This window comes from Oncorhynchus nerka, linkage group LG2 (genome assembly GCF_034236695.1).
Source record: "Oncorhynchus nerka isolate Pitt River linkage group LG2, Oner_Uvic_2.0, whole genome shotgun sequence".
Classification (NCBI taxonomy): domain Eukaryota; kingdom Metazoa; phylum Chordata; class Actinopteri; order Salmoniformes; family Salmonidae; genus Oncorhynchus; species Oncorhynchus nerka.
In genome coordinates, this window is record NC_088397.1 from 18,638,083 (window position 1) to 18,710,171 (window position 72,089).

Here is a 72,089-nt window from a genome sequence, read left to right on the forward strand (position 1 = left end):
TTTTTAAAGTAATTAATTTGCATTTTATTGCATGACATAAGTGTTTGATACATCAGAAAAGCAGAACTTAATATTTGGTACAGAAACCTTTGTTTGCAATTACAGAGATCATCCGTTTCCTGTAGTTCTTGACCAGGTCTGCATACACTGCTGCAGGGAGGCCCACTCCTCCATACAGACCTTCTCCAGATCCTTTAGGTTTCGGGGCTGTCGCTGGGCAATACGGACTTTCAGCTCCCTCCAAAGATTTTCTATTGGGTTCAGGTCTGGAGACTGGCTAGGCAACTCCAGGACCTTAAGATGCTTCTTACCCAGCCATGACCCATCTTCAATGCAATTACTGAGGGAAGGAGGTTGTTGGCCAGGATCTCGCGATACATGACCCCATCCATCCTCCCCTGAATACAGTGCAGTCGTCCTGTCCCCTTTGCAGAAAAGCATCCCCAAAGAATGATGTTTCCACCTCCATGCTTCATGGTTGGGATGGTGTTCTTGGGGTTGTACTCATCCTTCTTCTTCCTCCAAACACAGCGAGTGGAGTTTAGACCAAAAAGCTCTATTTTGGTCTCATCAGACCACATGACCTTCTCCCATTACTCCTCTGGATCATCCAGATGGTCATTGGCAAACTTCAGACGGGCCTGGACATGCGCTGGCTTGAGCAGGGGGACCTTGCGTGGGCTGCAGGATTTTAATCCATGATGGCGTAGTGTGTTACAAATGGTTTTCTTTGAGACTGTGGTCCCAGCTCTCTTCAGGTCATTGACCAGGTCCTGCCGTGTAGTTCTGGGCTGATCCCTCACCTTCCTCATGATCATTGATGCCCCACGAGGTGAGATCTTGCATGGAGCCCCAGACCGAGGTTGATTGACCGTCATCTTGAACCTCTTCCATTTTCTGATAATTGCGCCAACAGTTGTTGCCTTCTCACCAAGCTGCTTGCCTATTGTCCTGTAGCCCATCCCAGCCTTGTGCAGGTCTAACAATTTTACCCTGATGTCCTTACATAGCTCTCTGGTCTTGGCCATTGTGGAGAGGTTGGAGTCTGTTTGATTGAGTGTGTGGACAGGTGTATTTCATACAGGTAACGAGTTCAAACAGGTGCAGTTAATACAGGTAATGAGTGGAGAACAGGAGGGCTTCTCTGTGAGAGACAGAATTCATTCAATAATTTTGCACGCCCAATTTTTCAGTTTTTGATTTGTTAAAAAAGTTTGAAATATCCAATAAATGTCGTTCCACTTCATGATAGTGTCCCACTTGTTGTTGATTCTTCACAAAAAAAATACAGTTTTATATCTTTATTTTTGAAGCCTGAAATGTGGCAAAAGGTCGCAAAATTCGAGGGGGCCGAATACTTTCGCAAGGCACTGTAGATACATACAGTACATTCTATGAGAGATGAACGCTACTGTAGGAGGTGGCTATAGGTGATAGCTAGGGCCACTCCAAATATAGTAAATTGTAAGGTTATACAGTCTATGCATTCTCTGAGTGTGTGTCTTTATACTCTTCTATCTCCGTCTCTCTCTCTCTCTCTCTCTCACACACACACACACACACACACACACACACACACACACACACACACACACACACACACACACACACACACACACACACACACACACACACACACACGCAATGAAAGCTTAATTAATGACTTGGTATGAAAAATGTGCATATCAATGATTAATTTACTGATATCTGGATTACATTTCCACACCGTCTGGGATAATCATTTCACCACTCATCATAAAGCTCATAAATCTCCAATACATCAACAGCTCCAATACCATTCACCCAAACCATAGTCCCCCTATATCACGATGGCAGGTACAGCCCATCGCTCAGTGACCATGGTCCCCCTATATCACCATGGCAGGTACAGCCCATCGCTCAGTGACCATGGTCCCCCTATATCACCATGGCAGGTACAGCCCAATGCTCAGTGACCATGGTCCCCCTATATCACCATGGCAGATACAGCCCATCGCTCAGTGACCATGGTCCCCCTATATCACCATGGCAGGTACAACCCATCTCTCAGTGACCATGGTCCCCCTATATCACCATGGCAGGTACAGCCCATCGCTCAGTGACCATGGTCCCCCTATATCACCATGGCAGGTACAGCCCAACGCTCAGAGACCATGGTCCCCCTATATCACCATGGCAGGTACAGCCCATCGCTCAGTGACCATGGTCCCCCTATATCACCATGGCAGGTACAGCCCAACGCTCAGAGACCATGGTCCCCCTATATCACCATGGCAGGTACAGCCCATCGCTCAGTGACCATGGTCCCCCTATATCACCATGGCAGGTACAGCCCATCGCTCAGTGACCATGGTCCCCCTATATCACCATGGCAGGTACAGCCCATCGCTCAGTGACCATGGTCCCCCTATATCACCATGGCAGGTACAGCCCATCGCTCAGTGACCATGGTCCCCCTATATCACCATGGCAGGTACAGCCCATCGCTCAGTGACCATGGTCCCCTATATCACCATGGCAGGTACAGCCCATCGCTCAGTGACCATGGTCCCCCTATATCACCATGGCAGGTACAGCCCATCGCTCAGTGACCATGGTCCCCTATATCACCATGGCAGGTACAGCCCATCGCTCAGTGACCATGGTCCCCTATATCACCATGGCAGGTACAGCCCATCGCTCAGTGACCATGGTCCCCCTATATCACCATGGCAGGTACAGCCCATCGCTCAGTGACCATGGTCCCCCTATATCACCATGGCAGGTACAGCCCATCGCTCAGTGACCATGGTCCCCCTATATCACCATGGCAGGTACAGCCCATCGCCCCATCAGTGACCATGGTCCCCCTATATCACCATGGCAGGTACAGCTCAACGCTCAGTGACCATGGTCCCCCTATATCACCATGGCAGGTACAGCCCATCGCTCAGTGACCATGGTCCCCCTATATCACCATGGCAGGTACAGCCCATCGCTCAGTGACCATGGTCCCCCTATATCACCATGGCAGGTACAGCCCATCGCTCAGTGACCATGGTCCCCCTATATCACCATGGCAGGTACAGCCCATCGCTCAGTGACCATGGTCCCCTCAGTATATCACCATGGCAGGTACAGCCCATCGCTCAGTGACCATGGTCCCCCTATATCACCATGGCAGGTACAGCCCATCGCTCAGTGACCATGGTCCCCCTATATCACCATGGCAGGTACAGCCCATCGCTCAGTGACCATGGTCCCCCTATATCACCATGGCAGGTACAGCCCATCGCTCAGTGACCATGGTCCCCCTATATCACCATGGCAGGTACAGCCCATCGCTCAGTGACCATGGTCCCCCTATATCACCATGGCAGGTACAGCCCAACGCTCAGAGACCATGGTCCCCCTATATCACCATGGCAGGTACAGCCCATCGCTCAGTGACCATGGTCCCCCTATATCACCATGGCAGGTACAGCCCATCGCTCAGTGACCATGGTCCCCCTATATCACCATGGCAGGTACAGCCCAACGCTCAGAGACCATGGTCCCCCTATATCACCATGGCAGGTACAGCCCAACGCTCAGAGACCATGGTCCCCCTATATCACCATGGCAGGTACAGCCCATCTCTCAGTGACCATGGTCCCCCTATATCACCATGGCAGGTACAGCCCAACGCTCAGAGACCATGGTCCCCCTATATCACCATGGCAGGTACAGCCCATCGCTCAGTGACCATGGTCCCCCTATATCACCATGGCAGGTACAGCCCATCTCTCAGTGACCATGGTCCCCCTATATCACCATGGCAGGTACAGCCCATCGCTCAGTGACCATGGTCCCCCTATATCACCATGGCAGGTACAGCCCATCGCTCAGTGACCATGGTCCCCCTATATCACCATGGCAGGTACAGCCCATCGCTCAGTGACCATGGTCCCCTATATCACCATGGCAGGTACAGCCCATCGCTCAGTGACCATGGTCCCCTATATCACCATGGCAGGTACAGCCCATCGCTCAGTGACCATGGTCCCCCTATATCACCATGGCAGGTACAGCTCAACGCTCAGTGACCATGGTCCCCCTATATCACCATGGCAGGTACAGCCCATCTCTCAGTGACCATGGTCCCCCTATATCACCATGGCAGGTACAGCCCATCGCTCAGTGACCATGGTCCCCCTATATCACCATGGCAGGTACAGCCCATCTCTCAGTGACCATGGTCCCCCTATATCACCATGGCAGGTACAGCCCATCGCTCAGTGACCATGGTCCCCCTATATCACCATGGCAGGTACAGCCCATCGCTCAGTGACCATGGTCCCCCTATATCACCATGGCAGGTACAGCTCAACGCTCAGTGACCATGGTCCCCCTATATCACCATGGCAGGTACAGCTCAACGCTCAGTGACCATGGTCCCCCTATATCACCATGGCAGATACAGCCCATCGCTCAGTGACCATGGTCCCCCTATATCACCATGGCAGGTACAGCTCATCGCTCAGTGACCATGGTCCCCCTATATCACCATGGCAGATACAGCCCATCGCTCAGTGACCATGGTCCCCCTATATCACCATGGCAGGTACAGCCCATCGCTCAGTGACCATGGTCCCCCTATATCACCATGGCAGGTACAGCCCATCGCTCAGTGACCATGGTCCCCCTATATCACCATGGCAGGTACAGCTCAACGCTCAGTGACCATGGTCAGATGTGAACTCCACTGATACACAGAATAAAAACACCATCTTTTAACAGCATACATATCATGTTGAGGAGGTGGGGGGAACCTGACAGTTTTGGAAAGAGAATTCCTTGCATTCATTGATCTAGCTCCACTTAGAAGGGGCAGGTAGAATGCAGAATTCTGTGAGTGGGGTAGAATTCTGAGAATAACATTAAAAATCTCCCTCTACAACGGGTTGTAATAGGAGGTATGTCCCTCCCATGCTGGTTTTAGATTAGCTCACTAGTGGGCTGCGGAATAATCTAAAGATGCTCACGCTGTTACCATGGAGGCGCTATGGTAATAAGGAAATGAGAGATGTCATTAAGACAGTTTAATATCTATATATACATTAAATACATACAAAACAGTTTGAAGAAACTGTTGAGGAAGCAACATTTTGAGTGGATAAGCAAGTTAAAATGCAGTGTCCGGGTTAAACATTTTGAGACAGAGTGGACGTGGCAGTCATTCGTGTGGAACTGTGATGTCGACACCAGTGTCGATTTTGTGGTGTCAACAGCCGAAAATTATGAGTTGGTCAATGGCTCATGGCTGTCATACTGATTCCTATAATGAGAAAGGGAAGAGGGATTAGACATCAACTCCCACTGAGTGACACAAATGGATCAGTTGGCTCCCATGTGTACTTCCTGCTTTCTTACAGGACCTAATCTTTCCATAATCCTTGTTTATGTCTCTAAAGTCTCGACTGATTCCAGTAAATCCTATGACCATTACAAAACATTACAGTATGCAATATTAATGTGTAGATTTAATCTATTTGTGCTTTTTGTATGGGGTAAATAAACATGTTTATTTCTGTGATGTGTTTGACATGCTACTCCCAGTCACTGTGCTACTGATGGGTGCAGCCAGCAGTGCAAAAGCTTTGCTTAGTACTGCCTCCTCCTGGTAGAAACAAGAAATACACTTCTGTCTCTGTTTCTCATCCTTCTCACTCTCTCTCTCTCTCTCTCTGCTTCTTGGCATTACTAATGATACAACTGTGCAGTTTGGGCTCTCCCATTCCTGAATATCTCCCCTCTATCTCTCTTTATTATTGCTGCTCTAGAGAGCCACCAGATGCAATGGCTGTGTGAGTGGGCAGCACTTTGTGCTCTTTGGCAGGGCTTTACATGCATGCACGCAGGCACGTGCACAAACACACACACAGACAGCATGTACTCACACACTTGGCACGCATGGTTCTGTGAGTGGACAGAGCTGTCAGGGCTTCAAGCACACACACACACACACACACACACACACACACACACACACACACACACACACACACACACACGCTTGTTTAAGCTCTTTCAGTCTTATCATCAAGTTATCTTTATTGTAGTCTCATCCACCAGCCGGCTCTCTCTCTCTCCGTTTCTCTCTCTCTATCTCTGTCTCTCTCTCCGTTTCTCTCTCTCTCTCTCTCTCTCTCTCTCTCTCTCTCTCTGTCTCTCTCTCCATTTCTCTCTCTCTCTGTTTCTCTCTGTCTCTGTTTCTCTCTGTCTCTGTCTCTCTCTGTCTCTCTCTGTCTCTCTCTGTCTCTCCGTTTCTCTCTGTCTCTCTCTCCGTTTCTCTCTCTCTATCTCTCTGTCACCAGTAATTCCAGCCTGGGTATGAGGTTATCATTATTGTAACAGGGTCAGAGGAACTACGTACCATAAAAGTAGCCAACCTGACGATCCCTCTGCCATAGTTATACATTAATAAAGACCATTACTACCAGGTCATAAACAATGTCACAGAGATGAAGGATATTCACCCTGAAGACAGTTACCTTAGAACATTAGGTCAATGTGTGAGGCTGTGAAGCAGACAGCATGTCATTGGGCTTGATCTTACAGTGTAACATGTGGTACAATAGTAGGCTATACTGTCTGTTGGACCAGAACTCATCTGGTATCTATTCATCTATTAACAAGTCAATATTACGTATTATTAGGCCTTCAAATGAAAAATGTTCAGTTGAATAACTGAGTCTGAGCTGTCTACAGTCAAGTAAGAGAGAGGGATCTGTTCCATTTAACAATGAATTCTACTCTGAAATGAACATTCCGTTAGCAGGGTTCTGTTCCGTGATTCTGCCAGTTTGAAAAGATCACTATAAGGACTCGGACACTAGTCCTGCAATAGCACAACGATTGCACAAATTGTGGTTGGTTGTTCATCAACTTAGACAGGAAAGGTTCAGAAAAACCTTGTTCTTTAGTCTAGGATTAAGGATGTCATAAACGAGTGGACTCTGGGACACTGTGTCGTTTAGCTTTGAAGGGTAAATGAGCTGGGTCAGCACATGACAAGGGCAGAAGGAGTTACTTTTAAAAGTGAACAGGAGGTGTGGTGAAACCAAAGTTGTTGTTTATTCATCGATAGCCGACAGCAGGAAACGGATCCTCAAGGTGAGTGTCATTCAAGGGTAGAGACTTGAACTCACATGCAGGCATTGTGGGTACACACAAACACGCACACAACTAGACATAATCTAACAGCACAAACTGGCCACAACGGTGTCCATGGTGCTTTGGGCTGTACATCCAGAAGGGAGCATCTGTGAGTAACTGAGTGCATCGAAAAACAACTCTGTAGTTACTACTGTAGATGGCCATGCTAGAAAGAACTAAAGTTACAATTTTGTCCGAACTAATGTGTAACTACGTACATTTTTGGTACACAATTTAGAGTTAGGGTTAAGGTTTGGGTAATGGTTAAGGTTAGGGGGAGAGGTGAAAGGGACTATGTGGTTGTAATGTTCCGTCGTTTCTAGCGTGATCAGATAGTAACAACTAAGCCACACCCTTCCTCATTTTATGATGCAGTGATCGTGTGAGTCGACTAGGGGGTGCAATAGAGACTCCTTTGTTCAACTGTCACAAAGTGCACCACAGATAAAGGAGTCAGATGTCGAACCGGATGTATAAATCTGAAGCATCCATTTTAGAACCTCCACTCACTACGTTTTGTAGACTTGACCCTTTGCCATAGTTCCACATGTTTTTGTTGTTTAGGAATGCATAAATCACACTTTAAAAGCACAAAACAAGCAACCACTGCTTTATTACAACTAAGTTCTAAGTGTGACAGTTTTACAATTCTGTTAAAAAGACTTCACTCTCACAACATGTACAAAACTGAGGCCTTGGTCTCTGTAGAAATATATGCATACAACATACTGTTACATACATTCAACACAAAATCAACATTGATTTAAGTTGCAGAAAATAAACATGTAAAACTATAGATTATTTACATTCCAATTCGACAGCACTGGGTAAAAATTTACTTGACTATTATTGATTATGAGAGGTAAGGCAGTGATCTTGCAATCACATCACACAGTTTAAGATTGTCATTGTAAAGTTAGCTAGTACTGCAGTAAACTTGTTCTCACATAGGTTAAGAAAGAACAGAGATATACACAGAGATACACACTGGCAGAGTAGAAGTGTGAGCAGGCTTTAAAGGCACATGGCTTTAGTTTGAGCAATTGCACTTTACCAACTGCATATTTCTATATAAGCACAAACTTTAAATTAAGTATTTTTACAAACTACTGTATTTCATGTAACAACAGGTATGTTTATATGCATTCAATAATATGATTAGTGTTAATACTCTGATTAATATATTAGTTTGTTTATAACATTCACATGCTTTGCGAGAAGAACGATTTCCTCTACAATCCGGTGGACAGGTCATATTCGGGCAACCTGAAAATCACCAATCAACATAAACGTTCTATCACATCGATCATATCATTTTGGGAAGCTTATCTGATTCAGAGTTTGGACATACTATATAAAGTTTGCATGTGAAAACTATGCATACTTTCAGATTTTCCAAACTCACTTCACCTGTGCCAGAAAAGGAGGCTTGCGCTGCGCATGATAGCACATGTGCAGATCAAAAACGCCACTGGAACTCAGATTGTGCTTACATGCCATTAATACACCACTGGAAGTGAGATTAATGTGTGTACATGCCATTAATACACCACTGGAAGTGAGATTAATGTGTGTACATGCCATTAATACACCACTGGAAGTGAGATTAATGTGTTTACATGCCATTAATACACCACTTGAAGTGAGATGAATGTGTTTACATGCCATTAATAGACCACTGGAAGTGAGATTAATGTGTTTACATGCCATTAATACACCACTGGAACTCAGATTAGGGTGTGTACATGCCATTAATACACCACTGGAACTCAGATTAGGGTGTTTACATGCCATTAATACACCACTGGAAGTGAGATTAATGTGTTTACATGCCATTAATACACCACTGGAATCAAATTAATGTGTTTACATGCCATTAATCAACTGGAACTCAGATTGTGCTTACATGCCAAATACACCACTGGAAGTGAGATTAATGTGTTTACATGCCATTAATACACCCCTGGAAGTGAGATTAATGTGTTTACATGCCATTAATACACACTGGAACTCAGTTAGGTGTTTACATGCCATTAATACACCACTGGAACTCAGAAACCCCATTAATACACCCCTGGAACTCAGATTAGGTGTTTACATGCCATTAATACACCACTGGAAGTGAGATTAAGGTGTTTAAAAATACACCACTGGAACTCAGATTTACATGCCATTAATACACCACTGGAAGTGAGATTAATGTGTTTACATGCCATTAATACACCACTGGAACTCAGATGAATGTGTTTACATGCCATTAATACACCACTGGAACTCAGATTAATGTGTTTACATGCCATTAATACACCACTGGAACTCAGATTAGGTGTTTACATGCCATTAATACACCACTGGAACTCAGATTAGGTGTTTACATGCCATTAATACACCACTGGAAGTGAGATTAAGGTGTTTACATGCCATTAATACACCACTGGAACTCAGATTAAGGTGTTTACATGCCATTAATACACCCACTGGAACTCAGATTAGGTGTTTACATGCCATTAATACACCACTGGAAGTGAGATTAATGTGTTTACATGCCATTAATACACCACTGGAAGTTTTAATGTGTTTACATGCCATTAATACACCCCTGGAAGTCAGATTAATGTGTTTACATGCCATTAATGGAACACCACTGGAACTCAGATTAAGGTGTTTACATGCCATTAATACACCCTGAACTCAGATTAGGAACCATTAATACACCACTGGAAGTGAGATTAAGGTGTTTACATGCCATTAATACACCACTGGAACTCAGATTGTGTTTACATGCCATTAATACACCCCTGGAAGTGAGATTAATGTGTTTACATGCCATTAATACACCACTGGAACTCAGATGAATGTGTTTACATGCCATTAATACACCACTGGAACTCAGATTAAGGTGTTTACATGCCATTAATACACCACTGGAACTCAGATTAAGGTGTTTACATGCCATTAATACGCCACTGGAACTCAGATTAGGGTGTTTACGTGCCATTAATACACCACTGGAAGTGAGATTAATGTGTTTACATGCCATTAATACACCACTGGAAGTGAGATTAATGTGTTTACATGCCATTAATACACCCCTGGAAGTGAGATTAATGTGTTTACATGCCATTAATACACCACTGGAACTCAGATTAGGGTGTTTACATGCCATTAATACACCACTGGAACTCAGATTAAGGTGTTTACATGCCATTAATACACCCCTGGAACTCAGATTAGGGTGTTTACATGCCATTAATACACCACTGGAAGTGAGATTAAGGTGTTTACATGCCATTAATACACCACTGGAAGTGAGATTAATGTGTTTACATGCCATTAATACACCACTGGAACTCAGATTATGGTGTTTACATGCCATTAATACACCACTGGAAGTGAGATTAAGGTGTTTACATGCCATTAATACACCACTGGAACTCAGATTAATGTGTTTACATGCCATTAATACACCACTGGAACTCAGATTAAGGTGTTTACATGCCATTAATACACCCCTGGAACTCAGATTAGGGTGTTTACATGCCATTAATACACCACTGGAACTCAGATTAAGGTGTTTACTTGCCATTAATACACCACTGGAACTCAGATTGTGTTTACATGCCATTAATACACCCCTGGAAGTGAGATTAATGTGTTTACATGCCATTAATACACCACTGGAACTCAGATTAATGTGTTTACATGCCATTAATACACCACTGGAACTCAGATTAAGGTGTTTACATGCCATTAATACACCACTGGAACTCAGATTAGGGTGTTTACGTGCCATTAATACACCACTGGAACTCAGATTAGGGTGTTTACATGCCATTAATACACCACTGGAAGTGAGATTAAGGTGTTTACATGCCATTAATACACCACTGGAACTCAGATTAAGGTGTTTACATGCCATTAATACGCCACTGGAACTCAGATTAGGGTGTTTACGTGCCATTAATACACCACTGGAAGTGAGATTAATGTGTTTACATGCCATTAATACACCACTGGAAGTGAGATTAATGTGTTTACATGCCATTAATACACCCCTGGAAGTGAGATTAATGTGTTTACATGCCATTAATACACCACTGGAACTCAGATTAGGGTGTTTACATGCCATTAATACACCACTGGAACTCAGATTAAGGTGTTTACATGCCATTAATACACCCCTGGAACTCAGATTAGGGTGTTTTTACATGCCATTAATACACCACTGGAAGTGAGATTAAGGTGTTTACATGCCATTAATACACCACTGGAAGTGAGATTAATGTGTTTACATGCCATTAATACACCACTGGAACTCAGATTATGGTGTTTACATGCCATTAATACACCACTGGAAGTGAGATTAAGGTGTTTACATGCCATTAATACACCACTGGAACTCAGATTAATGTGTTTACATGCCATTAATACACCACTGGAACTCATATTAAGGTGTTTACATGCCATTAATACACCACTGGAACTCAGATTAATGTGTTTACATGCCATTAATACACCACTGGAACTCAGATTATGGTGTTTACATGCCATTAATACACCACTGGAACTCAGATTAAGGTGTTTACTTGCCATTAATACACCACTGGAACTCAGATTGTGTTTACATGCCATTAATACACCCCTGGAAGTGAGATTAATGTGTTTACATGCCATTAACACACCACTGGAACTCAATTGTGCGCCGCCCCATGGGTCTCCCGGGTGCAGCTAGCCTTAGACCAATGCGCCACTCGGGAGGCATGTAAAACGTGTAGTGTACTCAAGGCTGAAAAGGGCTTCTGAAGTTTGTAATTTCCACTTTGAAACTTCTGACTTGATTCTCCTGTACAAAAAATATATTAACCCCTACAAAATGTATTATAAATAAATGTTTGATTATAATCCATATTTTAAAAAATCCTTTCTGCAGGACTATTTTCCTGCAGTAACAAACTCAGTTTAGCTCAAATTAAGATCCTACATCTGTAACTCAAATGTACCTCTATTTCTCAGATCGGGATGTAACATTCTTTTAATGGGCACAATAAAGTGGTAGATTGTTCCTTTTGTCATCGAATGCTCATTGCCTAGATATTTGTTTCTCTTCATCCACAGTGATCCTCTGGCCCACAGATCCACAGCTAAAACACATCAGTAAGAACAAGAGTTCAACATACTGGTAAAGTTGGCCTAAATTGGTTCACAATTAAGAGAATGAGGTGGATGCAGTATATATTATTTTACAGTCAAACTTACCGTCCTACAGTACTGAAGTATTTACTGAATCATCTTTATGATCATTTTCCCTCGCCAAGGCTTCCTCTGCAAAATAACAAACAAAACAGGATAGTTGGAGTGCCCGAAGTCCCATTGCCATCGCTAGATAGAGCTACCACCATATTGCTAACATCTAAATATAATTCTGTTTATGCCAGTTAGCAAACTCATTTATCCAAAGCGATTTACTGTACAGTCATGCATGCATACAGTTTTTCATTTGGGTGGCCCAGGAGGTTAAAGTTATATTCCTAACTCCTAATTGGTCCCTTCAGATCAAACATAGAAGTGGAAGATGCTGGGCTTCATACCTTCCTTCCCCTGCCCCTCTTCAGCTGCGGTTGTGTTTTGGATATAGGGGGCGCTATTTTAATTTTTGGATGAAAAACGTTCCCGTTTTAAACAAGATATTTTGTCACGAAAAGATGCTCGACTATGCATATAATTGACAGCTTTGGAAAGAAAACACTCATATTGTCTGTGAGTGCCACAGAACTGATGTTACAGAAAAAAAACAGATAAAAATCCAATCAGGAAGTGCCGCATTTTTTAAAATCGCCTCATGGCAATGACTCCTTATATGGCTGTGAAGGAGCTAAGAGTCAGCTTACATTTTCCACGTTTTCCCCAAGGTGTCTGCAGCATTGTGACGTATTTGTAGGCATATCATTGGAAGATTGACCATAAGAGACTACATCTACCAGGTGGTCGCTTGGTGTCCTCCGTCGCAATTATTGCGTAATCTCCAGCTGCAGTATTTTTCAGTTTTCTTCTGATGAGAAGCCAACTGCCACCACTGATAGATTATCGAATAGATATGTGAAAAACACCTTGAGGATTGATTCTAAACAACGTTTGCCATGTTTCTGTCGATATTATGGAGCTAATTTGGAAAAAAGTTTGGCGTTGTAAGTGACTTCATTTTCCGGTGTCTTTCTTAGCCAAACGTGATGAACAAAACGGAGCTATTTCGTCTACACAAATAATCTTTGGGGAAAAAATGAACATTTGCTATCTAACTAAGAGTCTCATCATTGAAAACATCCGAAGTTCTTCAAAGGTAAATGATTTTATTTGAATGCTTTTCTTGTTTTTGTGAAAATGTTGCCTGCTGAATGCTAGGCTTAATGCTATGCTAGGCTATCAATACTCTTACACAAATACTTGTGTAGCTTTGGTTGAAAAACATATTTTGAAAATCTGAGATGACAGTGTTGTTAACAAAAGGCTAAGCTTGTGTTTGAATATATTTATTTCATTTCATTTGCGATTTTCATGAATAAGAAACGTTGCGTTATGGTAATGAGCTTGAGGCTATGATTACGCTCCCGGATACGGGATTGCTCGACGCTAGAGGTTAACAGCACAGTAGGAGACACCTAAGGAAACGCAGAGAAGAAACACATCGACTACAGCCCCTCTATAAAGCATCTAGAAACATCTATATAAGTCTATAAACGATCAATAAATTAGCTTAAAAGCACAATAATTGATATCAAATAAAAAATAATGTCTGCTTTGTAATTTTACACTCAGTACTTGGTGCAATACTTTAGACATCCCATCTATGATGGAATAGACTAATCAAGTTTTTCAGATATTTTGAGATATGCTGATATGCATCTAATGATACTTCTGGTACTATTTCTGCATCATGCAGTCTAGAAGTAGCTCTATGACGTGCCTGTTGATGCAGACACTCCATTTGATGTGTCAGTGGCTGAAGAGAGAGAGAGAAGAGAGAAGAGTTTAGCTTAGCTTTATCATACATAGATCCTGTTTGTTGTGGTCAAGTAAAGGAAACACTTACTAGGTCCCACTTCTCTCTGGTTTTTCCAAAATTCTAGTAATGGAAAACAGAGAAGAGATATTCAATTAGGTCAATAATCTCAACAGTGACTAATGCAAGTAATACACATGTAACATGTTCATCTCCCTTCCACCGGAGCAAAGGGACATGATCGTGAGGAATCGTGATGGCAGCGAAAACAATGAATGGAACTTAAATTAACATTACTACAAAACAATGAATGGAACTTAAATGAACATTGCTACAAAACAATGAATGGAACTTAAATGAACATTACTACAAAACAATGAATGGAACTTAAATTAACATTATAACAAAACAATTAACTTCTCTAGTGTAGGGGGCAGCATTGGGAATTTTGGATGAAAAGCATGCCCAAATTAAACTGCCTACTACTCAGCAATAAAAGCTAGAATATGCATATAATTAGTAGATTTGGATGGAAAACACCCTGAAGTTTCTAAAACTGTTTGAATGATGTCGGTGAGTATAACAGAACTTATATGGCAGGCAAAAACCTGAGAAAAAATCCAACCAGGAAGTGGGAAATCTGAGGTTTGTCGTTTTTCAACTCATTGCCTATCGAAAATACAGTGTCTATGGGGTCATATTGCACTTCCTAAGGCTTCCACTAGATGACAACAGTCTTTAGAAACTTGTTTGATGCTTCTACTGTGAAGGAGGGGGGAATGAGAGGGGATTGAGTCAGAGGTCTGCCAGAGAGGCATGAGCTGACCATCCGCGCTCATGTGAAAGTTAGCTTGCGTTCCATGGCAATTCTACAGACAAAGGAATTCTCCGGTTGGAACATTATTGAAGATTTATGTTAAAAACATCCTAAAGATTGATTCTATACATCGTTGACATCATTCAACAACGAACAAGTAACACAAACAATCTCACACAAAGACATGATGATGTCTTTGTGTGAGATTGTTTGTGTTACTTGTTCGTTGTTGATGCGCCAGACTGGTTTGTTTTTCTGGGAACAGAGGAATAAATACATGTAGATTGATTGGGGAATGAAAACCAGGTGTGAGGGGAACAAGACAAAACAAATGGATACATGAAAAATGGAGCAGGGTCAGGTACCTATAGTAGTGGAGTTGAGGAGCGTGTCCAGGAGCACATGGATTTGATTCAACATCTCGTCATCGCTATGGACCTCATAGTTCAGATGATGGATCACTGGGAGAGACAAGGAGGTTCTCCAGTACCTCCTCCAGTACAACAGGAGTCCTCACTAACCGTCCCTCCTGTACCCGGTTCCAGTGGGATGCGTCTCGCCCTTCCCGGAGAGTATGATGGAACGGCGGCATGGTGCCAGGGCTTCCTGCTACAGCTGGACCTCTACCTGGGCACCGTCTATCCAGCTCCTCCGGGAAGGGAGAGGGTGGCCACCCTCGTCTCGTACCTCTCAGGGAAAGCTCTGGAGTGGGCCAACGCCGTATGATGATCGATAAACTCACACAAACGCTTGGATTGCTTTCGCTGTAAAGCATATTTTCAAAATCTGACACGGCAGGTGGATTAACAACAAGCTAAACTGTGTTTTGCTATATTGCACTTGTGATTTCATGAAAATTAAATATGTTTAGTCATTTTATTTGAATATGGCGCGCTGCAATTCAGCGGGTGTTGATGAAAATGATCCCGCTAACGGGATGGGGTGCATCAGGAAGTTAACGCCTACAGCTGCTAAATATACACAATATAACTTAACACGTTCTTTAATATGCTAATTTTACCAGACAATTTCCCTAGCTCCTCCTTTCATTAAATCGACTTCTTGATGCACCCATCCCGTTAGCGGGATCATTTTCGTCAACATCCGCTGAAATGCAGAGCGCCAAATTCAAAAATACTAAAAATATTTAATTGTCATGAAATCACAAGTGCAATATAGCAAAACACAGCTTTAGCTTAGCTTGTCCACGCTTGGCTTTATGCCTCACGGATGATGCGCTGGCCTGTTTGATATTGATTAGCCCGAGGACAGACGTGATTATGGTGCTTTAGTAGGAGCACTGAGGAGGCGCTGTGGACAGTGTGTACAGCCTGGGCTGCTGCGCCCCGAACTGAGTAATAGACGGAGGCAACCTGGAGTGCCTCTACAGGTGCTAGCTAATAACATTGAGAGCCTCTCTCGGGGGGGAATATGCTAGCACGGGACCAGTTCATACAGGTTCTCTCTCCTATGGAGCTGTGCATACAGACCCAGCTGGCTCTTCCGGAGTTATTGATGATAGCCTTGGAGATGGCTTTGGAGAGGGAGCTGGTGTGGGCTTTCAGCTGGGGCGTTGGTAGGGGTGCAGGGAGACAGACCCTCTGTGCGGGCTGGGGGGCAGAGCAGCCCAGATCTGGAAAAGCCTGCATGGGTGGCTGAAATGACAGAACTCATTTGTGCTGTGTCGGTACAGGCGGCCCGAAACACACGCCCTGGTCCCAGGATCTGCTGGGGTTGTGGCCAGCCAGGCCATCTGCGCCGGGATTGCCCCATGTCCCCCAGAGCTCAGGGAAACGGCTCGGGGTCTGCATAGACGGGGTAGTGCGGACCCCTGGCTTTCTATCCCAACCACCATCTTCTTCAGGAGGAGACCACCGGCACAGACGGGGAAGCAAGGCTCCACTTCCCCCAGAAGCATACGAGGGCAAGCTGGTGGAGCTTGTTGTTGTGGTGGGTTGGACCTGTGTTGGGGACTTTTGTCATGTCCCTGTCACTGTGGAGGGGGTGCCCTGCTCTGTCCTGGTGGACACTGGGTGAGGATAGATAATGTGCCAGGTTGTACTCAGTGTGAGCACACAACTGTGCAGCTCCACACAGTCACAAGTGAGCTGGCACCCATGAAAGGGAAGGGAATAATGACTCTGACAGTAGGGGGCAGGACTGTGCGTCATCCTGTGTGGGTGGCGGCTGTGCAGGACCCTTGTATCCTGGGGTTGGACCTTCTTAGGAGCACAGGCTGCCAGTTAGACCTAAATGGGGGCACACTGAGCTTCCAGGGAGGGCCGGCAGTCACCATGGCCCCCCCTGATGTCACATTCACACAACCCAACAAACCCTTTACTCCAACAGTTAAAGCAGCAAAAACTCATGGCTGCCCCCCTTCCCCCACATCTGTGTGTGACTTTCCCCCAGCCCCCCTGTCACCTACGGCTGTGTGTTACATTCCCCCAGCTACCTCCACGACACATCCCTCTGTGAGCCCCGGCCGCGCTCCCCCAGCCCAGCTACCCCAGATGGGAGAGGAGTGGACACTGTCTGCAGTGAGGGAGATATGGGGGAGGAACTGTGTTGGTCTTGACCCTGAACAGCAGTAACGGTTGTGGCAGTTGCTGTTTGAATTCAGAGACAGCTTTGCACTGAGTGAGGAAGAGGTGGATCAGACTCATCTGGTGCAGCATGAGATCAACACTGGTGATGCTCGACCCATCACGATGCGTCCCCACCGTATCCCGCTGGCACGCCAGGAGGCGGCAGACAAGGCTGTGTTGGAGATGCAGCGGGCATACTTCATCGAGCCCTCAGACGGCCCCTGGGCGGCGCCAGTCGTCATGGTTTCTAAGAAGGGGGGGCAAGCTGAGGTTTTGTGTGGACTACAGGCGGCTGAACGAGGTAACCAGGAAGGACTCATACCCCATACCACGTATCGATGAGTCACTGGACCTGGTTAGGGAGTTCTCCTGGTTCTCCTCACTAGACCTCCGCAGTGGCTACTGGCAGGTGCAACTCTCCCCAGAGGCCAGAGCCAAAACTGCGTTCTCCACTAACAGAGTACACTGGCAGTTCAAGGTCCTGTGCTTCGGCCTGTGCAACGCTCCAGTTACTTTTGAGTGTTTGATGGACAGTGTGCTGGATGGCTGCCCACGACAGCAGTGTCTGGCATACCTCGGTGACATCCTGGCCCATGGCAGCTCCTTCCAGTCAGCCCTGGTGGCGCTACGGCGTGTGCTGGAGAGGGTGGCTGCCGCAGGTCTGAAGCTCCACCCCGAGAAGTGCCACTTCATGAGTAGAGAGATGCCCTTCTTGGGCCACCGAGTGGGAAAGGAGGGGATCTGCACCATGGAGAACAAGGTTGGGGCTGTCCGAGACTGGCCCACCCCCACCGGCCAGCGTCAGCTGAAGAGCTTCCTGGGCCTGGCCTCGTACTAAAGGAGGTTTGTACGGGGCTTCTCAAGCGTCGCTGCTCCCCTGAACCTCATGCTGCCGAAGGACAAGGCCTTCACTTGGACAGTGGAGTGTGAGGAGGCCTTCACCACCCTCAAAAGTGCACTGATCTAGGCCCTCGTTCTCACCCCCCCTGACCTCACCTTGCCCTTTATCCTGGACACAGACGCGAGCAATGTGGGCATGGGTGGGGTGCTGGCCCAGGTGGTGCCAGAGGGGGAGAGAGTGGTGGCGTACTTCAGCAAAACATTTGACAAACATGAGTGCCGCTACTATGTCACCGGCGGGAGCTCCTGGCTGTTGTGGCTTCCGTCAAACACTTCAAGTACTACCTACCATTTACTGTAAGGACTGACCACTCTGCTCTCCAGTGGCTCATGTCTTTCAGAGAGCCAGAGGGGCAGGTGGCTTGCTGGTTGGAGGATCTTCCGCTGTATGACTTCACAGTGGTGCACAGGTCAGGGGCACGCCACTCCAACCCCGAGCATTGCGGAAACTGTGCTCCAGAGTACTCATGGGAGGGTGGGGACTGGACACTTTGGGGGTCACAAAAACGCTCTGCCGCCTCCGTCAGGGCTTTTACTGGGGGCAGCACAAGAGGGACATGGAGGACTTTTGCTGCCGCTGTGACAACTGCACAGCAAGAAAGGGCCCCCCAGGCTGCTCTCATGCTCAGCTCCAACAGGTCCCAGTGGGGGCTCCCATGGAGAGGGTGGGAGTGGATGTAGTTGGGCCGTTCCCCACCACAGACAGTGGAAACCACTGGGTGCTCACGACCTTGGAATATTTCACAAAATGGCCCGAGGTCTATGCTTTGCCTGACCAGGAGTCAGAGACCATCGTCGACTCCCTGAGAGCGGAGATGTTCAGCAGGTTTGGAGCTGCAGAGTCCATCCACAACAACCAAGGCAGAAACTTTGAGTCCCTTGTGTTCGCCACCATGTGTGAGAGGCTGGGTATTCACAAGACCCGCACTACTCCTCTCCATCCTCAAAGTGATGGCCTTGTGGAGCGCTTCAACAAAACGCTTGGACAGCAGCTGGCCATCGTCTCTGCCAAACACCAGTGTGACATCTATGCCTATGATGTAGAAATGAACAACTTCAGACATAAACCAGGAACGTTAACGTTAGTACTCTGGCACTGTTTGAACAGGAATCACAGTCCCATCCATGGTCTCTATTTTCACAACTGTCGTCTTGCAGAATGGAACCCATGCAGAGGAGCCTTGAGTGTGCTAGTGGGAGGCTGATCGATGTTGGGTGCGGTTGGGTTTACTGTTTTTTTTCACACTTCGTTCTCCTGCTGCCCATTGAATTCGTTTTTGGTCAACATTTCTATTTATGTCTTGGTTTTAAAATCCAATATTATAAAAACATTACTTGGCCACTATTACTTAGTGACAATTTGTTACTATAATTTAAGTGTTTTTGGAATGAGGGGGGTGGGCTGTGTCACAATACATTAAGTAGCCTAAACACAGTGTATTATTGTTACAGCCAGTTCCGGTTACCGGGCTCCTCGGACTTGGAGAGGAACTAGAGTTGCACCTTGTTATGTCATCACTCAAGAGCAACTGAGGTTTCTGATGTCCTGTGTTTTCAGTGTGGTAGATATTCTACGTGTCCCGATCGACAGTCAAACGTTGACTAAGGTCAGTTGTGCTTCGGAGTAATGCTATAAACTACAGACTTTAGATGCATGGTTTCAAGTTTCTTACCAATTGAACAATTTAGAATGACTACTATCAAGACAGGACTTTAAAATGATTGTTACCTCATCCCTGCAAATGGTTCCTTTTTTCCCCAGACACTTCAATCTGTCACATGTACTGTATATTCTGACATGTCAGACTTGGCTCTGGATGAAAGGACGAAGGACTTGGTGGCTGGGAACGACAAACATGGACTGGGGGCTGTTCGAGCACATTTAAGGGCTCTGGGTGCAGAGACGCAGAGTGAGGGACAGCATGCTTCGTGTTAACCCGAGGGCGGCTGCCCTCAAAGCCATGTCGCAGAGGCTGCATAGAAGATCATACCGTGTTGCTGGATCAATCTCGTTATGGCACCTTGATGGAAACCACAAACTGATAAGGTAGATGTATCTTTGTGATAGACACAATTATCTATATCACTGGTGAGAAGTTGTACATTGTAACATCTCAAATTGTTCATCAAACAACTAACAGTTCAGTAAGCAATGGCCCTTGATACCATATGTCACTCATGTGGAAAATAATTGTTTTATTGTGTTTCTGCTATTTCTGTGATTGATAGAATATCTGCATCATGAAATTAACAAACATGCTTATATTGAGGACGTACGGAGGCTTAAACAGTTGGAGCAAAGTATTTGTGCCTAAGTGTGAACAGGAATGTGGTTATTTTTCCAATTGAAGTAGATATTGTAATCACACATCTTTCAGGAAAGGAAACAGTCTAGAACAAACCCTTGTTGTAGCCTTTAGAGGGCTAACGGAAGTACTTATAGTTGTGATCCGCGGTAGACTGTTTATTAACGTTGTTCCACATTTTGGGTGTTAATGTAATATTTGGGTCTGCTGCTTAGTTAAATGCCGCAGGAACCTGATGCAGCATTTAAGTGGTAAAGGAGGATGGTGATGTTTGTATATTTAATGTGTCTTCAGCTTTTGTATCAACCAGTACGTGGTGGCATTGTTGGGTACAGAGTTCTCATTATTTCTCCGTATTTCCAGCAACAATGGCAGCAGTACTGTAATGGATTGCTTCATGAATGCGGTCTCCAGATGTGGCGTTCCCTCCAGAGTTAGGATGGACCATGGAGGAGAAAACAACACTGTCTCCAGATGTGGCGTTCCCTCAAGAGTTAGGACGGACTATGGAGGAGAAAACAACACTGTCTGCAGATATGGCGTTCCCTCCAGAGTTAGGACGGACCATGGAGGAGAAAACAACACTGTCTCCAAATATGGCGTTCCCTCCAGAGTTAGGACGGACCATGGAGGAGAAAAGAACACTGTCTGCAGATATGGCGTTCCCTCCAGAGTTAGGACGGACCATGGAGGAGAAAACAACACTGTCTGCAGATATGGCGTTCCCTCCAGAGTTAGGACGGACCATGGAGGAGATAACAACACTGTCTCCAGATATGGCGTTCCCTCCAGAGTTAGGACGGACCATGGAGGAGAAAACAACACTGTCTCCAGATGTGACGTTCCCTCCAGAGTTAGGACTGACCATGGAGGAGAAAACAACACTGTCTCCAGATGTGGCGTTCCCTCCAGAGTTAGGACGGACCATGGAGGAGATAACAACACTGTCTCCAGATATGGCGTTCCCTCCAGAGTTAGGACGGACCATGGAGGAGAAAACAGCACTGTCTCCAGATATGGCGTTCCCTCCAGAGTTAGGACGGACCATGGAGGAGAAAACAACACTGTCTGCAGATATGGCGTTCCCTCCAGAGTTAGGACGGACCATGGAGGAGAAAACAACACTGTCTGCAGATATGGCGTTCCCTCCAGAGTTAGGACGGACCATGGAGGAGATAACAACACTGTCTCCAGATATGGCGTTCCCTCCAGAGTTAGGACGGACCATGGAGGAGAAAACAACACTGTCTCCAGATGTGACGTTCCCTCCAGAGTTAGGACGGACCATGGAGGAGAAAACAACACTGTCTCCAGATGTGGCGTTCCCTCCAGAGTTAGGACGGACCATGGAGGAGATAACAACACTGTCTCCAGATATGGCGTTCCCTCCAGAGTTAGGACGGACCATGGAGGAGAAAACAGCACTGTCTCCAGATATGGCGTTCCCTCCAGAGTTAGGACGGACCATGGAGGAGAAAACAACACTGTCTGCAGATATGGCGTTCCCTCCAGAGTTAGGACGGACCATGGAGGAGATAACAAAACTGTCTCCAGATATGGCGTTCCCTCCAGAGTTAGGACGGACCATGGACGAGAAAACAACACTGTCTCCAGATGTGACGTTCCCTCCAGAGTTAGGACGGACCATGGAGGAGAAAACAACACTGTCTCCAGATATGGCGTTCCTCCAGAGTTAGGACGGACCATGGAGGAGAAAACAACACTGTCTCCAGATATGGCGTTCCCTCCAGAGTTAGGACGGACCATGGAGGAGAAAACAACACTGTCTCCAGATATGGCGTTCCCTCCAGAGTTAGGACGGACCATGGAGGAGAAAACAACACTGTCTCCAGATGTGACGTTCCCTCCAGAGTTAGGACGGACCATGGAGGAGAAAACAACACTGTCTCCAGATATGGCGTTCCCTCCAGAGTTAGGACGGACCATGGAGGAGAAAACAACACTGTCTGCAGATATGGCGTTCCCTCCAGAGTTAGGACGGACCATGGAGGAGATAACAACACTGTCTCCAGATGTGGCGTTCCCTCCAGAGTTAGGACGGACCATGGAGGAGAAAACAACACTGTCTCCAGATGTGGCGTTCCCTCAAGAGTTAGGACGGACTATGGAGGAGAAAACAACACTGTCTGCAGATATGGCGTTCCCTCCAGAGTTAGGACGGACCATGGAGGAGAAAACAACACTGTCTCCAAATATGGCGTTCCCTCCAGAGTTAGGACGGACCATGGAGGAGAAAACAACACTGTCTCCAGATATGGCGTTCCCTCCAGAGTTAGGACGGACCATGGAGGAGAAAACAACACTGTCTCCAGATATGGCGTTCCCTCCAGAGTTAGGACGGACCATGGAGGAGAAAACAACACTGTCTCCAGATATGGCGTTCCCTCCAGAGTTAGGACGGACCATGGAGGAGAAAACAACACTGTCTCCAGATGTGACGTTCCCTCCAGAGTTAGGACGGACCATGGAGGAGAAAACAACACTGTCTCCAGATGTGGCGTTCCCTCCAGAGTTAGGACGGACCATGGAGGAGATAACAACACTGTCTCCAGATATGGCGTTCCCTCCAGAGTTAGGACGGACCATGGAGGAGATAACAACACTGTCTCCAGATATGGCGTTCCCTCCAGAGTTAGGACGGACCATGGAGGAGAAAACAGCACTGTCTCCAGATATGGCGTTCCCTCCAGAGTTAGGACGGACCATGGAGGAGATAACAACACTGTCTCCAGATATGGCGTTCCTCCAGAGTTAGATGGAGGAGATAACAAAACTGTCTCCAGATGACGTTCCCTCCAGAGTTAGGACGGACCAAGGAGAAAACAACACTGTCTCCAGATATGGCGTTCCCTCCAGAGTTAGGACGGACCATGGAGGAGAAAACAACACTGTCTGCAGATATGGAGAAACGGAACAACACTGTCTCCAGATATGGCGTTCCCTCCAGAGTTAGGACGGACCATGGAGGAGAAAACAACACTGTCTCCAGATGTGACGTTCCACTCCAGAGTTAGGAGAAACAACACTGTCTCCAACCCCTCCAGAGTGGAGGGAGAAAACAACACTGTCTCCAGATATGGCGTTCCCTCCAGAGTTAGGACGGACCATGGAGGAGAAAACAACACTGTCTGCAGATATGGCGTTCCCTCCAGAGTTAGGACGGACCATGGAGGAGATAACAACACTGTCTCCAGATGTGACGTTCCCTCCAGAGTTAGGACGGACCATGGAGGAGAAAACAACACTGTCTCCAGATGTGACGTTCCCTCCAGAGTTAGGACGGACCATGGAGGAGAAAACAACACTGTCTCCAGATATGGCGTTCCCTCCAGAGTTAGGACGGACCATGGAGGAGAAAACAACACTGTCTCCAGATATGGCGTTCCCTCCAGAGTTAGGGCGTTCGGACCATGGAGGAGAAAACAACACTGTCTCCAGATATGGCGTTCCCTCCAGAGTTAGGACGGACCATGGAGGAGAAAACAACACTGTCTATGGCGTTCAGATTAGGACGGACCATGGAGGAGAAAACAGCACTGTCTCCAGATATGGCGTTCCCTCCAGAGTTAGGAGGACCATGGAGGAGAAAACAACACTGTCTGCAGATATGGCGTTCCCTCCAGAGTTAGGACGGACCATGGAGGAGAAAACAACACTGTCTCCAGATGTGACGTTCCCTCCAGAGTTAGGACGGACCATGGAGGAGAAAACAACACTGTCTCCAGATATGGCGTTCCTCCAGAGTTAGGACGGACCATGGAGGAGAAAACAACACTGTCTCCAGATATGGCGTTCCTCCAGAGTTAGGACGGACCATGGAGGAGAAAACAACACTGTCTCCAGATATGGCGTTCCTCCAGAGTTAGGACGGACCATGGAGGAGAAAACAACACTGTCTCCAGATATGAGAAACGGACAACACACTGTCTCCAGATATGGCGTTCCTCCAGAGTTAGGACGGACCATGGAGGAGAAAACAACACTGTCTCCAGATATGGCGTTCCCTCCAGAGTTAGGACGGACCATGGAGGAGATAACAACACTGTCTCCAGATATGGCGTTCCCCAGAGTCCAGAGTTAGATATGGCGTTCCCTCCAGAGTTAGGACGGACCATGGAGGAGAAAACAACACTGTCTCCAGATATGGCGTTCCCTCCAGAGTTAGGGACGGACCATGGAGGAGAAAACAACACTGTCTCCAGATATGGCGTTCCCTCCAGAGTTAGGACGGACCATGGAGGAGAAAACAACACTGTCTCCAGATATGGCGTTCCCTCCAGAGTTAGGGACGGACCATGGAGGAGAAACAACACTGTCTCCAGATGTGGCGTTCCTCCAGAGTTAGGACGAGTTACCATGGAGGAGAAAACAACACTGTCTCCAGATATGGCGTTCCCTCCAGAGTTAGGACGGACCATGGAGGAGAAAACAACACTGTCTCCAGATATGGCGTTCCTCCAGAGTTAGGACGGACCATGGAGGAGAAAACAACACTGTCTCCAGATATGGCGTTCCCTCCAGAGTTAGGACGGACCATGGAGGAGAAAACAACACTGTCTGCAGATATGGCGTTCCTCCAGAGTTAGGACGGACCATGGAGGAGATAACAACACTGTCTCCAGATATGGCGTTCCCTCCAGAGTTAGGACGGACCATGGAGGAGAAAACAACACTGTCTCCAGATGTGACGTTCCTCCAGAGTTAGGACGGACCATGGAGGAGAAAACAACACTGTCTCCAGATGGAGAGTTAGAAAAGGAGATAACAACACTGTCTCCAGATATGGCGTTCCTCCAGAGTTAGGACGGACCATGGAGGAGAAACAACACTGTCTCCAGATATGGCGTTCCTCCAGAGTTAGGGACGGACCATGGAGGAGAAACGGAACAACACTGTCTCCAGATATGGCGTTCCTCCAGAGTTAGGACGGACCATGGAGGAGAAAACAACACTGTCTCCAGATATGGCGTTCCCTCCAGAGTTAGGACGGACCATGGAGGAGAAAACAGCACTGTCTCCAGATATGGCGTTCCCTCCAGAGTTAGGACGGACCATGGAGGAGAAAACAACACTGTCTGCAGATATGGCGTTCCCTCCAGAGTTAGGACGGACCATGGAGGAGAAAACAACACTGTCTCCAGATGTGACGTTCCTCCAGAGTTAGGACGGACCATGGAGGAGAAAACAACACTGTCTCCAGATGTTCCCTCCAGAGTTAGGACGGACCATGGAGGAGAAAACAACACTGTCTCCAGATATGGCGTTCCCTCCAGAGTTAGGACGGACCATGGAGGAGAAAACAACACTGTCTCCAGATATGGCGTTCCCTCCAGAGTTAGGACGGACCATGGAGGAGAAAACAACACTGTCTCCAGACATGGCGTTCCAGAGTTAGGATGGACCATGGAGGAGAAAACAACACTGTCTCCAGATATGGCGTTCCTCCAGAGTTAGGATGGACCATGGAGGAGAAAACAACACTGTCTCCAGATATGTCGTTCCCTCCAGAGTTAGGATGGACCATGGAGGAGAAAACAACACTGTCTCAGATATGGCGTTCCTCCAGAGTTAGGACGGACCATGGAGGAGAAAACAACACTGTCTCCAGATATGGCGTTCCTCCAGAGTTAGGACAGACCATGGAGGAGAAAACAACACTGTCTCCAGATATGGCCCCTCAAGAGTTAGGACGGACTATGGAGGAGAAAACAACACTGTCTCCAGATATGAGTTAGAGTTAGGACGGACCATGGAGGAGAAAACAACACTGTCTCCAGATATGGCGTTCCTCCAGAGTTAGGACGGACCATGGAGGAGAAAACAACACTGTCTGCAGATATGGCGTTCCTCCAGAGTTAGGGACGGACCATGGAGGAGAAAACAACACTGTCTGCAGATATGGCGTTCCCTCCAGAGTTAGGACGGACCATGGAGGAGATAACAACACTGTCTCCAGATATGGCGTTCCCTCCAGAGTTAGGACGGACCATGGAGGAGAAAACAACACTGTCTCCAGATGTGACGTTCCCTCCAGAGTTAGGACGGACCATGGAGGAGAAAACAACACTGTCTCCAGATGTGGCGTTCCCTCCAGAGTTAGGACGGACCATGGAGGAGATAACAACACTGTCTCCAGATATGGCGTTCCCTCCAGAGTTAGGACGGACCATGGAGGAGATAACAACACTGTCTCCAGATATGGCGTTCCCTCCAGAGTTAGGACGGACCATGGAGGAGAAAACAGCACTGTCTCCAGATATGGCCAGAGTTAGGACGGACCATGGAGGAGAAAACAACACTGTCTCCAGATATGGCGTTCCTCCAGAGTTAGGACGGACCATGGAGGAGAAACAACACTGTCTCCAGATATGAAGTTAGGACGGACCATGGAGGAGAAAACAGCACTGTCTCCAGATATGGCGTTCCTCCAGAGTTAGGACGGACCATGGAGGAGAAAACAACACTGTCTCCAGATATGGCGTTCCCTCCAGAGTTAGGACGGACCATGGAGGAGAAAACAACACTGTCTCCAGATGTGACGTTCCCTCCAGAGTTAGGACGGACCATGGAGGAGAAAACAACACTGTCTCCAGATATGGCGTTCCCTCCAGAGTTAGGACGGACCATGGAGGAGAAAACAACACTGTCTCCAGATATGGCGTTCCCTCCAGAGTTAGGACGGACCATGGAGGAGAAAACAACACTGTCTCCAGATATGGCGTTCCTCCAGAGTTAGGACGGACCATGGAGGAGAAAACAACACTGTCTCCAGATATGGCGTTCCCTCCAGAGTTAGGATGGACCATGGAGGAGAAAACAACACTGTCTCCAGATATGGCGTTCCTCCAGAGTTAGGATGGACCATGGAGGAGAAAAACAACACTGTCTCCAGATATGTCGCGTTCCTCCAGAGTTAGGATGGACCATGGAGGAGAAAACAACACTGTCTCCAGATATGGCGTTCCCTCCAGAGTTAGGACGGACCATGGAGGAGAAAACAACACTGTCTCCAGATATGGCGTTCCTCCAGAGTTAGGACAGACCATGGAGGAGAAAACAACACTGTCTCCAGATATGGCGTTCCTCCAGAGTTAGGACGGACCATGGAGGAGAAAACAACACTGTCTCCAGATATGGCGTTCCCTCCAGAGTTAGGACGGACCATGGAGGAGATAACAACACTGTCTCCAGATATGGCGTTCCCTCCAGAGTTAGGGACGGACCATGGAGGAGAAAACAACACTGTCTCCAGATGTGGCGTTCCCTCCAGAGTTAGGACGGACCATGGAGGAGAAAACAACACTGTCCCCAGATGTGACGTTCAGAGTTAGATGGAGAAGAAAACAACACTGTCTCCAGATATGGCGTTCCCTCCAGAGTTAGGACGGACCATGGAGGAGAAAACAACACTGTCTCCAGATATGGCGTTCCTCCAGAGTTAGGACGGACCATGGAGGAGAAAACAACACTGTCTCCAGATGTGGCGTTCCCTCCAGAGTTAGGACGGACCATGGAGGAGAAAACAACACTGTCTCCAGATATGGCGTTCCTCCAGAGTTAGGACGGACCATGGAGGAGAAAACAACACTGTCCCCAGATGTGACGTTCCCTCCAGAGTTAGGACGGACATGGAGGAGATAACAACACTGTCTCCAGATGTGACGTTCCTCCAGAGTTAGGACGGACCATGGAGGAGAAAACAACACTGTCTCCAGATGTGACGTTCCTCCAGAGTTAGGACGGACCATGGAGGAGAAAACAACACTGTCTCCAGATATGGCGTTCCCTCCAGAGTTAGGACGGACCATGGAGGAGAAAACAACACTGTCAGATATGGCGTTCCCTCCAGAGTTAGGATGGACCATGGAGGAGAAAACAACACTGTCTCCAGATATGTCGTTCCTCCAGAGTTAGGATGGACCATGGAGGAGAAAACAACACTGTCTCCAGATATGGCGTTCCCTCCAGAGTTAGGATGGACCATGGAGGAGAAAACAACACTGTCTCCAGATATGGCGTTCCCTCCAGAGTTAGGACGGACCATGGAGGAGAAAACAACACTGTCTCCAGATATGGCGTTCCCTCCAGAGTTAGGACGGACCATGGAGGAGAAAACAGCACTGTCTCCAGATATGGCGTTCCCTCCAGAGTTAGGACGGACCATGGAGGAGAAAACAACACTGTCTGCAGATATGGCGTTCCCTCCAGAGTTAGGACGGACCATGGAGGAGATAACAACACTGTCTCCAGATATGGCGTTCCCTCCAGAGTTAGGACGGACCATGGAGGAGAAACAACACTGTCTCCAGATGTGACGTTCCTCCAGAGTTAGGACGGACCATGGAGGAGAAAACAACACTGTCTCCAGATATGGCGTTCCCTCCAGAGTTAGGACGGACCATGGAGGAGAAAACAACACTGTCTCCAGATATGGCGTTCCCTCCAGAGTTAGGACGGACCATGGAGGAGAAAACAACACTGTCTATGTTCCCTCCAGAGTTAGGACGGACCATGGAGGAGAAAACAACACTGTCTCCAGACATGGCGTTCCCTCCAGAGTTAGGACGGACCATGGAGGAGAAAACAACACTGTCTCCAGATATGGCGTTCCCTCCAGAGTTAGGATGGACCATGGAGGAGAAAACAACACTGTCTCCAGATATGGCGTTCCCTCCAGAGTTAGGATGGACCATGGAGGAGAAAACAACACTGTCTCCAGATATGTCGTTCCCTCCAGAGTTAGGATGGACCATGGAGGAGAAAACAACACTGTCTCCAGATATGGCGTTCCCTCCAGAGTTAGGACGGACCATGGAGGAGAAAACAACACTGTCTCCAGATATGGCGTTCCCTCCAGAGTTAGGACGGACCATGGAGGAGAAAACAACACTGTCTCCAGATATGGCGTTCCCTCCAGAGTTAGGACGGACCATGGAGGAGAAAACAACACTGTCTCCAGATATGGCGTTCCCTCCAGAGTTAGGACGGACCATGGAGGAGAAACAACACTGTCTCCAGATATGGCGTTCCTCCAGAGTTAGGACGGACCATGGAGGAGAAAACAACACTGTCTCCAGATATGGCGTTCCCTCAGAGTTAGGACGGACCATGGAGGAGAAAACAACACTGTCTCCAGATATGGCGTTCCCTCCAGAGTTAGGACGGACCATGGAGGAGATAACAACACTGTCTCCAGATATGGCGTTCCCTCCAGAGTTAGGACGGACCATGGAGGAGAAAACAACACTGTCTCCAGATGTGGCGTTCCCTCCAGAGTTAGGACGGACCATGGAGGAGAAAACAACACTGATCTCCAGATTAGGACGGACCATGGAGGAGATAACAACACTGTCTCCAGATATGGCGTCCAGAGTTAGGACGGACCATGGAGGAGAAAACAACACTGTCCCAGATATGACGTTCCAGAGTTAGGACGGACCATGGAGGAGAAAACAACACTGTCTCCAGATATGGCGTTCCCTCCAGAGTTAGGACGGACCATGGAGGAGAAAACAACACTGTCTCCAGATATGGCGTTCCCTCCAGAGTTAGGACGGACCATGGAGGAGAAAACAACACTGTCTCCAGACATGGCGTTCCCTCCAGAGTTAGGATGGACCATGGAGGAGAAAACAACACTGTCTCCAGATATGGCGTTCCCTCCAGAGTTAGGATGGACCATGGAGGAGAAAACAACACTGTCTCCAGATATGTCGTTCCCTCCAGAGTTAGGATGGACCATGGAGGAGAAAACAACACTGTCTCCAGATATGGCGTTCCCTCCAGAGTTAGGACGGACCATGGAGGAGAAAACAACACTGTCTCCAGATATGGCGTTCCCTCCAGAGTTAGGACAGACCATGGAGGAGAAAACAACACTGTCTCCAGATATGGCGTTCCCTCCAGAGTTAGGACAGACCATGGAGGAGAAAACAACACTGTCTGCAGATATGGCGTTCCCTCCAGAGTTAGGACGGACCATGGAGGAGATAACAACACTGTCTCCAGATATGGCGTTCCCTCCAGAGTTAGGACGGACCATGGAGGAGAAAAAAACACTGTCTCCAGATGTGGCGTTCCCTCAAGAGTTAGGACGGACCATGGAGGAGAAAACAACACTGTCCCCAGATGTGACGTTCCCTCCAGAGTTAGGACGGACCATGGAGAAGAAAACAACACTGTCTCCAGATATGGCGTTCCCTCCAGAGTTAGGACGGACCATGGAGGAGAAAACAACACTGTCTCCAGATATGGCGTTCCCTCCAGAGTTAGGACGGACCATGGAGGAGAAACAACACTGTCTCCAGATGTGGCTCCAGGAGGAGAAAACAACACTGTCTCCAGATGGGCGTTCCCTCCAGAGTTAGGACGGACCATGGAGGAGATAACAACACTGTCCCCAGATGTGACGTTCCCTCCAGAGTTAGGACGGACCATGGAGGAGAAAACAACACTGTCCCCAGATGTGACGTTCCCTCCAGAGTTAGGACGGACCATGGAGGAGAAAACAACACTGTCTCCAGATATGGCGTTCCCTCCAGAGTTGGAGGAGAAAACAACACTGTCTCCAGATATGGCCCCTCCAGAGTTAGGAGGACCATGGAAAAAACAACACTGTCTCCAGATATGGCGTTCCCTCCAGAGTTAGGACGGACCATGGAGGAGAAAACAACACTGTCTCCAGACATGGCGTTCCCTCCAGAGTTAGGATGGACCATGGAGGAGAAAACAACACTGTCTCCAGATATGTCGTTCCCTCCAGAGTTAGGATGGACCATGGAGGAGAAAACAACACTGTCTCCAGATATGTTCCCTCCAGAGTTAGGATGGACCATGGAGGAGAAAACAACACTGTCTCCAGATATGGCGTTCCCTCCAGAGTTAGGACGACCATGGAGGAGAAAACAACACTGTCTCCAGATATGGCGTTCCCTCCAGAGTTAGGACAGACCATGGAGGAGAAAACAACACTGTCTCCAGATATGGCGTTCCCTCCAGAGTTAGGACAGACCATGGAGGAGAAAACAACACTGTCTCCAGATATGGCGTTCCCTCCAGAGTTAGGACGGACCATGGAGGAGAAAACAACACTGTCTCCAGATATGGCGTTCCCTCCAGAGTTAGGACGGACCATGGAGGAGAAAAAAACACTGTCTCCAGATGTGGCGTTCCCTCAAGAGTTAGGACGGACCATGGAGGAGAAAACAACACTGTCCCCAGATGTGACGTTCCCTCCAGAGTTAGGACGGACCATGGAGAAGAAAACAACACTGTCTCCAGATATGGCGTTCCCTCCAGAGTTAGGACGGACCATGGAGGAGAAAACAACACTGTCTCCAGATATGGCGTTCCCTCCAGAGTTAGGACGGACCATGGAGGAGATAACAACACTGTCTCCAGATGTGGCGTTCCCTCCAGAGTTAGGACGGACCATGGAGGAGAAAACAACACTGTCTCCAGATGTGGCGTTCCCTCAAGAGTTAGGACGGACCATGGAGGAGAAAACAACACTGTCCCCAGATGTGACGTTCCCTCCAGAGTTAGGACGGACCATGGAGGAGAAAACAACACTGTCCCCAGATGTGACGTTCCCTCCAGAGTTAGGACGGACCATGGAGGAGAAAACAACACTGTCTCCAGATATGGCGTTCCCTCCAGAGTTAGGACGGACCATGGAGGAGAAAACAACACTGTCTCCAGACATGGCGTTCCCTCCAGAGTTAGGATGGACCATGGAGGAGAAAACAACACTGTCTCCAGATCTCCAGATTAGGATGGACCATGGAGGAGAAAACAACACTGTCTCCAGATATGGCGTTCCCTCCAGAGTTAGGATGGACCATGGAGGAGAAAACAACACTGTCTCCAGATATGTCGTTCCCTCCAGAGTTAGGATGGACCATGGAGGAGAAAACAACACTGTCTCCAGATATGGCGTTCCCTCCAGAGTTAGGACGGACCATGGAGGAGAAAACAACACTGTCTCCAGATATGGCGTTCCCTCCAGAGTTAGGATGGACCATGGAGGAGAAAACAACACTGTCTCCAGATATGGCGTTCCTCCAGAGTTAGGATGGACCATGGAGGAGAAAACAACACTGTCTCCAGATATGGCGTTCCCTCCAGAGTTAGGACGGACCATGGAGGAGAAAACAACACTGTCTCCAGATGTGACGTTCCCTCCAGAGTTAGGACGGACCATGGAGGAGAAAACAACACTGTCTCCAGATATGGCGTTCCCTCCAGAGTTAGGACGGACCATGGAGGAGAAAACAACACTGTCTCCAGATATGGCGTTCCCTCCAGAGTTAGGACGGACCATGGAGGAGAAAACAACACTGTCTCCAGATATGGCGTTCCCTCCAGAGTTAGGACGGACCATGGAGGAGAAAACAACACTGTCTCCAGATATGGCGTTCCCTCCAGAGTTAGGATGGACCATGGAGGAGAAAACAACACTGTCTCCAGATATGTCGTTCCCTCCAGAGTTAGGATGGACCATGGAGGAGAAAACAACACTGTCTCCAGATATGGCGTTCCCTCCAGAGTTAGGATGGACCATGGAGGAGAAAACAACACTGTCTCCAGATATGTCGTTCCCTCCAGAGTTAGGATGGACCATGGAGGAGAAAACAACACTGTCTCCAGATATGGCGTTCCCTCCAGAGTTAGGACGGACCATGGAGGAGAAAACAACACTGTCTCCAGATATGGCGTTCCCTCCAGAGTTAGGACAGACCATGGAGGAGAAAACAACACTGTCTCCAGATATGGCGTTCCCTCCAGAGTTAGGACAGACCATGGAGGAGAAAACAACACTGTCTGCAGATATGGCGTTCCCTCCAGAGTTAGGACGGACCATGGAGGAGATAACAACACTGTCTCCAGATATGGCGTTCCCTCCAGAGTTAGGACGGACCATGGAGGAGAAAAAAACACTGTCTCCAGATGTGGCGTTCCCTCAAGAGTTAGGACGGACCATGGAGGAGAAAACAACACTGTCCCCAGATGTGACGTTCCCTCCAGAGTTAGGACGGACCATGGAGAAGAAAACAACACTGTCTCCAGATATGGCGTTCCCTCCAGAGTTAGGACGGACCATGGAGGAGAAAACAACACTGTCTCCAGATATGGCGTTCCCTCCAGAGTTAGGACGGACCATGGAGGAGATAACAACAATGTCTCCAGATATGGCGTTCCCTCCAGAGTTAGGACGGACCATGGAGGAGAAAACAACACTGTCTCCAGATGTGGCGTTCCCTCAAGAGTTAGGACGGACCATGGAGGAGAAAACAACACTGTCCCCAGATGTGACGTTCCCTCCAGAGTTAGGACGGACCATGGAGGAGATAACAACACTGTCCCCAGATGTGACGTTCCCTCCAGAGTTAGGACGGACCATGGAGGAGAAAACAACACTGTCTCCAGATATGGCGTTCCCTCCAGAGTTAGGACGGACCATGGAGGAGAAAACAACACTGTCTCCAGATGTGGCGTCCAGATTAGGACGGACCATGGAGGAGAAAACAACACTGTCCCCAGATGTGACGTTCCCTCCAGAGTTAGGACGGACCATGGAGAAGAAAACAACACTGTCTCCAGATATGGCGTTCCCTCCAGAGTTAGGACGGACCATGGAGGAGAAAACAACACTGTCTCCAGATATGGCGTTCCCTCCAGAGTTAGGACGGACCATGGAGGAGATAACAACAATGTCTCCAGATATGGCGTTCCCTCCAGAGTTAGGACGGACCATGGAGGAGAAAACAACACTGTCTCCAGATGTGGCGTTCCCTCAAGAGTTAGGACGGACCATGGAGGAGAAAACAACACTGTCCCCAGATGTGACGTTCCCTCCAGAGTTAGGACGGACCATGGAGGAGAAAACAACACTGTCTCCAGATATGGCGTTCCCTCCAGAGTTAGGACGGACCATGGAGGAGAAAACAACACTGTCTCCAGATATGGCGTTCCCTCCAGAGTTAGGATGGACCATGGAGGAGAAAACAACACTGTCTCCAGATATGTCGTTCCCTCCAGAGTTAGGATGGACCATGGAGGAGAAAACAACACTGTCTCCAGATATGGCGTTCCCTCCAGAGTTAGGATGGACCATGGAGGAGAAAACAACACTGTCTCCAGATATGTCGTTCCCTCCAGAGTTAGGATGGACCATGGAGGAGAAAACAACACTGTCTCCAGATATGGCGTTCCCTCCAGAGTTAGGACGGACCATGGAGGAGAAAACAACACTGTCTCCAGATATGGCGTTCCAGAGTTAGGACAGACCATGGAGGAGAAAACAACACTGTCTCCAGATATGGCGTTCCCTCCAGAGTTAGGACAGACCATGGAGGAGAAAACAACACTGTCTCCAGATATGGCGTTCCCTCCAGAGTTAGGACGGACCATGGAGAAGAAAACAACACTGTCTGCAGATATGTCGTTCCTCCAGAGTTAGGACGGACCATGGAGGAGAAAACAACACTGTCTCCAGATATGGCGTTCCTCCAGAGTTAGGACGGACCATGGAGGAGAAAACAACACTGTCTCCAGATGTGTCGTGAGTTAGGATGGACCATGGAGGAGAAAACAACACTGTCCCCAGATATGGCGTTCCCTCCAGAGTTAGGACGGACCATGGAGAAGAAAACAACACTGTTCCCAGATATGGCGTTCCCTCCAGAGTTAGGACGGACCATGGAGGAGAAAACAACACTGTCTCCAGATATGGCGTTCCCTCCAGAGTTAGGACGGACCATGGAGGAGATAACAACAATGTCTCCAGATATGGCGTTCCCTCCAGAGTTAGGACGGACCATGGAGGAGAAAACAACACTGTCTCCAGATGTGGCGTTCCCTCCAGAGTTAGGACGGACCATGGAGGAGAAAACAACACTGTCTCCAGATGTGACGTTCCCTCCAGAGTTAGGACGGACCATGGAGGAGAAAACAACACTGTCTCCAGATGTGATGTTCCCTCCAGAGTTAGGACGGACCATGGAGGAGAAAACAACACTGTCTCCAGACATGGCGTTCCCTCCAGAGTTAGCACGGACCATGGAGGAGAAAACAACACTGTCTCCAGATATGGCGTTCCCTCCAGAGTTAGGACAGACCATGGAGGAGAAAACAACACTGTCTCCAGATGTGACGTTCCCTCCAGAGTTAGGACGGACCATGGAGGAGAAAACAACACTGTCTCCAGACATGGCGTTCCCTCCAGAGTTAGCAGACCATGGAGGAGAAAACCACTGGAGATATGAGAAAGACCATGGAGGAGAAAACAACACTGTCTCCAGATATGGCGTTCCCTCCAGAGTTAGGACAGACCATGGAGGAGAAAACAACACTGTCTCCAGATATGGTGTCCCCTCCAGAGTTAGGACAGACCATGGAGGAGAAAACAACACTGTCTGCTTGTTGAATGTAATACATATTGAAAATATGATTAAAATATAGAGCTACATGCATCCTTAAAATGTCTTCTTGACCTACACATTGATTACATTCTATATTGAGCGATGCATGAGGCTACATTTATTTTCTGTAAATGATTTTCAGAACTCAATCGCATTGTGTTTGACAGCTATTCCTTTCTCCATGTTTTTGAAATGTATAATCCTTTAAATCACCTTTTACAGACTACTTCTACAAACGAGGCTACACTTGTGGCAGCATCTATTCCTGTGCCCCCTCCCATCTTCTGCACCACTTCTTGTGGCCTCCCTCCACCTATACCACTTCCTGTGGCCTGCTCTCCACCATCCCCCGAGGCTTATCGTCCACCTTCACCACACTCTTCTGTTGATGTTGGTGATGACAGTGAGTAAGTCATCCCTGTAAATAATTCAATGTCTTGTTATTGCAGATGAATTGTAAATAATTCAATGTCTTGTTATTACAGATGAATTGTGGGAAGTATCTGAGCTTTGTTATTCTGAATGTTTCTTTTAGTGTTGACCTCCAAACACTGCTGAAGTTAATGAGATGCCAACCAAATAACGTGATGAGGGACAATGTTTATGATTGTGCAATGAGAGGCTTTAAGAGAGTCCGCTTTAATCCGGAGGCAAAATGTTATGATTGTGCAATGAGAGGCTTTAAGAGAGTCCGCTTTAATCCGGAGGCAAAAATAGACAAGGTTTTTAGGGATGCTGATGGAAAAGGGGCAGCTGATGAGGGTGGTCCCTCAAGAGAATTTCTCCGGCTGCTAATGAGTGCCATCCATTCCTCTGCAATATCTGAGGGACCTGATTGGCTAAAATGTCTTTCTTGCAACTCTCAAGGTGAGTTACACTTTTACACCAACGTTTGTTTATGGCAATATATTACTTTTTGAATGTAATGTGTCCTTTATATACTGTTTGTCTTCTGTGTGACAGTACTCTATGATGGCGTATACAAGCAGGTGGGCCGCATGATTGCTGTCTGTCTGGTACATGGGGGTGTAGAGCTACATTTTTCCAGAGAGGCTATACAGGCAAGTGTGTGGCCTACAACCCCCTGTGCCAGAACTGAAAGAAATTGCAGAATAGGACTTCAGAGAGAAGTTGGAGAAGGTAAGTAACTTTATACTGTGATGGATGTTATGTTACTGTTAATTTGCACTAAGTTTGAAAAAAACAATTGGGTTGTAGTTCATGAATACTTTTCCACATGGATTTGGTTTCCTTTTGTTGGCAGTCAATCTTTTTTAAGGGTAGTGATAATCAGTTTATTGTTTTGCTAATTTGTCCCAAAACACAGTTCAATAAACAATCTAATATCCAGTTAGCACAAACTGTTGACGAGGTACAGGAAGCTGTCATGCTGGGTTCAGTGCATTTGCAAACTGGAGAGTGATGCCCTGGTGAACTCAGCCACAAAGTTCTACTTAGAAAGCAGGATATGGTATGCTCTTGAGCAGTGAGTTGCCATATATCTAAGGAATCTCAAGTTTAATTAAATTCGTCAGGGCAAATTCATTGACCTTTTTTACTTGATAGATTCAAAGAGGGTCTGGAGTGTCTAGGTCTCCTGCTTTACATGAACAGACACTCAAGCCTCTTCAAAGAGGTTTTCATCTACGCTGAGAAACCTCTTTTGACCGAAGACATAGCTTCTCTCTTCAAAGCAGAGCGCTCCCCACCTGGTACCAATCAAAGAGCAATAGAGAGAAGAGTCATTTGTTTCTGGAGGTGGAAGGTTAGATGCAAAACCATGATCATTGAAGTAACACGGCCAACACCAGTAGAATATCACTTAATCACTCTCACAAATGTGACAGCATTTTATACCGTTATTCTTCAATGGGCCCCCTAAGAATGTAATAGATAAATTAAATCCCAAACTACTTTCACTTAAGAGTATTGTGTTCTCCAATAAGTGTTACTTATGGACTTTAACGTCCCCTCCTTCCCTTTTTTCAGGGGGGAACACATATCCTTTAACCACGGAGAAGGTTTATATTTTCAAGTTGGGGGCTTCAGCATTCCTAGGCTGGGATTGCCAGTGGAGCCACAGCTACAATTCTCTCTGCTACCGCACGGAAAGCGGTACCGGAGCACCAAGTCTAGGTCTGTCACGACTTCCGCTGAAGTTGGCTCCCCTGCCTGTTCGGGTGGTGCTCGGCGGTCGTCGTCACCGTCCTACTAGCCGCTACCGATCCCTTTTTCGTTTGTCTGTTGGTTTTGTCTTATTAGTTTCACCTGTGTGTATTTTGGTTTAATTAGCTTCCCTATATGTATTAGTTTGACCCGCCCTTGTTTTGTGCGGGATTGTCTTTTGTTACGTGTGTACATATTAGGTCGTGGTGTATTTTGTTTTCTATACTGGACACCCTGTGGTTTTGGGTTGTCTGGTATAGTGTCCTGCGCCCTGTATTTTATTGGGCTCATCAGTTTGGTGTGCAATAGTAAAACACTTTACTCCGTTACTCTCTCTCTCTGCGTCTGATTCCTCCACACACACCTAGTCCCGCGTGACAAGGTCCAAGAGGCTTCTAAGCAGATTCTACCCCCAAGCTATAAGACTACTGAACATCTAATCAAATGGCTACCCAGTCTATTTGCTGCTATTCTATCTATGAATAGTCACTTTCATTTCTCTACCTACATGTATATACACTGCTCAAAAAAATAAAGGGAACACTTAAACAACACAATGTAACTCCAAGTCAATCACACTTCTGTGAAATCAAACTGTCCACTTAGGAAGCAACACTGATTGACAATAAATGTCACATTCTGTTGTGCAAATGGAATAGACAACAGGTGGAAATTATAGGCAATTAGCAAGACACCCCCCAATAAAGGAGTGGTTCTGCAGGTGGTGACCAGACCACTTCTCAGTTCCTATGCTTCCTGGCTGATGTTTTGGTCACTTTTGAATGCTGGCGGTGCTTTCACTCTAGTGGTAGCATGAGACGGAGTCTACAACCGACACAAGTGGCTCAGGTAGTGCAGCTGATCCAGGATGGCACATCAATGCGAGCTGTGGCAAGAAGGTTTGCTATATCTGTCAGCGTAGTGTCCAGAGCATGGAGGCGCTACCAGGAGACAGGCCAGTACATCAGGAGACGTGGAGGAGGCCGTAGGAGGGCAACAACCCAGCAGCAGGACCGCTACCTCCGCCTTTGTGCAAGGAGGAGCAGGAGGAGCACTGTCAGAGCCCTGCAAAATGACCTCCAGCAGGCCACAAATGTGCATGTGTCTGCTCAAACGGTCAGAAACAGACTCCATGAGGGTGGTATGAGGGCCCGACGTTCACAGGTGCTTACAGCCCAACACCGTGCAGGACGTTTGGCATTTGCCAGAGAACACCAAGATTGGCAAATTCGCCACTGGCGCCCTGTGCTCTTCACAGATGAAAGCAGGTTCACACTGGACATGTGACAGACGTGATAGAGTCTGGAGATGCTGTGGAGAACGGTCTGCTGCCTGCAACATCCTCCAGCATGACCGGTTTGGCGGTGGGTCAGTCATGGTGTGGGGTGGCATTTCTTTGGGGGGCCGCACAGCCCTCCATGTGCTCGCCAGAGGTAGCCTGACTGCCATTAGGTACCGAGATGAGATCCTCAGACCCCTTGTGAGACCATATGCTGGTGCGGTTGGCCCTGGGTTCCTCCTAATGAAAGACAATGCTAGACCTCATGTGGCTGGAGTGTGTCAGCAGTTCCTGCAAGAGGAAGGCATTGATGCTATGGACTGGCCCGCCCGTTCCCCAGACCTGAATCCAATTGAGCACATCTGGGACATCATGTCTCGCTCCATCCACCAACGCCACGTTGCACCACAGACTGTCCAGGAGTTGGCGGATACTTTAGTCCAGGTCTGGGAGGAGATCCCTCAGGAGACCATCCGCCACCTCATCAGGAGCATGCCCAGGCGTTGTAGGGAGGTCATACAGGCATGTGGAGGCCACACACACTACTGCGCCTCATTTTGACTTGTTTTAAGGACATTACATCAAAGTTGGATCAGCCTGTAGTGTGGTTTTCCACTTTAATTTTGAGTGTGACTCCAAATCCAGACCTCCATGGGTTGATAAATTTGATTTCCATTGATAATTTTTGTGTGATTTTGTTGTCGGCACATTCAACTATGTAAAGAAAAACGTATTTAATAAGAATATTTAATTAATTCAGATCTAGGATGTGTTATTTTAGTGTTCCCTTTTTTTGAGCAGTGTATATTAAGTCAACCGGAGCCCCCGCACATTCTCTGTACCGGTATCCTCTGTATATAGCCTCGCTATTGTTATTTTACTGATGCTCTTTAATTATTTACTTTACTTTTTTTGTAATTTTTTAAAACTGCGTTGTTGGTTAAGGGCTTGTAAGTAAGCATTTCACTGTAAGGTCTACACCGGTTGTAGTTGGCGCATGTGACAAATACGAATTGATTTAAGGGGGATTATCCAAAATGTTTATTGCATGACAACCTAGTAAGTTCAGAATGCTCCAGCCACTGTTAATTGGTGATGTGTCCCAAAATAATTGATATTATGAAAGTTTCCAGTGTCCATGAGCAAAGAAAAGTTGTGTAAAGTTTTCAAAAACATTACAAACAACCAAAAATCAACTGGACAGTAATACATAATGCAGCTTTAATATATGTATGATTTCTTAGAGTGGGTAAACTGAGAATTATGCAAAGTAGTTAAGTCATGTATGTTAAGGGACTATGTTACAATGTGCAATGTTACCATAAATACATCTTACAGTAAATATGGACATTTCATTTACATGTTATGGCAATACAAACACACTGTACTTGGTACATAGGTCGTGGTACAGCAAGTTTGAGGGTAGTGGAGAAACACAAGTGGGAATGATTGAAGTAACTGAGGGTCAGAAAATGATATCAGGGTACCCAGGAACTTGAAGCTGCTGATCATCTCCATGTCAATGTACAGTAGATGGGAGAACGGTCAAGTGTCACCATTTACTTTGTTTTGCTTACGCTAAGACTGTCCTGTCACCATTATGTCAGGTCCCACAGCTCCTTCATTTACTCATGATCATGGGTCCATTCTGGGGAGACACATTCTTGTGATAATGTAAAAAGATCACATTTGTTATTACAGGATTTATACCCAGAGCCCTGAGTCTGCTAACCAGTTTGTGGGTCAGGATGGCGTTAAAAGCAGAGCTAAAAAAGAAAATGCACTCTGACGTATGTAAAAATGTATAATTGACATTTGTTGGGAGAATAGGCAAACAAGTTGTTCCAGTGAAATTTTTTGCTACTATGTTCTACACAATATCTATTGTTCCTGTTTTTTTTAAATCGATATCGACTGGGCTGCAGTGGAGATGGTAAGAAGCTTCGATATCATGGAGACATAACTTCTAACATCCTTTCCTGGTACACCCACACAGACAAAAATGCCAACCAGCGGCTCTCCGTCCTACGGTGGCTGAAGACGTTTTGCCTGACGTCAAACATTAGCAAGAGTGTCGGATTGAAGTGTTGAAGAAATGTAAACAGAACCATAAGAGCAGATTACTTTTTTTGTCATATTTACTGACACAGTTTTAAAATGTAGTCTAATTGTAGTCACTTTCAATTGATTCATTGACTCCAAGAACCATATATGGTTTGTAGTTCATAACATTAACACAACTGACCGATGTTGCTTGACTGTAAATTGGGATACATGTTTTAATGACGTTGGATATTTGATTGGGGTTAATGATACTTGATGAATCAGGTCTTCTCTGCTGCTTCATCAGCCTCCCCCTTGCCCATTCCGAGCTCCTCTTCATGGTTCCCTTCTGCAAGACAATTGTGTGAAAATAAAGCGGAAGGAATGGGAACCCTATTCCTTTGAAGCAGTACAGAGTATATGCCTGAAGGCATTTTACCATAATAAGCTTCGATGGAATATAGATAACCAAAAAGGAAGTGAACATGCCCATTAAAGTCTACTCTGTTCGAAAGCTGACATATAGATGTTAGCAAGGGTTTTTACAAAGTTGTCACTAGACAAATTTGCTTTGTGTGAGCTTTTCAGTGTCTTCATGCCAAATGCGAGCTAGCACAGCTAACGCTAGCATTGAAATGACAGCCAGTCAGGCGGAAGAAGTTGCCTACCTTCAGCCGTTGTTTTGCTTAAATACAAAGTTTTGGGCTAAAAACGTAACTCAAAAGCATGTCCTGCTTCAGTACTGGCCGATAAGTCACATTTAGGTAGATTGTCTTCCTTAAGTCAACGATAAAGACCATCGAGAACTACCGGGATGTTGAGCATCTCCGTTGTCGAATCTATGTATGCCTGGCCCTGCATTCAAGCAACAAGCTTGCTGGTATGTAATTTACATTGATAGTATTAACATAATTCAATGTGTTTCTGTGGCAGTTATAGTTGACATGTTTTTTCAGCAGGGCTTTTAATAAAACACAAGACGGGCTCGGTTCACTGTGGCTAGCAGTTTGAGGCAAAGTATATGATATATATATTTTTTAACCTTTATTTAACTAGGCAAGTCAGTTAAGAACAAATTCTTATTTTCAATGACTGCCTAGGAACAGTGGGTTAACTGCCTGTTCAGGGGCAGACCGACAGATTTGTGCCTTGTCAGCTCGGGGGTTTGAACTTGCTTGTCCAACGCTCTAACCACTAGGCTACCCTGCCGCCCCAATATGGCCAGGGTTCGAGGCTACCGACATTAGCTAAATTAGTTGGCAAGTATCTGATTTAGTTTATGCTAAGCACTGCTGATCCTGGTGTGAGATTAATGTTGGCTGAATTTTAAAGCCAGTGATGAGAAACAGATCCTTCCACTGTAAACTAGCTGATAAACTTTAAGATTCAGTAACAACAATTTTCCAAGACAAAACCTTGTAAATGTTCATACTCTGCTTGCAATGCAAGTGGAAAAGGAAGTTCCTTCAAACAGTGAAACCTGGTTGAAAGGAAGAGGGGAATTGTCTAGTAAAATGTTCATATTAAAGAACGTGTTATGTTAGTGTGTGTAAGTGTATATTTAGCAGCTGTAGGGGTTCATTTGACTTGTGCAGGACCGCTGACAGCTGTTTATTTAGCACATGTTGGACCGCCTGCACAAGCTTATTAGACGCATATTTGGTGTTAATTTAGTGCGTGAAGATGTTTATTTGCGTTAATTTAGCGCCTGCACCTGTTTACTTTACACACGTAGCATTAAAAAGATTGCGTTTTGACCATGTGCTTTAAGACCCAAACGGTGTTCCATACAGATGTACACACACACACACACACACACACACACACACACACACACACACACACACACACACAGTTTGCTGTTGAACTCCACAGAATAAACTCCATTGTCTGTTTTCTACATAGTGCAGCATTCAAAATGACCTACAACACTAGCAGTGTTACTGACATATCAATACATAAGACTGTAACACACTTGTGAGTGTCCACTCACCTGGACCAAACACCTCTTCACCTGGCTCACTGACTTCCCCACTAACAGCATTATTCAGCTTGCAGGTGTACTTGTAACCGCTGGTTGATTTGCCAGTGTTGCTCTTACAGACATTCTGCTGTTTGTCTAAGACTTCCCACGGCCCCTCTCCCACTTTCCAGCTGTAGGTGACTGGTTCAGCATCAGTGGTATCACCTTCACAGGTCAGAGTGCAGGAGGTTTTATCTGGAGAAGTGATTGTAGGTTTGGGGACTGCCTCTGTAAATAGAGGCAAGAAACAGGAATCATGTGGGAAAATGGTTGTGAGGCACTACAATAACCTGCTGTTTCTACATGACCACGCGCGCGCACACACACACACACACACACACACACACACACACACACACACACACACACACACACACACACACACACACACACACACACACACACACACACACACACACACACACACACACACAGAGAAACACTTACTGATAACAAACAGTGTATATGTCTTGTCTAGCAGTTTGCTGTTGAACTCCACAGAATAAACTCCACTGTCTGTTTTCATCAATCCACTGATTCTCAGCTCTCCAGTAGTCTGGTCCAGGGTTGTACGCTCTTTAAAGTCAGTATAGATGTCCAGACCACCAAAATCCTTGTCCCATTCTGCCACCTTGTTCTTCCCATGCTTCCATAGGATGCTTGTGATGGGGTCAGGCACTGTGGACTTGTCCGGCGTCAACACGAGCTTCCCTCCCACTTTATGATAAAGATACTCTGGAAAAGCAGACATCTCATACATGTATCAGAGAGGAATAATTTGGGGAAATGCTTGTGAGGCACTGCAATACATAACCGTCTGTTTCTACACGACCACACATACACACATGTACATACACACAGATGTACACACACACACAAACACTTACTGATAACATAATGTATATGTCCTCTAAAGCAGTGTGCTGTTCAACTCCACAGAATAAACTCCACTGTCTGTTTTCTACATAGTGCAGCATTCAAAATGTCCTACAACACTAGCAGTGTTACTGACATACCAATACATAAGACTGTAACACACTTATGAGTGTCCACTCACCTGGACCAAACACCTCTCCAACTGGCTCACTGACTTCCCCCTAACAGAGTTCTTCAGCTTGCAGATGTACTTGTAACCGCTGGTTGATTTGCCAGTGTTGCTCTTACAGACATTCTGCTGTTTGTCTAAGACCTCCCACGGTCCCTCTCCCACTTTCCAGCTGTAGGTGACTGGTTCAGCATCAGTGGTGTCACCTTCACAGGTCAGAGTGCAGGAGGTTTTGTCTGGGTTACAGGAAGAAGTGATTGTGGGTTTGGGGACTGCCTCTGTAAATAGAGGCAAGAAACAGGAATCATGTGGGAAAATGGTTGTGAGGCACTACAATAACCTGCTGTTTCCACATGACCACACACACACACACACACACACACACACACACACACACACACACACACACACACACACACACACAGAAACACTTACTGATATAACAAACAGTGTATATGTCTTGTCTAGCAGTTTGCTGTGGAACTCCACAGAATAAACTCCACTGTCTGTTTTCATCAATCCACTGATTCTCAGCTCTCCAGTAGTCTGGTCCAGGGTTGTACGTGCTTTAAAGTCAGTATAGATGTCCAGACCACCAAAATCCTTGTCCCATTCTGCCACCTTGTACTTCCCATGCTTCCATAGGATGCTTGTGATGGGGTCAGTCACTGTAGGCTTCTCTGGCTTCAACACCAGATCACCTCCCACTTCATGATAAAGATCTGGAAAAGCAGACATTTCATACATGTGTTAGGGTATAAATATATAGTCCTAACCCTGTTGGCATTGAAAGTGACATATATCGACTTCTGTGTTATATAGACTGTATTATAGACTGTGGTGTTATATAGACTGTATTATAGACTGTTGTGTTATATAGCAAATGTGCCGACTCTGGTCTTGACACATGCGCTCTAGCCAACAGCTACAGTGGGGGTAATTTATCTACATTATGACATTATTATGGATTAGCGTGATATTATTTTTATTTGTCAAACAGCAGCAAAGCATCGATCATCATGTCACCAGAATAAGACCCTCAATATTTATTGGAAAGGAGCATCAAACTCATCACCTTGGACTTTCACCACCCTGTGAAGTTCATCATCATTTATTTAATCTGTAGCCTAATAAACTGCATGCTTTCCCGAGTCGTGGTGGGAGTACCACACAACATATCACCACAACTCCAAGTTTACAGGGTTGATGGTTATTATACCAATATTTGTGCATAAAGCAGGGAAGGCGTTATGGGCGGGACCTAGGGGGCCTGGCCCGCACTATTGTACCTCCTTGCCCGTCTAAATAAAATATGGATAATTTATTTGACCGAGACGTAAGCCGACAGAAAGACGCATCAATCTGAGAAAAAGCATCTGAGCGAGCGAAACAGTGCCCCTCTGTCTCCGTATGCGTAGACCATGTATCTGATGCTGTCTGGACAAAAGGAGTATGGCAGGTCATACTTTTTCTGGCCAGACAGTATCAGATACATTGGCTACATATAGTAGGACAAAGGGGTGCTATTTTGCTCTCTAGGTTCAGCAGAGAGGAAGAAGCTAAGTGAGATGGCTCACTCTCGCCAAAGTCTGTCCTGAATAAGCCCGCAGTCTCCGAACAATTCTCAAATCAAATCGAATCAAATTTTATTTGTCACATACACATGGTTAGCAGATGTTAGTGCGAGTGTAGCGAAATGCTTGTGCTTCTAGTTCCGACAATGCAGTAATAACCAATGCAGTAATCTAGCTAACAATTCCAAAACGACTACCTTATAGACACAAGTGTAAGGGGATAAAGAATATGTACATAAAGATATATGAATGAGTGATGGTACAGAGCGGCATAGGCAAGATACAGTAGATGGTATTGAGTGCTGTATATACATATGAGATGAGTATGTAAACAAAGTGGCATAGTTAAAGTTAGTGATACATGTATTACATAAGGATGCAGTAGATGATATAGAGTACAGTATATACGTATACATATGAGATGAATAATGTAGGGAACATTATATTAGGTAGCATTGTTTAAAGTGGCTAGTGATATATTTTACATCATTTCCCATCAATTCCCATTATTAAAGTGGCTGGAGTTGAGTCAGTGTGTTGGCAGCAGCCACTCAATGTTAGTGGTGGCTGTTTAACAGTCTGATGGCCTTGAGATAGAAGCTGTTTTTCAGTCTCTCGGTCCCAGCTTTGATGCACCTGTACTGACCTCGCCTTCTGGATGATAGCGGGGTGAACAGGCAGTGGCTCGGGTGGTTGCTGTCCTTGATGATCTTTATGGCCTTCCTGTGACATCGGGTGGTGTAGGTGTCCTGGAGGGCAGGTAGTTTGCCCCTGGTGATGCGTTGTGCAGACCTCACTACCCTCTGGAGAGCCTTACGGTTGTGGGCGGAGCAGTTGCCGTACCAGGCGGTGATACAGCCCGACAGGATGCTCTCGATTGTGCATCTGTAGAAGTTTGTGAGTGCTTTTGGTGATAAGCCAAATTTCTTCAGCCTCCTGAGGTTGAAGAGGCGCTGCTGCGCCTTCTTCACGATGCGGTCTGTGTGGGTGGACCAATTCAGTTTGTCTGTGATGTGTACGCCGAGGAACTTAAAACTTACTACCCTCTCCACTACTGTTCCATCGATGTGGATAGGGGGGTGTTCCCTCTGCTGTTTCCTGAAGTCCACAATCATCTCCTTTGTTTTGTTGACGTTGAGTGTGAGGTTATTTTCCTGACACCACACTCCGAGGGCCCTCACCTCCTCCCTGTAGGCCGTCTCGTCGTTGTTGGTAATCAAGCCTACCACTGTTGTGTCGTCCGCAAACTTGATGATTGAGTTGGAGGCGTGCGTGGCCACGCAGTCGTGGGTGAACACGGAGTACAGGAGAGGGCTCAGAACGCACCCTTGTGGGGCCCCAGTGTTGAGGATCAGTGGGGTGGAGATGTTGTTGCCTACCCTCAACACCTGGGGGCGGCCCGTCAGGAAGTCCAGTACCCAGTTGCACAGGGCAGGGTCGAGACCCAGGGTCTCGAGCTTGATGACGAGCTTGGAGGGCACTATGGTGTTAAATGCCGAGCTGTAGTCGATGAACAGCATTCTCACATAGGTATTCCTCTTGTCCAGATGGGTTAGGGCAGTGTGCAGTGTGGTTGAGATTGCATCGTCTGTGGACCTATTTGGGCGGTAAGCAAATTGGAGTGGGTCTAGGGTGTCAGGTAGGGTGGAGGTGATATGGTCCTTGACTAGTCTCTCAAAGCACTTCATGATGACGGAAGTGAGTGCTACGGGGCGGTAGTCGTTTAGCTCAGTTACCTTAGCTTTCTTGGGAACAGGAACAATGGTGGCCCTCTTGAAGCATGTGGGAACAACAGACTGGGATAGGGATTGATTGAATATGTCCGTAAACACACAAGCCAGCTGGTCTGCGCATGCTCTGAGGGCGCGGCTGGGGATGCCGTCTGGGCCTGCAGCCTTGCACATTCATTGTTACATTGTGTGAATTGTTTGCCCCTTTATTCTGATCAATAACCCATGAAAATAAGGTATTTCTGTTTTTTATTTGTAATAAATAATAAATAGATTTCGAAAAACCTGTTTTCGCTTTGTCATTATGGGATATTGTATTGATGAGGGGGAAAAAAATATTTAAACAATTTTGGAATAAGGCTGTAACGTAACAAAATGTGTAAAAAGTCAAGGGGTGTGAATACTTTCTGAATAAACTGTATGTAACCAGTAGGCCTAAATGTACCTTTAATCGCTGTCATTTGGTTACATTAATTACTGTTAATGCAAGCATTCCAGTCATTTACCGTTCTCATTCTCAGACTGGAAACGTTGTTTGCAGAGTTCACAACCTACTACACTAGTGAGAAACAAGTTTTGGTTTATTTCATAACTATGATTTAGGAGTTGTACATTTTTTCCATTGTCTTTTGTTTGAAGTGCTCCATGTGCGCATTGAGCATGTCTGGTTTCTCTCTCCTGATAACGTTGAGGGAACGTGTGTGCAGAACTAATCAGTTGAATGGGCCTTTGATATCCAACAGTGAGCACGGCTTGCACGTTCACACATTTTTTATGGGTGTTATAGTAAAGACCATAGGCAGCTCGTGAGATTGAAGTTTGGGGAAGCTTACAATTTATCTTACCTTTTCTACCGATCTGCATGAAGGTTCTGATTATTTTTATATGTGCATTTTCGTGGAACAGTTTCATTTCAATAATAACGTTTTCGTTTCTCAAAATCATTGGCAAATGGTTAATTATCCAAATCTCAAAGTTCAAATTCAACTAAAGCTGTGTGGACACTACACGACTTTCAAAATCCTAACAACACTGAGCCTCTCACATTAAATCACTGTGTTTCCTGTCATTTTGTTGGTGTTGCCAATGTAGTGGTGCTCACACTAAACGATGTGGCACAGACGGAGGTCAAACACTACAAAATTCTTCACCTTGTCGTGAGGATTCTCGATACCACGCTGTCTCGTGAAAACAAAGATGTGATTAGATTTACTTAGCTACGAGCTGTGGCCCAAAGCAGCTTCATAAACGTTCAGTCAGACATTCACGCTTTCCATACCGAGTTCAAATATCTAGCCAACATTTTGAATTGAACAACATTGCTTGTGAACTTCAGAGCTGTAACGATCTACACATTTTGGGTGATGCGAAACAACGTCATCATCTCACAGGCTTCTTCTCTGCCGAGCTCTCATTGGCTATTGCTGATCATCGTTCTCAAACCTTGTCTCACACTACAAGAGCACTGTAGATTTTGTGCCGATAAAATTCAACATGTTTGAAAATATTGGGATGTCTGGTACTGCTCAAAGACGAGATCGGTATCTTTCAGGATGACTATTAAAACCTGTGAATATTAAAACCTTTCCTAACCAGAAACTATGGATTGATGGCAGCATTTATGCAAAACTGAAAGCGCGAACCACCGCTTTTAATCATGGCAAGGTGACTGGAAGCATGACCGAATACAAACAGGGCAGCTATTCCCTCCGCAAGGCAATCAAACAAGCAAAGCGTCAGTATAGAGACAAGGTAGAGTCGCAATTCAATGGCTCAAACACAAGACGTATGTGGCAGGTTCTACAGACAATCATGGATTACAAAAAGAAAACCAGCACCGTTGCTCCCAGATAAATTAAACAACTTCTTTGCTCTCTTTGAGGACAATACAGTGCCACTGACACGGCCCTTTTGTGATGTGAATCACATTTGGGCGGCTGCGCTTGTTCTTCAAGTTGCAACGCATATTGTGTTCATAAGGCACATTGTTACATTTCCTACCTATTGTTCATCATAATCAAACATTATGATGTGATGATGTTGTAGGCTACACAGTAAGCACACAAGTAGCCTTACAAATATTAGGTAGACCTAAAGCTACGGCACATTGTAGAGTGACCTTTTATTGTCCCCAACACAAGGTGCACCTGTGTAATTATCATGCTGTTTAATCAGCATCTTGATATGCAACACCTGTCAGGTGGATGGATTATCTTGGCAAAAGAGAAATGCTCACTAACAGGGATGGAAACTAATTGGTGCACAGCATTTGAGAGAAATAATATTTTTGAGGACATTTCTGGAATTTTTTATTTCAGCTCATGAAATATGGGAACAACATTTTACATGGTGCGTTTATATTTTGGTTCAGTATACATAGTTGAGCATCATAGTAGCCTAGGCTAAACATGACAGCCCCTACAGGATAACAATATAATACATAATAACCTGTAAGAGATAGAAAAAGAGAGATGAGTTTACTGAAGAGAAACAAACATTCCCTGTACAGAATCTAAATATTTATCAAACAAACTATAAATTCAACAAGTGCTTTTCAACTGGTTTCTTCTGGTACTGGGGCTGTAGCTGTACTGGTCTCTCTTGGTACAGAGTATCTGAGCTACTCTCTATTGGTGTACATGCTGTATCTGAGCTGGTGTCTACTGGTCCAGAGGGTGCACCTGAACTGTAGTTTACTGGAGTAGATAATGTACCTACATGCTGTGGCTCTGAGACCAGCTGACAATCCTGGACTGCTTCTATCTGGAGTGTCTGTACGGTCTGACACTGAGCTAGTGGGTCTCCTCAGACCTGATAGGCCAGGTGTTCCTCCCTCTCTGTCTAGCTGACTACTGCTCCTCTGGGTTTCCATTGTTTTCAACACACTTCCTTGTTCTACACCAATTTGATAGCAATGAGTAACTTATAGTTGATGGTTTTGGGGGTGAGAAGTGGTGGGGGTGTTGGGTCTTGATGTATGGGAATTCGGTATGGAGGTGTTTGTTTGAGAGAACTTAAGTTCTATCACCTCCTCTCTCTCTGCACGCTCCATCATAGTCCATTCTCTGAGGGGTTGGTGAAGACCTCTGACAGTCAGTCTGGCTGTTGTGTGTGTGGCTCTGCTGGATTCCTCCTCTTGCTCCTCTGACCCTGGCTCCACCTCAGATAGGATGTCCTCCTGTTGTTGGTCGTCACCTTGTTTCTATATCCCTCTTCTTTCTCCCCTTCGTTCTGTCTCCTCTTCTTGCTCCTCTTCCTTTCCCTCTTCATCCCTCTCTGCATCTTATCTTCCCTCTGTCTCTCCCTCCCTCTCTGCATCTTATCTTCCCTCTGTCTCTCCCTCCCTCTCACCATCGACATCTCTCCTTTCCTCTTCAACTCTCTCTCCCTCTCCCTCCCTCTCACCATCGACATCTCTCCTTTCCTCTTCAAGTCTCTCTCCCTCTGTCTCTCCCTCTCCCTCCCTCTCACCATCGACATCTCTCCTTTCCTCTTCAACTCTCTCTCCCTCTGTCTCTCCCTCTCCCTCCCTTTCACCATCGACATCTCTCCTTTCCTCTTCAACTCTCTCTCCCTCTGTCTCTCCCTCTCCCTCCCTCTCACCATCGACATCTCTCCTTTCCTCTCCAACTCTCTCTCCCTCTGTCTCTCCCTCTCCCTCCCTTTCACCATCGACATCTTTCCTTTCCTCTTCAACTCTCTCTCCCTCTGTCTCTGAGTCATTTCCTTTGTCACTCCTCTTATGTAACTCCTGGTCAGCTTGGTTCCCCCACTGTTTATCCTGAACCTGTTGAGAGTGTTAGATTGTGGTTCAGGCTGTACCCATCGCTGGCACAAGACATCTGAGGGTGCTTTGGAAGGGGTGAGATGAGCCCATCCTCTACCTCTCCCTCACTCTCTTTCCACACTTCCCTCTCTCTCTCTCTCTCTCTCTCTCTCTCTCTCCCTCCCCCTCTCCAGATTCCTTAGTTGGCGTACTCATCTGATGTTGGTTAGAATCCCAGCCCTGATTCTGGTTGTTTAGTTTCAACTGGCTATTACTCACAGTCCCACCTATGTTATCAGTAGATCCATCCTTGTCATAGTCCAGTAATGGGTTCTTATCTCCCTAACTATCTCTGGTTCTCACACCTTCCCATGTCTGCTTGATCTATGTCCTCTACTTTAACCACTTGTTCTCATTCCAGTAATGGCAGCCTCTCCTTCTCCCCACTCTCTGCATGGCTGGTTCCCACTGCCTTCTCTGGGTCCTCTTCAGAGTGGCTGGTTCCTCCTGCCTTCTCTGGGTCCTCTTCAGAGTGGCTGGTTCCCACTGCCTTCTCTGGGTCCTCTTCAGACTGGCTGGTTCCCACTGCCTTCTCTGGGTACTCTTCAGAGTGGCTGGTCCCACTGCCTTCTCTGGGTACTCTTCAGACTGGCTGGTTCGCTCTGCCTTCTCTGGGTCCTCTTCAGAGTGGCTGGTCCTACTGCCTTCTCTGGGTCCTCTTCAGAGTGGCTGGTTCCTCCTGCCTTCTCTGGGTCCTCTTCAGAGTGGCTGGTCCTACTGCCTTCTCTGGGTCCTCTTCAGAGTGGCTGGTTCCTCCTGCCTTCTCTGGGTCCTCTTCAGAGTGGCTGGTCCCACTGCCTTCTCCGGGTCCTCTTCAGAGTGGCTGGTTCCTCCTGCCTTCTCTGGGTCCTCTTCAGAGTGGCTGGTTCCCACTGCCTTCTCTGGGTCCTCTTCAGAGTGGCTGGTTCCCACTGCCTTCTCTGGGTCCTCTTCAGACTGGCTGGTTCCCACTGCCTTCTCTGGGTCCTCTTCAGAGTGGCTGGTCCAACTGCCTTCTCTGGGTACTCTTCAGACTGGCTGGTTCCCACTGCCTTCTCTGGGTCCTCTTCAGAGTTGCTGGTCCTACTGCCTTCTCTGGGTCCTCTTCAGAAGGGCTGGTTCCCACTACCTTCTCTGGGTTCTCTTCAGACTGGCTGGTCCCACTGCCTTCTCTGGGTCCTCTTCAGAGTGGCTGGTTCCCACTGCCTTCTCTGGGTCCTCTTCAGACTGGCTGGTCCCACTGCCTTCTCTGGGTCCTCTTCAGAGTGGCTGGTTCCCACTGCCTTCTCTGGGTCCTCTTTAGACTGGCTGGTTCCCACTGCCTTCTCTGAGTCCTCTTCAGACTGGCTGGTCCCACTGCCTTCTCTGGGTCCTCTTCAGAGTGGCTGGTTCCCACTGCCTTCTCTGGGTCCTCTTTAGACTGGCTGGTTCCTACTGCCTTCTCTGGGTCCTCTTCAGAGTGGCTGGTTCCCACTGCCTTCTCTGGGTCTTCAGACTGGCTGGTCCCACTGCCTTCTCTGGGTCCTCTTCAGAGTGGCTGGTTCCCACTGCCTTCTCTGGGTCCTCTTTAGACTGGCTGGTTCCCACTGCCTTCTCTGAGTCCTCTTCAGACTGGCTGGTCCCACTGCCTTCTCTGGGTCCTCTTCAGAGTGACTGGTTCCCACTACCTTCTATGGGTTCTCTTCAGAGTGGCTGGTTCCCACTGCCTTCTCTGGGTCTTCTTCAGAGTGGCTGGTTCGCACTGCCTTCTCTGGGTTCTCTTCAGAATGGCTGGTCCTACTGCCTTCTCTGGATCCTCTTCAGACTGGCTGGTTCCCACTGCCTTCCCTGGGTCCTCTTCAAAGTGGCTGGTCCTACTGCCTTCTCTGGGTCCTCTTCAGAATGGCTGGTTCCCACTACCTTCTCTGGGTTCTCCTCAGAGTGGCTGGTTCCCACTACCTTCTCTGGATCCTCTTCAGACTGGCTGGTTCCCACTGCCTTCTCTGGGTCCTCTTCAGAGTGGCTGGTCCTACTGCCTTCTATGGGTCCTCTTCAGAGTGGCTGGTCCTACTGCCTTCTCTGGGTCCTCTTCAGAATGGCTGGTTCCCACTACCTTCTCTGGGTTCTCTTCAGAATGGCTGGTTCCCACTGCCTTCTCTGGGTCCTCTTCAGAGTGGCTGGTTCCCACTGCCTTCTCTGGGTCCTCTTCAGAGTGGCTGGTCCCACTGCCTTCTCTGGGTCCTCTTCAGAGTGGCTGGTTCCCACTGCCTTCTCTGGGTCCTCTTTAGACTGGCTGGTTCCCACTGCCTTCTCTGAGTCCTCTTCAGGCTGGCTGGTCCCACTGCCTTCTCTGGGTCCTCTTCAGAGTGGCTGGTTCCCACTGCCTTCTCTGGGTCCTCTTTAGACTGGCTGGTTCCTACTGCCTTCTCTGGGTCCTCTTCAGAGTGGCTGGTTCCCACTGCCTTCTCTGGGTCCTCTTCAGAATGGCTGGTTCCCACTGCCTTCTCTGGGTTCTCTTCAGAATGGCTGGTCCTACAGCCTTCTCTGGATCCTCTTCAGACTGGCTGGTTCCCACTGCCTTCTCTGGATCCTCTTCAGAGTGGCTGGTTCCCACTGCCTTCTCTGGGTACTCTTCAGAATGGTTCTTTCCCACTGCCTTCTCCGGATCCTCTTCAGAGTGGCTGGTTCCCACTACCTTCTCTGGGTTCTCTTCAGAGTGGCTGGTTCCCACTGCCTTCTCTGGGTTCTCTTCAGAATGGCTGGTCCTACTGCCTTCTCTGGATCCTCTTCAGACTGTCTGGTTCCCACTGCCTTCTCTGGGTCCTCTTCAGAGTGGCTGGTCCTACTGCCTTCTATGGGTCCTCTTCAGAGTGGCTGGTCCTACTGCCTTCTCTGGGTCCTCTTCAGAATGGCTGGTTCCCACTACCTTCTCTGGGTTCTCTTCAGAATGGCTGGTTCCCACTTCCTTCTCTGGGTCCTCTTCAGAGTGGCTGGTTCCCACTGCCTTCTCTGGGTCCTCTTCGGAGTGGCTGGTTCCCACTGCCTTCTCTGGGTCCTCTTCAGAGTGGCTGATTCCCACTGCCTTCTCTGGGTTCTCTTCAGAATGGCTAGTTCCCACTGCCTTCTCTGGGTCCTCTTCAGAGTGGCTGGTTCCCACTGCCTTCTCTGGGTCCTCTTCAGAGTGGCTGGTTCCCACTGCCTTCTCTGGGTTCTCTTCAGAATGGTTCTTTCCCACTGCCTTCTCCGGATCCTCTTCAGAGTGGCTGGTTCCCACTACCTTCTCTGGGTTCTCTTCAGAGTGGCTGGTTCCCACTGCCTTCTCTGGGTTCTCTTCAGAATGGCTGGTCCTACTGCCTTCTCTGGATCCTCTTCAGACTGTCTGGTTCCCACTGCCTTCTCTGGGTCCTCTTCAGAGTGGCTGGTCCTACTGCCTTCTATGGGTCCTCTTCAGAGTGGCTGGTCCTACTGCCTTCTCTGGGTCCTCTTCAGAATGGCTGGTTCCCACTACCTTCTCTGGGTTCTCTTCAGAATGGTTCTTTCCCACTGCCTTCTCCGGATCCTCTTCAGAGTGGCTGGTCCTACTGCCTTCTATGGGTCCTCTTCAGAGTGGCTGGTCCTACTGCCTTCTCTGGGTCCTCTTCAGAATGGCTGGTTCCCACTACCTTCTCTGGGTTCTCTTCAGAATGGTTCTTTCCCACTACCTTCTCCGGATCCTCTTCAGAGTGGCTGGTTCCCACTACCTTCTCTGGGTTCTCTTCAGAGTGGCTGGTTCCCACTGCCTTCTCTGGATCCTCTTCAGACTGTCTGGTTCCCACTGCCTTCTCTGGGTCCTCTTCAGAGTGGCTGGTCCTACTGCCTTCTATGGGTCCTCTTCAGAGTGGCTGGTCCTACTGCCTTCTCTGGGTCCTCTTCAGAATGGCTGGTTCCCACTACCTTCTCTGGGTTCTCTTCAGAATGGCTGGTTCCCACTTCCTTCTCTGGGTCCTCTTCAGAGTGGCTGGTTCCCACTGCCTTCTCTGGGTCCTCTTCGGAGTGGCTGGTTCCCACTGCCTTCTCTGGGTCCTCTTCAGAGTGGCTGATTCCCACTGCCTTCTCTGGGTTCTCTTCAGAATGGCTAGTTCCCACTGCCTTCTCTGGGTCCTCTTCAGAGTGGCTGGTTCCCACTGCCTTCTCTGGGTCCTCTTCAGAGTGGCTGGTTCCCACTGCCTTCTCTGGGTTCTCTTCAGAATGGTTCTTTCCCACTGCCTTCTCCGGATCCTCTTCAGAGTGGCTGGTTCCCACTACCTTCTCTGGGTTCTCTTCAGAGTGGCTGGTTCCCACTGCCTTCTCTGGGTTCTCTTCAGAATGGCTGGTCCTACTGCCTTCTCTGGATCCTCTTCAGACTGTCTGGTTCCCACTGCCTTCTCTGGGTCCTCTTCAGAGTGGCTGGTCCTACTGCCTTCTATGGGTCCTCTTCAGAGTGGCTGGTCCTACTGCCTTCTCTGGGTCCTCTTCAGAATGGCTGGTTCCCACTACCTTCTCTGGGTTCTCTTCAGAATGGTTCTTTCCCACTGCCTTCTCCGGATCCTCTTCAGAGTGGCTGGTCCTACTGCCTTCTATGGGTCCTCTTCAGAGTGGCTGGTCCTACTGCCTTCTCTGGGTCCTCTTCAGAATGGCTGGTTCCCACTACCTTCTCTGGGTTCTCTTCAGAATGGTTCTTTCCCACTACCTTCTCCGGATCCTCTTCAGAGTGGCTGGTTCCCACTACCTTCTCTGGGTTCTCTTCAGAGTGGCTGGTTCCCACTGCCTTCTCTGGGTTCTCTTCAGAATGGCTGGTCCTACTGCCTTCTCTGGATCCTCTTCAGACTGTCTGGTTCCCACTGCCTTCTCTGGGTCCTCTTCAGAGTGGCTGGTCCTACTGCCTTCTATGGGTCCTCTTCAGAGTGGCTGGTCCTACTGCCTTCTCTGGGTCCTCTTCAGAATGGCTGGTTCCCACTACCTTCTCTGGGTTCTCTTCAGAATGGCTGGTTCCCACTGCCTTCTCTGGGTCCTCTTCAGAGTGGCTGGTTCCCACTGCCTTCTCTGGGTCCTCTTCAGAGTGGCTGGTTCCCACTGCCTTCTCTGGGTCCTCTTCAGAGTGGCTGGTTCCCACTGCCTTCTCTGGGTTCTCTTCAGAATGGCTAGTTCCCACTGCCTTCTCTGGGTCCTCTTCAGAGTGGCTGGTTCCCACTGCCTTCTCTGGGCCCTCTTCAGAGTGGCTGGTCCCACTGCCTTCTCTGGGTACTCTTCAGACTGGCTGGTTCCCACTGCCTTCTCTGGGTCCTCTTCAGAGTGGCTGGTCCTACTGCCTTCTCTGGGTCCTCTTCAGAAGGGCTGGTTCCCACTACCTTCTCTGGGTTCTCTTCAGACTGGCTGGTCCCAGTGCCTCCTCTGGGTCCTCTTCAGAGTGGCTGGTTCCCACTGCCTTCTCTGGGTCCTCTTCAGACTGGCTGGTCCCACTGCCTTCTCTGGGTCCTCTTCAGACTGGCTGGTTCCCACTGCCTTCTCTGGGTCCTCTTCAGAGTGGCTGGTCCTACTGCCTTCTCTGGGTCCTCTTCAGAAGGGATGGTTCCCACTACCTTCTCTGGGTTCTCTTCAGACTGGCTGGTCCCAGTGCCTTCTCTGGGTCCTCTTCAGAGTGGCTGGTTCCCACTGCCTTCTCTGGGTCCTCTTCAGACTGGCTGGTCCCATTGCCTTCTCTGGGTCCTCTTCAGAGTGGCTGGTTCCCACTGCCTTCTCTGGGTCCTCTTTAGACTGGCTGGTTCCTACTGCCTTCTCTGGGTCCTCTTCAGAGTGGCTGGTTCCCACTGCCTTCTCTGGGTCCTCTTCAGAATGGCTGGTTCCCACTGCCTTCTCTGGGTTCTCTTCAGAATGGCTGGTCCTAAAGCCTTCTCTGGATCCTCTTCAGACTGGCTGGTTCCCACTGCCTTCTCTGGGTCCTCTTCAGAGTGGCTGGTTCCCACTGCCTTCTCTGGGTACTCTTCAGAATGGCTCTTTCCCACTGCCTTCTCTGGATCCTCTTCAGAGTGGCTGGTTCCCACTACCTTCTCTGGGTTCTCTTCAGAGTGGCTGGTTCCCACTGCCTTCTCTGGGTTCTCTTCAGAATGGCTGGTCCTACTGCCTTCTCTGGATCCTCTTCAGACTGTCTGGTTCCCACTGCCTTCTCTGGGTCCTCTTCAAAGTGGCTGGTCCTACTGCCTTCTCTGGGTCCTCTTCAGAATGGCTGGTTCCCACTACCTTCTCTGGGTTCTCTTCAGAGTGGCTGGTTCCCACTGCCTTCTATGGGTCCTCTTCAGAGTGGCTGGTCCTACTGCCTTCTCCGGGTTCTCTTCAGAATGGCTGGTCCTACTGCCTTCTCTGGATCCTCTTCAGACTGGCTGGTTCCCACTGCCTTCTCTGGGTCCTCTTCAGAGTGGCTGGTCCTACTGCCTTCTCTGGGTCCTCTTCAGAATGGCTGGTTCCCACTACCTTCTCTGGGTTCTCTTCAGAATGGCTGGTTCCCACTGCCTTCTCTGGGTCCTCTTCAGAGTGGCTGGTTCCCACTGCCTTCTCTGGGTCCTCTTCAGAGTGGCTGGTTCCCACTGCCTTCTCTGGGTCCTCTTCAGAGTGGCTGGTTCCCACTGCCTTCTCTGGGTCCTCTTCAGAGTGGCTGGTTCTCACTGCCTTCTCTGGGTCCTCTTCAGAGTGGCTGGTTCCCACTGCCTTCTCTGGGTCCTCTTCAGAGTGACTGGTTCCCACTGCCTTCTCTGGATCTACTTCAGAGTGGCTGGTTCCCACTGCCTTCTCTGGATCTACTTCAGAGTGGCTGGTTCCCACTGCCTTCTCTGGATCTACTTCAGAGTGGCTGGTTCCCACTGCCTTCTCTGGATCTACTTCAGAGTGGCTGGTTCCCACTGCCTTCTCTGGATCTACTTCAGAGTGGCTGGTTCCCACTGTCTTCTCTGGATCTACTTCAGAGTGGCTGGTTCCCACTGCCTTCTCTGGATCTACTTCAGAATGGCTGGTTCCCACTGCCTTCTCTGGATCTACTTCAGAGTGGCTGGTTCCCACTGCCTTCTCTGGATCTACTTCAGAGTGGCTGGTTCCCACTGCCTTCTCTGGATCTACTTCAGAGTGGCTGGTTCCCACTGCCTTCTCTGGATCTACTTCAGAATGGCTGGTTCCCACTGCCTTCTCTGGATATACTTCAGAGTGACTGGTTCCCACTGCCTTCTCTGGATCTACTTCAGAGTGGCTGGTTCCCACTGCCTTCTCTGGATCTACTTCAGAGTGGCTGGTTCCCACTGCCTTCTCTGGATCTACTTCAGAGTGGCTGGTTCCCACTGCCTTCTCTGGATCTACTTCAGAGTGGCTGGTTCCCACTGCCTTCTCTGGATCTACTTCAGAATGGCTGGTTCCCACTGCCTTCTCTGGATCTACTTCAGAGTGACTGGTTCGCACTGTCTTCTCTGGATCTACTTCAGAATGGCTGGTTCCCACTGCCTTCTCTGGATCTACTTCAGAGTGGCTGGTTCCCACTGCCTTCTCTGGATCTACTTCAGAGTGGCTGGTTCCCACTGCCTTCTCTGGATCTACTTCAGAGTGGCTGGTTCCCACTGCCTTCTCTGGATCTACTTCAGCGTGGCTGGTTCCCACTGCCTTCTCTGGATCTACTTCAGAGTGGCTGGTTCCCACTGCCTTCTCTAGATCTACTTCAGAGTGGCTGGTTCCCACTGCCTTCTCTAGATCTACTTCAGAGTGGCTGGTTCCCACTGCCTTCTCTGGATCTACTTCAGAGTGGCTGGTTCCCACTGCCTTCTCTAGATCTACTTCAGAGTGGCTGGTTCCCACTGTCTTCTCTGGATCTACTTCAGAGTGGCTGGTTCCCACTGCCTTCTCTAGATCTACTTCAGAGTGGCTGGTTCCCACTGCCTTCTCTAGATCTACTTCAGAGTGGCTGGTTCCCACTGCCTTCTCTAGATCTACTTCAGAGTGGCTGGTTCCCACTGCCTTCTCTAGATCTACTTCAGAGTGGCTGGTTCCCACTGCCTTCTCTAGATCTACTTCAGAGTGGCTGGTTCCCACTGTCTTCTCTGGATCTACTTCAGAGTGGCTGGTTCCCACTGCCTTCTCTGGATCTACTTCAGAGTGGCTGGTTCCCACTGCCTTCTCTGGATCTACTTCAGAGTGGCTGGTTCCCAGGCTTGATGATGACATGCCTGTTTGTGATGACATAAGGTGTTGGTGAAGCTGCAGCTGCTATGGGAAAAGAGCAGAGTTACACACGTAGAAATAGAATCATAATTCCGGTAAGTCTACTTAAATTCTATTTCTATAGTTGCATCATCACTCTTAACATGCCACAGTCTTTAGTGGAGTGTTAACATCTTGTCCTACCCAGTAATAACTGCCCAGTATACATGCAGCTGTGAAGTAGGCCTACCGTTCACATTTAAAATACACAATGGTACAGTCAATATAGTTCACATGTTCTTATAATGCACACCCTTAACTCGGCTCAATAGTCTGCACCCTAACAGACATGAATGAAAAAAGGGTCAACTGTCGCCCGCTGGATGGCTGTGTCAAAACACCTGTTGTCAGTTTACACAGACTGAAATCTCGTCTGTTTGACATGAGTGCGTCTAGACCGGGGGTTCTTAAACTTTTTTATATTGGAACCCAAATGAGAAATTCTGTGTTTTCCTGGAACCCAAGCTTAGGAAAATATTCAACTATACATAAATATTTGTACATTTCATTGCCCCTATGCCTAAAACAAATTGAATATCAACAAAAACAAATAACAATTAAACTAAATATCCATATAAATAACCTAGTCATGTTTATCCCCTGAACTAGAAAAAACTGATTGATCACATCATACAGATGTAGACCAGACAACACACACACACACACACAGTCCTAATGAGAGCATGTCTATTCTGGGCTCCATTTTTGACAGTGCAACACTGAGGTTATGCCCAGCCTTGAAACTGTTCTACACTTGTTTTTTAAGTTTGTCAGAGTTGAGAAACACATGTATGTGGTGCCAAACTGGACCAGAACATCTACTGCTTTCTCAGTCAGTCAGGCAGGAGACCACTTCCTGCTGCAGATGAGCAACCCAGAACTGTGTGAGTGTGTTTGCCTCAAAAATTATCTTGCTTCAATCAGTTTATTCCATTTAAGAATAACAATTATTATTGTAGTAACATCAACAGTTCCAACCTAGACTAGTTTTTAACAATAATTTCTACAGGAAGATGTAATGTAGGCCTGATCATTTCTACAGTAATATGTACAGTAGGCCTGATCATTTCTACAGTAAGATGTACAGTAGGCCTGATCATTTCTACAGTAAGATGTACAGTAGGCCTGATCATTTCTACAGAAAAATGTACAGTAGGCCTGATCATTTCTACAGTAAGATGTACAGTAGGCCTGATCATTTCTACAGTAAGATGTACAGTAGGCCTGATCATTTCTACAGTAAGATGTACAGTAGGCCTGATCATTTCTACAGTAAGATGTACAGTAGGCCTGATCATTTCTACAGAAAAATGTACAGTAGGCCTGATCATTTCTACAGTAAGATGTACAGTAGGCCTGATCATTTCTACAGTAAGATGTACAGTAGGCCTGATCACTTTTCATCTTCCTCTGTACAGTAACTAGCTTGCTTTGGAAATGTTAGCTATTAGCTGTGTACAAGGCCAGGGGGTTGTTTGAAAGACAAACTCACATCTACTAGTATGAGAGTTAGTTACTGTTGTAGTTACTCCCTTATTTCTGCGTATCATCACCTGTTATAAAATGACAACAGTGTCTTGCTAGCTGACTTACTTTTCCACTGTCGAATCACTGTTTCCTGAAGCATTCTGTCCTGGGTTTACCATTATGCTGTGGATGTTTGGTCACAGGACATGTCGTTTTAAAAATGTGTTTGTTATGAGAGACTCATTACTAAGCACTTCCACGCACAAAACACATTGTGAGCGCTCCTCGTTATAAGTTTGTATGAAAGAGTGAAAAACTCATCGCTGTATATGCGTTTCATGACAATTGAGCTCAGTCAGAACTTGTGGCTAAAATATGAGTCCATTTCATGACAGCGGTGAGTGGGAATAACAAGTCAGTGGCTTGAAGGAGAGTGCTGCATGGTGTGTGTGTCGTGGAGTGATCTGCCGGTAAATCTCGAAGCACATGGGCATCTCCCTCTCACACTCTCACACTCCCACAGCTGCTGAACTGAACAGAGACCGCTGAACTGCAGAGAGCACACTGAACTGAGCCGCACTGAACGGAGAGCGCACTGAACGGAGAGCGCACTGAACGGAGAGCGCACTGAACGGAGAGCGCACTGAACGGAGAGGCACTGAACGGAGAGCGCACTGAACGGAGAGCGCACTGAACGGAGAGCGCACTGAACTGTGAGCGCACTGAACTGTGAGCGCACTGAACAGAGAGCGCACTGAACAGAGAGCGCACTGAACAGAGAGCGCACTGAACAGAGAGCGCACTGAACAGAGAGCCACTGAACAGAGCGCCACTGAACAGAGAGCCACTGAACAGAGAGCACACTGAACAGAGAGCCACTGAACAGAGAGCGCACTGAACAGAGAGCGCACTGAACAGAGAGCGCACTGAACAGAGAGCGCACTGAACAGAGAGCGCACTGAACAGAGTGCCACTGAACAGAGAGCGCACTGAACAGAGAGCCACTGAACAGAGAGCGCAGATGCACTTGGCCAAATCAATTCCAGTAATTCATGAAATGATTATCAATTTATCTGACACGTCGCGACCCACCATTAACAGGTCGACTCATACTTTAAGAAAGGCTGGTCTAAACTATAATTATAAATACCCGCAGGAAATATATTCACTTACCATTCATTAATTATCTGCCACAAATGCAACAGAAGATGGTGACTAATACTATTACTGTTGGAATTGATGGTCCTTGGTCATCCATATCCCACAAGTGAGATCCATGAAGTCAAAGCGATAGGGTCATTTCTTCATTTTTATAGGTGCCTGTATACGTGCCTGTATACGTGCCTGTATAAGTGCCTACTCCTCAGGCATTATCATTTGTATACGTGCCTGTATACGTGCCTGTATACGTGCCTGTATAACTGCCTGTATACCTGCCTGTATACCTGCCTGTATACCTGCCTGTATACGTGCCTGTATACCTGCCTGTATACGTGCCTGTATACCTGCCTGTATACCTGCCTGTATAACGTGCCTGTATACGTGCCTGCCTGTATACCTGCCTGTATACCTGCCTGTATACGTGCCTGTATACCTGCCTGTATACCTGCCTGTATACCTGCCTGTATACGTGCCTGTATACCTGCCTGTATACCTGCCTGTATACGTGCCTGTATACCTGCCTGTATACCTGCCTGTATACCTGCCTGTATACGTGCCTGTATACGTGCCTGTATACCTGCCTGTATACCTGCCTGTATACCTGCCTGTATACGTGCCTGTATACGTGCCTGTATACGTGCCTGTATACCTGCCTGTATACCTGCCTGTATACGTGCCTGTATACGTGCCTGTATACCTGCCTGTATACGTGCCTGTATACCTGCCTGTATACCTGCCTGTATACGTGCCTACCTGCCTGTATACCTGCCTGTATACCTGCCTGTATACGTGCCTGTATACGTGCCTGTATACCTGCCTGTATACCTGCCTGTATACCTGCCTGTATACGTGCCTGTATACGTGCCTGTATACCTGCCTGTATACCTGCCTGTATACCTGCCTGTATACCTGCCTGTATACCTGCCTGTATACGTGCCTGTATACCTGCCTGTATACCTGCCTGTATACCTGTATACCTGTCTGTATACCTGCCTGTATACGTGCCTACTCCTCAGGCATTATTGAAAGTCGGGCAAAAGCAACTTTGTCTCACAACTTTATTTTATATTAACATTTGAATGTCTTATTTTTATAGAGCAAAGTATCAGCCCTCACAACATGTAAATGATCAGGTAAGCTCTTAATTAAATATATTTTTCATAAAATGCACCTAAAAATACAAAATGTATTTTGGTATTAAAAATGTACTGTATACTGTACCTGTATGTGCTATAATACAGTGGTGGAAAAGTACCTAATTGTCATACTTGAGTAAAAGTAAAGATACTTTGATAGAAAATGACAAAAGTTAAAGTCTAAAGGTATTTGGTTTTAAATACACTTGAAATAATTTTGTCTAAATATAAGAGAAACAAAACATCCCCGTACAGAGCCTAATATTTTTGTTTAACAAACTATTTCAACAAGTGCTATTCAACTGGTTTCTCCTGGTACAGAGGCTGTAGCTTTACTGGTCTCTGTTGGTACATTTTCTACTATAGTAGACAGTATCTGAGCTACTCTCTATTACACATTGTATCTGAACTGGTGTCTGCTGGTCCGGAGGATGCACCTGAACTGGTGTCTCCTGGTCCGGAGGATGCACCTGAACTGGTGTCTCCTGGTCCGGAGGGTGCACCTGAACTGGTGTCTCCTGGTCCGGAGGATGCACCTGAACTGGTGTCTACTGGTCCGGGGGGTGCACCTGAACTCGTGTCTGCTGGTCCGGAGGGTGCACCTGAACTGGTGTCTCCTGGTCCGGAGGGTGCACCTGAACTGGTGTCTGCTGGTCCGGAGGGTGCACCTGAACTGGTGTCTGCTGGTCCGGAGGGTGCACCTGAACTGGTGTCTGCTGTTCCGGAGGGTGCACCTGAACTGGTGTCTGCTGGTCTGGAGGGTGCACCTGAACTTGTTTCTCCTGGTCCGGAGGATGCACCTGAACTGGTGTCTCCTGGTCTGGAGGGTGCACCTGAACTGGTGTCTACTGGTCCGGAGGTTGCACCTGAACTGGTGTCTCCTGGTCCGGAGGGTGCACCTGAACTGGTGTCTCCTGGTCCGGAGGATGCACCTGAACTGGTGTCTCCTGGTCCGGAGGGTGCACCTGAACTGGTGTCTCCTGGTCCGGAGGGTGCACCTGAACTGGTGTCTCCTGGTCCGGAGGATGCACCTGAACTGGTGTCTGCTGGTCCGGAGGGTGCACCTGAACTGGTGTCTGCTGGTCCGGAGGATGCACCTGAACTGGTGTCTGCTGGTCCGGAGGATGCACCTGAACTGGTGTCTACTGGTCCGGAGGGTGCACCTGAACTGGTGTCTCCTGGTCTGGAGGGTGCACCTGAACTTGTTTCTCCTGGTCCGGAGGATGCACCTGAACTGGTGTCTGCTGGTCCGGAGGATGCACCTGAACTGGTGTCTCCTGGTCTGGAGGGTGCACCTGAACTGGTGTCTACTGGTCCGGAGGTTGCACCTGAACTGGTGTCTCCTGGTCCGGAGGGTGCACCTGAACTTGTTTCTCCTGGTCCGGAGGATGCACCTGAACTGGTGTCTGCTAGTCCGGAGGATGCACCTGAACTGGTGTCTCCTGGTCTGGAGGGTGCACCTAAACTTGTTTCTCCTGTTCCGGAGGGTGCACCTGAACTGGTGTCTCCTGGTCCGGAGGGTGCACCTGAACTGGTGTCTCCTGGTCCGGAGGGTGTACCTGAACTGGTGTCTACTGGTGCAGAGGGTGCACCTGAACTGTACTTTCCTGGATTGGATAGAGTACCACTGCCCACCTTTGGACTACATGCTGTGGCTATAGAAACAGCTGACAATCCTACACTGTTCCTATCAGGAGTGTCTGTACTATCTGACACTGAGCTAGTGGGTCTCCTCAGACCTGATAGGCCAGGTGATCCTCACTCTACCTGCCCACTGCTCCTCTGGGTTTCCATTGTTTTCACTATGCTTCCTTGTTCTACATCCATCTGGTTGCCATGCCATATTGGATGGTTTTGGGGCGAGAGGTGGTGGGGGGTCATTGCGATGGAGTGTTTGTTTGGGAGAAGTTCATCTCTTTCCTTCCTCTCCCTTCTCTGTCTCTTCTCCTTTCTTCTCCCTCTTCTTCCTCTCCCTTCTTCCCTGCTCTTCTTCATTCTTTTCAGTCTCTCCTGTCCATTTCTTTCTCCTCCGTCACCTCTCCTACCTGTCTCTTCTTGCCCCTCTCCCTCCTCTGTCACTAAATCATCTTCTATTACCTTCTCTTTCTCAACGTGTTTTCTAACTCCTCTCTTGTCCCCGCATCCTTTCCTCTGCTCTCCTCCCCTGTGTCTAAGATTAGGACTTTCTGGGGCATAAACTGTCCATCTCCCTCTCCATCTCCCGCTCCCTCTGTGCCATAACCACCCATGCTTTGGACACGTCCTCTCCCACTGCTGTGCTGTGTCTCCAGAATCTGTGGGTACGGTGAATTATAGTTAAGGCTGCTCCGAGGTGGCTTCGGAGGAGCAATTTGGCCGGATTCTTCGGTAATACTCCCCATGGTAACATTCATGTTCTGTTTGGATTCTACACTTTTTTTCCCCTCTGTCTCTTTTCGGACTCCCAACCGCTAACCTGATTCTGGTTGTTCAGTTTGAACGGGCTATTACTCACAATAAGATCTGTATCAGTGGATCCTGCCTTGTCTAGTAATGGTTTCTTCTCTCCCTCTCCCTCTCCCTCTCCAGTTTTCACAGCCTCATTGTTCTGGTTGTTCTGATTGACCCTGTCCTTTACACTTGTGTTCCAAGTAAGTTCTTCCTCTAGTAATTGTTTTTTCTCCTCTTCCCCAATCTCTGCCTAGCTGATTGCCACCGCCTTCTCTCAATACTCTTCAAGATGGCTGGCATTCCCTGTTCTCTGCAAATCTAGAGGAACAGGGATGTCATGACTGGATTGGAAAGTATCAGCTGTGGTGTCACCAAGGGAGCTTACAGATCTTGATTGAGCCACAGAATTAGCTTGGCCTTAGTTACAAAACCAAGGGAGAGGAAAGAAGAGAAGTCAGTGGATATGCAGGTATGGAGCTACTAGAGGGCTTAGAGAGAAAGGGAAATGAAACTTGAAACAGATTTTCTTCAGTTGATTATGAGTCTAAACCAAACACAGTGAATCAGCACCATGTCAATAAAACTAAGGAGACTCATAATAAAGAACCCTGTTACAAGGTATTACTGTACTTATTTTAAAGACATGGGCTTACCTTTGGAACGCTTCTTGATGAGCCAGACCACAACAGCAACCAACAGCAAGACACATGCACCAATACCAATGTAGATCTCAGGATTACCTGACACACACACATACAAACAGAAACACACAGGTCAGGTCACATGGTCAGTGGAAACTGAACAAAGGAATTCCTATTCCTTTACCAACAGCATTAAAATACTTGGACATGATTTAACCGTGACTGAGTATCAGAATGGTATTCACTTCACAAAACCCAAACCTTCTAAATCTCACCTATCTCTCTTGTTTACCTGTGGCCAGACAGTCATTTCTGTCAGTCTGGCTGTTGAATGGGGCTCTGCTGGATTCCTCCTATTCCTTCCCTTCATCCTGTGTCTTCTCTTCCTCTCCATCTCTTCTACCCTCTTCCTCCCCCTCTCCATCTCTTCTACTCTCTTCCTCCCCCTCTCCATCTCTTCTACCCTCTTCCTCCCCCTCTCCATCTCTTCTACCCTCTTCCTCCCCCTCTCCATCTCTTCTACCCTCTTCCTCCCCCTCTCCATCTCTTCTACCCTCGTTCTCTCCCTCTCTCCATCTCTTCTACCCTCGTTCTCTCCCTCTCTTCTATGCTCTTCCTCCCCCCTCCATCTCTTCTACCCTCTTCCTCCCCCTCTCCATCTCTTCTACCCTCGTTCTCTCCCTCTCTCCATCTCCCCCTGTCTCTGCATCAAAACTTCGGACCATTGCCTCATGTGACTCCTGGTCAGATCCATTCCCATAATCCTCTGTCCCCCCCGTGTATCCTGATTGTGGTTCAAGCTCTATCCATTTCTGGTATCCATCTCTGGGCTTTGGAGGGGGTCAGATGAGCCCGTGACATGGTCTCCTCCCCTCCCTTACTCTCTTGCTTCACTTCCCTCTCTCTTTCTCCCTCTCCGTTTCCAGATACCTTAGTCAGTGTCCTCACCTGAGATCTAGGCTGGAAGGCATTGGAATTCCAGCCCTGATTCTGGTCCTTCGTTTGAGCGGGCTGTTACTCACAACATCACCTGTGTTATCAGTAGATCCTGCCTCATCTAGTAATGGCTGCTTCTCTGCATCACTCTCTCTGGTTATCACAGCCTTGCTGGTGTGGGTAATCTGGTTATACTTAACAATAAGGGGAAAGGGGGATGCCTAGTCAGTTGTACAACTGAATGCATTCAACTGAAATGTGTCTTCCGCATTTAACCCAACCCCTCTGAATCAGAGAGGTGCGGAGGGCTGCCTTAATTGACATCCACATCTTCGTCGCCCGGAGAACAGTGGGTTAACTGCCTTGCTCAGGGGCAGAACGACATAAGGCTCAAGGAGGTGTGGTATGTGGCTAGTATACCATGACTAAGAGCTGTTCTTTGCACGACGCAACGCGAAGAGCCTGGATACAGCCCTTAGCCACGGTATATTGGCAATATACCACAAACCCCCGAGGTGACCTATTTCTGTTATAAACTGGTTACCAACGTAATTACAGCAGTAAAAATAAATGTTTTATCATACCCGTGGTATACAGACTGATATACCATGGCTTTCAGCCAATCAGCATGCAGTTCTTTGTCCTGCTCTGGATATCATTCAACATATCACATCATACCTACATATATACCTAGAGAACCTGGGATGCGGGAGCATACCTTGTTGTCAAGAGACAGGACATTGGCGAGTATTATGCTCGGGAGCGGTGCGCGATGTGCCTGTCTCCGGAGCCTGTCCAGAATACTTTTTACGGCGTCGTTGTTATGGTTCGCCGGCTGGGATCTGATCCATTGTCCTGGGTGGTGGGAAAAACACAGGATCCGCTTCGGGAATGTCGTATTCCTGGCCATAATGATGGTAAGTTGACGTTGCTCTCATATCCAGTAGTTCCTCCCGACTGTATGTAATGAAACCTAAGATTACCTGGGGTACCAATGTAAGAAATAACACAAAACTAAATACTGCATAGTTTCCTAGGAACTCGAAGCGAGGCGGCCATCTCTGTCGGCGCCGGAAGTAGACATATTCAATCAATCCTTATCCCAGTCTGCTGTTCCCACACTTCAAGAGGGCCACCATTGTTCCTGTTCCCAAGAAAGCTAAGTTAACTGAGCTAAATGACTACCGCCCCCGTAGCACTCACTTCCGTCATCATGAAGTGCTTTGAGAGACTAGTCAAGGGCCATATCACCTCCACCCTACCTGACACCCTAGACCCACTCCAATTTGCTTACCGCCCCAATAGGTCCACAGACGACGTAATCGCAATCACACTGCACACTGCCCTAACCCATCTGGACAAGAGGAATACCTACGTGAGAATGCTGTTCATCGACTACAGCTCAGCATTTAACACCATAGTACCCTCCAAACTCATCATCAAGCTCGAGACCCTGGGTCTCAACCCTGCCCTGTGCAACTGGGTCCTGGACTTCCTGACGGGCCTACCCCAGATGGTGAGGGTAGGTAACAACATCTCCACCCCGCTGATCCTCAACACTGTGGCCCCACAAGGGTGCGTTCTGAGCCCTCTCCTGTACTCCCTGTTCACCCACGACTGCGTGGCCATGCACACCTCCAACTCAGTCATCAGGTTTGCGGACGACACTACAGTGGTAGGCTTGATTACCAACAACAACGAGACGGCCTACAGGGAGGAGGTGAGGGCCCTCGACGTGTGGTGTCAGGAAAATAACCTCACACTCAACGTCAACAAAACAAAGGAGATGATTGTGGACTTCAGGAAACAGCAGAGGGAGCACCCCCCTATCCACATCGATGGGACAGTAGTGAAGAGGGTAGTAAGTTTTAAGTTCCTCGGCATACACATCACGGACAAACTGCATTGGTCCACCAACACAGACAGCATGGTGAAGAAGGCGCAGCAGCGCCTCTTCAACCTCAGGAGGCTGAAGAAATTCGGCTTGTCACTAAAAGCACTCAAACTTTAACAGATGCAAAAATCAAGAGCATCCTGTCGGGCTGTATCACCGCCTGGTACGGCAACTTCTCCGCCCACAACCGTAAGGCTCTAAGTGTAGTGAGGTCTGCACAACGCATCACGTCATAGAAATTACATAGATCAACCAAAACGTCGAACAAAGACAGGCGGATCACTATTCTCGCAAAGAGATGACCTTTCTCATGTAGACTGATACATGAACTGTCTAATTCCATAAGGCAGGAATGTAAAACAAAGAACAAACACAAAAGGGAGACCGGTATAGGTAATGATAAAATAAGAACACTCTGGGTTGTACCCATCACACAAACACGCCTGTTGTGGCCTATTTTGACCAACTATTGCTGTTATAAGAGTGAAAACTAAAAATAATATGTTTCTCCCCACCATAACCATAAAACAGAATGATATATAATATAATCCTGCTTAAAGCAAGGCCCCTGAACTCTCGTGTATTTTCTGCACTGTGCAATGATATGGCCAGTGACCATGTAACACTTTTACAACATACAGAAGTGCGCTGGTTATCAAGGGGCAAAGTATTGACACGTTTTTTTAAATTGAGAGAAGAGCTTAAAGTTCTTTACTGACCATCATTTTCACTTGTCTTACCGCTTGCATGACGACGAGTTTCTCACACGACTGGCCTACCTGGGTGATGTTTTTTCTCGCCTGAATTATTTGAATCTAGGATTACAGGGACTCTCCGCAACTATATTCAATGTGCGGGACAAAATTGGGTGCGCAATCACGCAGGTGCTTTCCCGAAAACGGATGACACAAACTGAATTCATTATCCCTTTCATGCCCTGCCTCCAGTCCACTTACTGAACAAGAGAGCCTCATCAAAATTGCAACAAGCGGTTTTGTGAAAATTGAATTTAAATCAGAAGCCACTGCCAGATTTCTGGATTGGGCTGCGCTTAGAGTATCCTGCCTTGGCAAATTGCGCTGTTAAGACACTGATGCCCTTTGCAACCACATACCTATGTGAGATTGGATTCTCGGCCCTCACTAGCATGAAAACTACATAAAGGCACAGACTGTGTGGAAAATGATTTAACTTCTTCTGGCCAAAATCCGGTGAAATTTGCAGAGCGCCAAATACATAAAACATTGGCTTAAAGATGAACTTCTTCTTTTTCTTTCAAAAAGGCTTTACAGCGAAAGCATACCATGCGATTATCTGAGGACAGCGTCCACTTACAAAAACATTTTACAACCAAGTAAAGGAATGACAAAAGTCAGAAATTATTAAATTTATCACTTACCTTTGATGATCTTCATATGTTTGCAGTCACAAGAGTCCATGTTATACAATACATGTTTGTTTTGTTTGATAAAGTCCCTCTTTATGTCCCAAAAACTTTCTTGGTGCGTTTTGTTCAGTAATCCACTGGCTCAAAGGCGGTCACGACATGCAGTCGAAAACATCCTAAGACCTGTAACGTTCATCGAAACATGTCAAACGATGTTTATAATTAATCCTCAGGTTGTCTATTGTCTAAATAATTGATAATATTTCAACCGGACAATAGCGTCTTCAATATAACAGCAAAACGGCACGGAATCGGTCACGCGTTCAAAAGAGCTCGGATTCATTTAGAGTCCACTGAAAGAATGTTCTCATTCTTCCTCGTTTTTCACAATACAAGCCTGAAACAATGTCTATAGACTGTTGGAATCTAGTGGAAGCCATAGGAACTGCAATTTGGGTCTTATCCAAATACATACTGTATAGACATAGAAAAGTACCCACATCAAAAATATCCACTTCCTGGATGGATTTTCCTCAGGTTTTCACCTGCCATATCAGTTCTGTTATACTCAGACATTATTTTAACCGTTTTCAAAATTTTAGAGTTTTCTATCCAATTCTACCATGTACATGCATATCCCTACTTCTGGGCCTGAGTAACAGAAAGTTTACATTGGGCACCTCATTCACCCAAAATTCAAAATACTGCCCCCTACCCAAGAGAGGGTTTAAGACTGAGACTCTCTCCAATAAAACCCAACATTGCAGAGTTATGTGCATCCTTTCTAGCACAGCCTTCTCACTAACATGTGGTGAGTTTTTCACAATTTGATGAACAAATAAGGTTTTATATGTAAGACTTAAATAAAGAGCAAAATGCTTGATTATTATTATATTATTTATTGTGCCCGGGTCCT

General features: G+C 47.3%; 1 protein-coding gene across 4 annotated transcripts; it reads left to right on the forward strand.

Moving 5' to 3' along the window:
- The first annotated feature begins 6,896 nt into the window (after positions 1-6,896).
- On the forward strand, positions 6,897-38,722 carry LOC115132113 (uncharacterized). 4 transcript variants are annotated; one of them, XM_065024137.1, is made up of 9 exons: positions 6,897-7,134; positions 12,292-12,355; positions 13,395-13,513; positions 19,931-20,085; positions 20,241-20,525; positions 36,450-36,634; positions 36,945-37,094; positions 37,191-37,367; positions 38,217-38,722. In XM_065024137.1, the coding sequence occupies exons 5-9, from the start codon at positions 20,401-20,403 to the stop codon at positions 38,513-38,515; spliced, it is 936 nt and encodes a 311-aa protein (XP_064880209.1). In that variant the 5' UTR covers positions 6,897-7,134; positions 12,292-12,355; positions 13,395-13,513; positions 19,931-20,085; positions 20,241-20,400; the 3' UTR covers positions 38,516-38,722. The 4 variants fall into 4 exon arrangements, 3 of the variants coding, with proteins under 3 accessions (XP_064880209.1, XP_064880213.1, XP_064880211.1); XM_065024141.1 differs by lacking the exon at positions 13,395-13,513; XM_065024139.1 differs by lacking the exons at positions 12,292-12,355; positions 13,395-13,513.
- Positions 38,723-72,089: the final 33,367 nt, after the last annotated feature.

Coding starts and splice junctions, on each gene's coding strand:
- LOC115132113 (XM_065024137.1), top strand. CDS start 20,401: ATGCTTCGTGTTAACCCGAGGGCGGCTGCCCTCAAAGCCATGTCGCAG. Junction 36,635..36,944: donor GATGTTGGTGATGACAGTGA/GTAAGTCATCCC, acceptor AGGCAAAAATAG/ACAAGGTTTTTAGGGATGCT. Junction 37,368..38,216: donor TCAGAGAGAAGTTGGAGAAG/GTAAGTAACTTT, acceptor CCCTTTTTTCAG/GGGGGAACACATATCCTTTA.